This window comes from Hibiscus syriacus, unplaced genomic scaffold, assembly GCF_006381635.1.
Source record: "Hibiscus syriacus cultivar Baekdansim isolate YM2019G1 unplaced genomic scaffold, ASM638163v2 tig00110948_pilon, whole genome shotgun sequence".
NCBI lineage: Eukaryota > Viridiplantae > Streptophyta > Magnoliopsida > Malvales > Malvaceae > Hibiscus > Hibiscus syriacus.
In genome coordinates, this window is record NW_024062928.1 from 27,485 (window position 1) to 99,573 (window position 72,089).

Genomic DNA, 72,089 nt, shown 5'->3' on the forward strand with positions numbered 1-72,089 from the left:
GGTGAGGCCTTTGACATAGGGGAATGTTTTCCCTAAAACCAGATCCTGTTTTTAGGGATTTTTTATTTGTTTAATGGGTTTGGTTAGATGGTTTGGTGCCTTCCACTGTTAATGTGAGATGATGATGATTTATTGAAATAGGAAAGGGATCTTCGGGTTGTCAAAGCGACGACGAAAGCAGCGGTGGCGCAGATCTACTCAGTTGGCAGTGGAAGAGGCGGCAACGGCATGTCTTGGGGAGTTAGGGTTTTAAAAAAAAACCCTAATTGATGTGGGTTTGGGCCTACTAGGTTGTTTGGGCCTCAATTTGGATCAGTTTAGGTTGGATGACCCCTTGTAATTGGGCCTAATATTGGGCTTGTAAAACCTGCAAAATAAGATAAAAATAAAATAAAATAAAATAAAATAAAATAAAAATAATTAATGATAATAATAATAATAGTTAAATTAAAACCCCGGACAAAATGGGTGTCTACAGCTGCCCCTGTTTGCCCATGTTTGTGTTAACAAGAATAGGGAAAAGATAAAAAAAAAGATGTGTTTTTGTTCGGTTCCACCTTAATGTTGTCTCAAGTGATACTACCAGATGACCCGAATGATTTATTCATTATGCTTGAAAGACTTACATGGCCTTAATGACTTAATCATCTTGGAAATAGTTTACTAGGTAATAAATTTTGGAAATCGTTTCTTACTTTTTCAAAAAATTCAATTTTCAGAAAAGATTTAAATGAGAAACTTTGGAAATCGTTTTCTCATCTTTTGAAAATCATGTGAAAACATCATGCCCGAAGGTCTTATGGATGACCCGAAAGACTTATCATCTTGCTCGAAAGGCTTATAGATTAAGCGAAAGATTTAATTATCATGCTCGAAAGACTTATTGATGGCCCGAATGACTTACCAATTTTAGAAATAGTTTACTAGGTAATAAACTTTGGAAATCGTTTTCTTACTTTCCAAATATTTCAATTTTCAAAAAATATTTAAATGAGAAAATTTGGTAATCGTTTTCTCATCATTTTGAAAATCATGTGAAAACATCCCGCCCGAAGTTCTTATGGATGGCCCTAAGGGCTTATCATCTTGCTCGAAAGGCTTATAGATGACCCGAATGATTTAATCCTCATGCTCGAAAGACTTACTGATGGCTCAAATGACTTACCAATTTTGGAAATAGTTTACTAGATAAGAAACTTTGGAAATTGGTTTCTCTTTTTTTTCAAAAATTTCAATTTTCACACAAGATTTAAATGAGAAACTTTAGAAATCACTTTCTTATCTTTTGAAAATCATGTGAAACATCCTACCCGTAGGTCTTATGAATAGTGTTGAGTCAATCGATCGGATGAATTAGCCAAGAGGGGGGTGAATTGGCAATTAAATATTTTGGTGGAAGTTTTGACAGAATATAAATAATTTGCACAGCGATTTAGAGTGATTCGACTTTCTCAACCAAAGTCTACATCCACTACCTTAGCTATCCACACTAAGGATTTTCCACAAATTCACTAATTTGTGTTTCTTTTGAGGACAAAGAGTAACCTTACAACTCCCTCAAGAATTATACCCCAAATTCTTGAGACACTCTCTTCCAAAGAGAAAATTACAAATTTCGTAAACTTAGAAGAAAAAACCTCACAATGTAAGATGTTTGCACAATTCTAGAACAAAGAAAGAATACTAAAAATGAATACAATTGAGCACAAATTGTGTTCTTGAAAGCAAAATGAATATTGGCTTGAATTGCTCAAACTTGATGTTTAAGGCTTTCTCTTTTGTTTCTCTAGCTTCTCTTTTTTAAATTCTTAATCACCAATGGCTTCAAAACTTGTTTAAATACACTTTGAATGAATTCTAAACGTTGGGAATCATAGTGGAGTCACTAGAGCCGTTGTAGTGTGAAATTCACTTGAAAAGTCTGCTGGGAGCGTCTGGGTATCGGTACTCTTTCATTGGGGTATCGATACTACGTGTATAAAATTCAAATATTTCGACCGTTGCAAACCAACGGTATCGATACTGTCTAGGGAGTATTGATACTACTATGTAAATTAGTATCGATACCTAACATGGTATCGGTACCCGTTTTGCATTCTGCTAAATTCGGAGTCAAAACCAAAGGGGTAGTATCGGTACCATTAACTATGGTATCGGTACTACTATATATAATGGTATCGATACCGTGTAGGGTATCGATATTCGATGTTTGGGGGTATTGATACTGTTAACACAGTATCAGTACTAACCTATTGAAATCTTAATTTTGACTCGATTATGATTCGAAATACTTTGTAAAAATTGTTTCAAAAATATTTTAAGTATAAATTTCAATTTTTCATTTAGTAAAAAGTAAAATATGACATTTTAAAACTTGGAGTAATATTTGTAATATTCGAATAATTGAATTGAATGTACTATTTAAATCGAATATATAATCTTAAAATTAATTAACACTTTATTTATTATACCGAAATATCAAAATGATTTCAACAGATAGACTGAAGGACCCTGATATTTCAGAATTCTACCATCGGCTACACCCGTAAAGAAGTGTCCGGTTCCCAACTCGAAAGCAAGTGCCTCAGGCCCACTCGCATTTCTCGGCAGTTGAATCTTGCTAAATGAAACTGCTGAAACAAAACCAAATAGTAAGACGAAGATGAGAGCTGTTATAGTTTCGGTTCTCATGATCATATAGGGTTTCTTTTCATTTTCAAGAAATCTGCTATTTATCTTGTTTTGATGCTATTAGGCTTACGTTATTTACAAGGAATTTGTAGCATAGCTGTGGTAATGCTATGTTCTATATCTATAAGAAATTTACTAGTTACGTTTACACCGTGTTTATCAGGTAACAACGATGAAGAAAACTTATAGGATTGGTTGATCAGATTAAAGATGTTTTAATCAAAATTTTCTTATTATAGCATGGAGATTTAGGAATTTCTTATTTGAAACCATGCTGCAACAAGCGTGGAGACGCCTCCGTTCTGTAGCATTTATCCAAAGGGCGTCGAGTTGACTTCTTTCTAGCAGAAAGCATTGAGATGTCTTCGTTCCACCCTAATTAAATGAACTTTTTTGTTTTCTCTCTAATGATCAACCAAAGAGAGTTAAGATATCTTCGCTACGACTATAAGAATTTATCCGTTATTCCTATAAAGCATCGAGATGTTATCGTTCTCCTCATTGTCTCATCGAAACATTGAAAATACATTGCCATAAGATTTCTAGTTTCTCAAAGCCTTTGGAACTCTATATACTCAGGACAACTACAACACTTTGACGTGATCACTAACAGACTCATGTGCTCTGCAATTTACTATCTGACAGTCAAATCTACTTAGCCTACCAACATGCAAATAGTCATCATCACTCTAAGCCTGACACTAGCACCAAGGACTTGTATATAAGTCACCGTGCAAGGCTCAAAGCGGGAACTTCTCTCGAGCTCTTTCCCTCTCTAGATGACTATTCATTGTCGTCTTTAGTTCGTTTTCTCTCTATTTTTCTATCATCTAGAGGGTGAGCAAAACGTGACTTGATTCGAAAAATCAATCTTTTCGACTCGACTCGATTCGAAAAAGCTCGATTCGATTTGAAAAAGCTCGACTCGAATTAACTTTGAGTTGTAATTTCATAAATACGACTCAACTCAAAAAAAAAATTAAATTCAAATCGAGCTATAAAATAGAACTCGAATAACTCAAAATTTTTAGTAATTAGTGAATTGATTTTCATGTTTGAGTCGATTCTCTCGACTTTGTATGATATATGTATATCACATATGAAAAAAAATATAAAGAAATATATATATGTATTATATATGGTTATAGAAAATTGTTTAAATTGGAATCAAATAGTATCATAATATTATATATATTTATAATTAAATTTAAACAGAAACTCTAATAACTCGACTTAGAAAAATTTTAAATCAATATCAAGTTTTAAAATATGACTCGTCAACTCGAATAACTCAAAAAAAAATTACACGACTCGATCCGATCGAACGCTTACCTCTACTCCCATCAAATAATCAACCACGAGATCTATATCCAAACTAAAAATGATGAACCGCCGAAAAGTATCACAACCCAACTTTTTCCATCATGAAGTCTCGAGTTCCATATTATCTTCATGCATTTTCAAGTTTCATAATTATGGTGAAGCTATTTTTTATATTTACATATTTTTGACAAATTAATAATTTACGTTATATAAACTTCTGGTATGCTCTTATATTATTTGTATTGTGTTTTTTATTTATTTGGATAATTACAAAAACTTTATTACTCAAAAGGAGCAGAAAAACTGTTACAATATAATAGCAGAGGCACCAAATGAAAGATTCCTAAACAACTCTGTCACTTGCTTGTTTTTAGCGTCGTACTTCAATAGCCTTCCCGTCGAATCGTTAACACTCACCGCTGTTTTGAACTGTCTGCATGATTAGAGGAATCGTTATTTTAAGAAAAATGAAGAACCGGAGAAAAGAGAGTTAAAGGTTGCTGAACCTTATATTGTAGACAGCACTTGCATGTGATCAGTGAAAAAGACATTTCCAGTTGGTTGATGGACATCAACAGTGTTACATGATCGGTAAGGTTCGCCATCTGCCATGGTGGAAAGTATTGTTACCAATCCTCCTTCGGGACCCAAGACACCGAATCCGAAAAACGCATCGCAGACATACAACATTTTCGTCTGGTGGTGCAACGCCATCCCGAATGGCATTCCACAATCTTTATCTGAATTGTCGAAACGCATGTCATCGCACTTTGACGGCGACATAAGTGTTTTATTTAGTTAATATTTTGCTTTTAAATTACTCCTTAATCATTGGTTTTTATGGTTTATTTGTTCGTTTTGATTCATTTTCTGTGCCAGACACTTGATTCTGGAAATTACAGTAAAAGGACGGAATTATGCAGTTTTTTCTAATTTTCGAAATCAAAGTTGGATTAGTGGGCATGACTTTGGACATGAAGCATCTGACGTGGCGATGACTTCAGCACCTTCTAGAAGGTCCAGTCAACGCTTCTAGAAGAACAAATGGATCAGCCGCACGTTTCTACAATTTGGATTTGAATTAAACTCATGTTTTAGGATATTATTTTAAATATTATATTTTATCTTATCTTTGTTTTAGGTATTTTAGTTTAAATATTTTTAAGTATTTTAATTAGAATTTTCTTCTTTAATTTAGGAATTATCTTTACTTTGTTTTTAGGATTTTTAAGACTATAAGTACCCTCTCACAATAAGCCTAGAAACATATTTCTCACAACTGAGAATTTACTCTTCTTCTTCTCTCTAGCTTTATAAAATTCTCTCTTTTATTTCCTTTCAAGTTTTCGAAATTTTTTATTTTATTTTAAAGTTTTGTTTTCAAATATGCTAACTATGACTTTGGTCATACTTAGCTAATTTTCTTTTAAGCCGAAGGCTAAAGCGAAGGCTCAATTACAAACGTGAGAATATAATGCACTTAAATCGCTTCAGATATCTCTCTTTGTTTTCTGAGCTTATTTTCAAATCAAAACGGTTTTCAAAACCAAAAGTCGGTGTTGGTCTGGATGTTATTATGGTTAACGTGGGAGGAAGGATCGGCTTATTGAAGCACATTTGACTTCCTGTGAACACAATTAGCAAAATTGTTTGCTAAGAGGAAACTGAGATCGGAATCAGTTATTGTTGAAACAACATAATCCGAGTAGGCAGTTTTTCGAACTTCAACGTTTTAAGATCTATAACATTGTTGTTGCTTAGATCAACTCACAAACCGAAATTAAAGATTGCACTTGGATATCCGGTATACAAAGCATAGTTGCAAGAATTTGTCCTTGTAGACAAGTAGCCGACTTGAATCTTGAAGTAAAGATCTATTTCGATGATCCGAGGAATTTGAGGCAAAGCTGAAGCCTAAGGCTGTTTTTACCATAAGTTTTCTTTATATCAACTTATTTTATTTATTTGTTTGTTTATTTAATTTTTATCTCATTTTATTTCTTTAAACAATTTAAAAACCCAATTTCTATCTTTATCATTTTATTATAATTATTATTTATTATTTTATCCTTATCTTCCATTTTAAACGAATTATATTTATTTATTTTATTATTTTATTCTTGTCTTTTTATCTTTATTTGAAATTATATATTCATCTAAATCAAAAAAGTCCACTAAATCAGAAAAAAACAAAGTCCCTGTAGATCGACTATGCTTCTCTATTCTACTCTCACTTTTTACTTATTAAGAAGCCGAAATTATTTTGATAGCAAACCGACAGTTATCAATCTACACAGAAAACATTTCACATGTTGAAAATGATATAATCTATGTGGGATTCATAGAGAAGAAGATTAACATGTTAGGAGCAGCATATCCGAAGTCGACAAAGCCAATGGCCAGACCATGATATTTCAGAATTCTACCATCGGTTGTACCCGTAAAGAAGTGATTGGTTCCCAACTTGAAAGCTAGTGCCTCAGGGCCACTCTGTTGAGTTAATCGATTGACGAAATAGCCAAGAGGGGGTGAATTGACAATAAAAATTTCGGTGTAAGCTTTGACAGAAAATTAAAAATATTTGCACAACGATTTAGAGTGGTTTGACTTTCTCAATCAAAGTCTACGTCCACTACCTTATCTATCCACACTAAGGATTTTCCACAAATTCACTAATTTGTCTTTCTTTTGAGGACAAAGAGTGACCTTACAACTCCCTCAAGAATTATACCCTAAATTCTTGATAACACTCTCTCCTAAAGAAAATTACAAATTTCACAAACTTTACAGAAAAACCTCACAATGTAGATTGTTTGCATAATTCTAGAACAATAAAAGAACACTCAAAGATTAATACAATAGAGCACAAAATGTGTTCTTGAAAGTAAAATGAATATTGAAGGAAAATTGGCTTGTATTTCTCAAACTTGAGGTTTGATGATTTCTCTCTTGATTCTGTCTCAATTCTTGTTGATCAATGGCTTCAAGACTTGTTTAAATACACCTTGGATTATTTCTGAACGTTGGGGATCATTGATGAAGTCAATAGAGCCATTGTTGTATGTTTTCCATTTTAAAAATCTGTTGGGAGCGTAGGTGTATCAGTACACCATCAAAGGGTATCAGTACACTCAATATAAAATTCAAATATTTCGATCGTTATTTGACCAAATGTATCGGTACCTCTCAAGGGTATCGATACACTAATTGCATTCGATGTTTCTCGGAGCCTGAAGTGTATCGGTACATTGGTTATGTAGGGGTACCCTTATTTCATTCGAAATTTGGGTGTATCGGTACATATAGAAGTGTATCAGTACCTCCCTTTATAAAACTTATTTTTGGCTCGATTATGGTTTGAAATACTTTGTAAAAATTGTTTCAAAAATATTTTAAGAGTAAAACACAATTTTACACTTAAGTAAGGATTAAAATTGATATTTGAAAACATGGAGTAATATTTTTATATTCGAATAATTTAATCGAATATATAATTTTGAATCGAATATAAAATCTTAAAATTCAATAGTACTTTTTTGTTATATCGAAACATCAAAATGTTTTCAACAATCCCCCCTTTTTGATATAACAAAATATTTTAGTAATTTTAAGATTTTCTTTTTGAAAATCAGTTTTTGAAATCAATTTTGAAAAAAATACTCCCCCTTACTTTATTCTCTCCCTTTTTGTTAAATCAAAAAGGCTATATAAAAAAACGTTTTTAAACAAGTTTTTAAGAAAAATAGACAATTGATTTATATAGATATAGTGATTTAGATGCTAAGATCACAATCAAGAGAATTGTTAGCCATTAGTCCATAAACAATATTCATAAATGTGTAATGATAATTGGTTATAATTTGTCTAAAATGTAAATGATGTAAAAATTAATGAAATCAATATAAACATGAAGTTCAAATTAAACATTCAAACCATTCAAACAAACATATCCAAAATCCAAAACACACAAATCCAAAACATTCAAAATGTTTTAATAATAAGTTCAAACTCAACCTATGAAAACTGAGCAAGGTAAGGTTTAGTCATCCATTAGTGGGTCGGGAGGCAGAAAATGTGCTCGTAGAGCAACCATTTCTAGTGTGAACGCATTGAGTCTTTCGTTCATTTCTTCATGGTTAGCTCGCATCTCCCGTTGGTTCTCCAATTGTTGAGTCCCCATAGCGGTTAAGTGGGACTATATGAGTGCAAACCTCATGTCAAATGTCTCCATGAACGATCAGAAATATGGAGGCATCAGACTCTCTTGCTGGACCGGCTCGTCCTAGGCTAAGTTAACAGGATCATCAACATCCCAAAGAAGATCTTCAAGTTCTTGATCATCAGCAGCCGGTGCCGGTGCTGGAGTAGCTCATGAAGAGCTAGCACCCGGTGTTTTCGAGGCTGAACGAACCCATTCATCTTTATCCCTGGACCATCCTGATTTACGCAAGGTTTTGATATTTATTTGGCTTTTAAGAGGGATAGCTATATCAAGCTGGACCCTAAGCTTGGATTTGATAAACAAATTACTAAGAAGACAACCGTAAACTAAGGTTTCTATATGTTTGGAAGGAACGTTGTTTATGGTTTCAACTAGTTAAGCAACAATTATTTGTGGCAAGTTTATTTTCTTATTATTTTGGATACAATGTATCCACCGAAGGTCAAGTGATCTAAGAGATGAGTATCTACCTCCGGATGGTCTAAACCACCAAGAGATGATCAAGTGAAGAAAACGATCGTGGTGATCTGACAACGTACTCACATTAGCCTTGGCTCTATAACGGGTAGCCACAATTTCTCTCTCGTTATCTAAACCCTCATTATCTAAACCAAATATCTTATCGATTGATTCGGAGTCTATATGAATGTATTAGACTATGAGATAAGACTGAATACTAACGGTGGCAGTTTGAGACTCGTTTTGGACACAAATTGCATTGGAATAGAAAATGCGGACGAGTTGGTGATAAACGACAGGTTGAAGCTGGAAAAGTTTATCAAATTTCTAAGTTTGAAGAGTATGAAGATATCTAAATTTTATATCAATCAAAGCTTGAATAGAAGGGATATGTTCTTCCTGAATATTATAAAACTCAAAAAGTTCAACAAACCTAGTGTAGAGATTTTCTCGACGGCCGGGTTCGTTAAAACAAGAATTTAGGACAGTCATTTCGGGAACATTTGGGTTTGGATTTGGAGGTTGGTTTGACCGACTAGACAAAGTCCTAGGTCATTTGGAATGAGACATGGTTTAAATCGGAATGAGATAAGGATACAGTTAATTTGAAAACACATGTATGAAACAATATCAATCCCAAAACTCAATATGAGTCCTCATTATTCAAGGTTCTCTAAAAATAATATAATGGGCAATTTTGAGAACTATATTGAAAACAATGTCTGAAAAATCATAATATGTATAGTTTTCATGAAACCAACATAATTAAATCAAAAACAAAAAATTAAAACAAAACTTTTTTATTTCAAAAATTTTAAAAAAAATTGAATTTTTTTGTGTTTTTGATGAAATTTGTTGTAGATTCTAGTGTTCAATCAAAATATAAGTAATGCCTGATGTCTATTTCGAACTAGAACTAACTAAAACTAGTCATATGTTTAAAAATCAATAAAATAGTGGTTTTAGAAAAATTACCTTGAAAATTCGGATTTGAGTGGAATGTGATGTTGTTTGCACGAATTTTATGATGCTAGCAAGATTAGGAGTTGAAAACTAGTTGAATTCTGACTTGTATTGAAGGTTTTGAGCAATATGGAGAGTAAGGTTTTGAGAGGGCAACCAGCTGAGTGTTTTTATGTTTTTGAGGGTTTTGTAAAATGAGATTTTAGGGATTTAAAGCCAAAAACCCAACGGGGTGTATCGGTACACCCGTGAGGGGTATCGATACATATTCAAGGAATGTATCGGTACACATTCAAGGTGTATCGATACATAACAAGGGGTATCGATACCTAGGTATCGATACACTTTGTACAAAAATGTCAAAAATCTATTTTTAAGCACTTAGAATGCTAACTTAACCAGCTCTAGTGGTATTGGCAACTCATATATCGAAAATTAACTATGTTCAATCAATCAAATCTACCCTTAAATTTTATTTGAACATATTATTAATTTTCACTAAAGATCATAAACTCCCCCTAACTATTAGCATAAAATACATTCAAAAATGTTATTTTTATAAGTATTTTTCATTTTCTAATTAAAAGTGCTAAAAATTATTTTAAACACTAAGTCAAGGTAGGTTTGTTAAACCTAATTCTCTCCTAAGTGTCTAAAATCATTCTTTATCTAAAGGTATTATAAAAATATCCGCTATTTGATGCAAAGTATCTACAAATTCTAGAACTATATCTCCTTTAGTGACATGATCTCTAATGAAATGATGTATTATTTCAATGTGTTTAGTTCTAGAGTGTTGGATGGGATTTTTAGTGAGACAAATAGCACTAGTATTGTCACACTTGATATTTATGGTACTAACTTCAATTACATAATCTAAAAGTTGTTGTTTTATCCATAAAACTTGTGCGCAATAACTACCGGCTGAAATTTATTCTGCTTTAGTGGTAGATAATGCAACACTATTTTGTTTCTTTAAAAACCATGAAATCAACATATTTCCTAGGAATTGACAAGTACTGGAGGTGCTTTTTCTATCTATTTTATATTCTCCATAATCTGCATCAGATAAGGCATGCAAGCTAAAGCTAGAGTGTAACACCCTCAACCTGTATCCGACCCGAATACGAGTCTGGGGTGTCACATTGACTTTTCAAACTTTGAATCTTGACAAAATTCAAAGAAAATTTAAAACTTTCATTAAAATAAGAACTGTTTATTTACATAAATTGACCAAAATAACCAAAATCGATCAGAGCATATTCAGCTCAATCAATTAGTACATGCCAACTATATTCAGATTAACCAAACACATTTAAATCGTTTATTTTCTGATCTGAAACTTTGTAAGGAAAATGCTGACCTGTCTTGCTCCTCTAAACTTCTCTTCTTGCTTTCCAGAACCTACGTGTGAAACACTCACACGCTAAGTCTATGACTTAGTGAGGCATTAAACACATTAAAGTAACTTTAACTACTTAATCATGCATGAACATATCATATCATGCTATCATACAAAACAATATAGCATTTCATGTAATCAAATGTACACATATACACATCATCATATCAATCATATAATACAATTCATATCACAAAATCATATACTTTACATGTAATATATATGTTTATTATTATCTCTTTGTTAGCCCATGTACATCTGTGAGAACTGTAGATATGTGAGTCTATTGAGGTTGTGCACTATGCTGATACCACAACTCGTATGGGGTCCCACTAGGGGCTATGATATTTGTCTCGAAGGACCTATGTATTGTATTTGTCCCAAAGGACCACTCCTTAAGAACCATATACATATTTCAATGGATCACATATGTGTCTCATAATACCCTGTAAATGTTCCAAAGAATACATATATATCCCGAAGGACCACGTAGAACCCTCGACTCTTGGCATGCCAACTATACCTCTAGCTCTTTTTACACATAACATGGGTATTAGCAATCTATCATGTCACATATTCACATGTACACTTTCATATCACGTCATATAAGCTCATAGCTTCTTTCACAGATACATGTAGTCACATAGCTTCTTTTGATATTCTCATAAGATTACATAGCTTATATCTTATACTTTGTTTTCTCATGTTCACATATATCCTGTCATATGGCTCATATATATACATCACATAGCACCTATTTCTCATATCATTACATTCAAAAGCATGTTAACACATATAATCATGCATACATACAATTTATGTCATGCATATACATATAATCATATATTCATGCATTCAACATAGGAAATAGACTTTTCACAAGTCTTGTTTCCATTTAGCACCATAAACGAATTAATATGCACTCACCTGAGCCTCACTAAGTTACAATCCACTTTTGTGATTTTTTTTCCTTTCTTTCGATCGAATCTTAACTTGATGATCGTTCTGGAACTTGTTCGTGTTCGATATCTACATAATCACATATTGATACATATCAGTATCCAATTGATATACTCTAATCTATCATTTCTTAGACTAAAAGAAATGTCTATTTCAATTTCCCCTTAAAGTGCATCGATGCATCTACAGCGCATCGATGCATTCTTTAACATGTGCATCGATGAACTACCCATGCATCGATACACAAATTACCTTCGATGTTTTCATTTTAAGGGGATGCATCGATGCACTCCTTATGCATCGATGCACCAATTGCATTCGATGTTTCTTCTTTAAAGAGTACATCGATGCACATTGAATATGCATCGATACACCTTGCCCAGAATTTGCATTTTAGCACAAAAATCATCAACTCTTCCCTTAATTCTTTTATTTTAAGCCTCTACTATGTCATTAAACTCAACTACCATTACTTAAACCAACTTATATCCATGTAAATCATCTTTAACCTCAAAATCCTATATTCTTTATAAAATTCAAGAATCATACTCAATTTCTAACATGTTCCAAATTCCATTCAATTGCTTCTAACTTCTTAATTAGACCCTTAACAAGTCAAATCCAACTTTAGAACTTCAAAAACCTTTCTATAACAAAAGTCCATTTCTATACCATTCATATAATTTCCTTTTAATTCTCTATTCTTGATGTTTAAAGCTTATATAAGCTTTCCTTAAGCTTATATAATACTCAAAGAATCAAAATCAACTTATAAATCCAAGAATTAAACAGTTGAAATTAAACTCACCTTTGTTCAGCACGTTGGAGAAGAAGAAAGCAAGAAGAACAAGAGTTTTCCAGATACTCCTTCCCCTCCCACGTGTTTATCTCTTCTTAAAGAGATAAAAAACATCTTTTATGAAAAATGACCACTTTGCCCTTAATTCCTTTAATAATTACTAATAACTTTCTGGAAATATTCCCAAATAAATCATTGAACTATTTCATTCTTCTACTTTAGTCACCAAATTCTGAAACTTTACAATCTGATCACTAACCCGGTATTGAGGATGTTACATAGAGTCTCTATGATTCCAAAGTCCTAAACTAGGAGTGTCCTTAAGGTATCTAAAGATTCTCTTAATGGCTTGTAGATGTGATTCCTTAGGACATGATTGAAATCTAGAACATAAACAAACACTAAACATAAAGTTCGGTCTACTTGCAGTTAGATAAAGCAAAGAGTCAATCATAAACCTATAAAGTTTAACATCTACACATTTACCTCCTTCATCTTTGTCAAGCTTTGTTGATGAGCTCATTGGAGTGGCTTGGGGTTCGACACTTTCTAATCCAAACTTCTTGAGCATATCCTTGATGTATTTTTCTTGATTGATGAAGATGTCATCTTTTCTTTACTTGATTTGGAGTCCCAAGAAAAATGAAAGCTCCCCCATCATGCTCATCTCGAATTCACCTTGCATTAGCTTAGAAAATTCTTGGCAAAGAGCATCATTAGTAGAACCAAATATTATATCATCAACATAAATTTTAACTACTAATAAATCTTTACCTTTTCGCTTTAAAAACAATGTAGTGTCAACATTCCCTTTTGAAAAACCTTTTTCTATTAAAAAATCTGACAATCTTTCATACCAAGCTCTAGGAGCTTGTTTTAAACCATATAAAGCTTTTGTCAATTTAAAAACATGATTTGGAAATTTTGAATCTTCAAAATCAGGAGGTCTTCTTTTTTTATAAAACCATTTAAAAATGCACTTTTAACATCCATTTGATATAATTTAAATTCATTGAAACATACAAATGCTAATATCATTCTAATTACTTCCATCCTAGCTACGGGAGCAAATGTTTCATCAAAGTCTATTCCTTCTTCTTGAGTATAGCCTTGAGCAACAAGTCTAGCCTTATTACTCACTATATTATCACTTCTATCAAGCTTATTCCTAAATACCCATTTAGTACATACAGTAGATTTATTACTAGTCCTTTCAACTAATGTTCATACTTTACTTCTCTCAAATTGATTTAACTCTTCTTGCATAGCCATAATCCAGTTTTCATCTTCTAATGCTTCTTGGATATTCTTAGGCTCTATGCATGAGATAAATTCAACATAATTACATACATTCCTAAGAGAAGATCGAGTAGTTACCCCTTTGGATGGATCACCTAAAATCTCACCATCCTTGACATAGTTGTATTCTCTTGGGTAAGTGACTTCCCTTTATTCAATGGTTAGATTCTTAAAGGCATCTTAAGTTTCCTTATCTTTCAATTCTTCCTTTGATGATGATTCTCCAACGTCATGTCCAACGTCATGTCCGTTTACAATACCTATGTCATCATCAACACAAGAATCATTCATTAGAATGGGATTATCATCGAAAACTACATGAATAGACTCTTCTACCACTAAAGTTCTTTTATTAAATACTCAATAAGCTTTAAAGTTTAAGGAATAACCCATAAAAATTCCTTCATCACTTTTAGCATCAAATTTGCCAAGGTTGTCTTTACCGTTGTTTAAAACAAAATATTTGCATCCAAAAGGATGAAAATAACTAATGTTAGGTTTTTTATTTTTGAAAATTTCATATGTAGTTTTCTTTAAAACTGGCCTAATCATTACTCGATTTACAACATAACAAGCAGTATTTGTGGCTTTCGCCCAAAACTATTTTGGCAAATTATTTTCACAAAGCATGGTTCTAGCCATTTCTTCTAAAATTTTGTTTTTCCTCTCAACAACTCAATTTTGTTGAGGGGTTCTATGTGCTGAAAAATTATGGCTAATCCCATTTGAATTACAAAAATTAGTAAATCCAATATTTTCAAATTTAGTACCATGATCACTCCTAACACTAGAAATGGAGTAACCTTTTTTGTTTTGGATTACTTTTGAAAAAGTGATAAAATGTTCTAATGCTTCATATTTAGTACTTAAGAATAGAACCCAAGTATATCTAGAATTGTCATCTGCCAAGACAAATGTATATTGTTTTTCACCCTAGCTAGTAGTCCTAATTAGCCCAAAAAGATCTATATGGATCAATTGTAATACTCTACTAGTTGATACATCATTAATGGATTTAAAGAAAGCTCTTTTATGTTTTCCTTTAGCACATGGATCACATATTTTATCTTTGTCAAATTTTAACCTTGGCAATCCTCTTACTAGATTTCCTTGAATCAATCTTTTTAAAACACTCATGCTTGTATGTCCTAGTCTCCTATGTCATAACCAACTATCATGTTCATCCTTAGCAACTAGGCACAAATTAGTCATATTTATTGAATCTAAATGCATCATATATATGTTTTCTATTCTATGGCCAATAAGCATAATCCGATTAGATGCAATGTCAATGATTTTACAACCATTTGATTCAAACAAGACATTGTATCATTTATCGCATAATTGACTAATACTCAATAGATTATGCTTTAACCCATTCACATATAAAACTTTTTCTATTTGTATGGAAGAAGTATTACCTATAGTACCTATACCTTCAATATAACCTTTTGAGTTGTCACCAAAGGTTACCACTCCTTCATTTTTATCGTTAAGCTCTATAAATTGGCTATCGTCTCCAGTCATGTGTTTCGAGCATCCACTATCAAGGAACCATGAATTTGAACTTGTATTTTATGCCTTGTAGCAATGCTCCTTTTCCTACAAACATAGATTAATTTTTTATTTTTGGTACCCAAATTCTTTTGGGTCCATATTCATTAGTTTCTAAAATCCTAGTCCCCTTTGGTATCCATTTGTGTAGGATATATTTATCTTTAGTAGTAATGAGTTCTTTAGGAACCCATATAATTCTAACGATTTTACCATTAGAGGTTTTTTGGGGACCTCTATGATTGTAGTTTTTAAAACTTTTTCTAATATAGTTGGATTTTGAACTCTGTCCTTTTTCAAAACGTTTTATTCCAACTTTATCAAAAGAAGCTTTAAGATCATAAATTTCTTTTTGATGATCATTGTTGACTCTTGAAAGTAAATTATACAAATCAGAATTTTTCTTTTTAAAATCTTTGATTTTGATTTGCAATTCATTAATTTTACTTTCAAGATCATTGTTGGTCTTGGATATGAGATTATTTTCGTTTTTCAATTTCAAAATATATTTATTGTATTTTGTAAATAATTTCTCATAATCCAATGCCAATATATTGTATTCCTCTAATAACTCATCAAAAGAATAATCTTCTAAATCAAATGAGTTAGAGGTTACCTGAGAATCTTCCCCGATGGCCATTAAGCACAGGTTCACTACTTCTTGTTCCTCTTCATTTGATGATTCATCATCATCACTCCTAGGAGCCACGTGTGCCTTGTGCTTCTTCTTCGATTGACAATTCTTCTTTAATTACGGGCAATCAAATTTGACATGCTCGGGCTTTTTGTATTCATAGCAAATAATTGGGTCTTTCTCCTTTGGTTCATTTTTGAAGCCTTTATTTCTTTTGAATTTTCTTCCTCTGTTTGGCTTCATCAATTTTCTGAACCATTTGGCAAATAATGTAATTTCTTCATCATCGTCATCAGAATCACTCTCATCTTTTGTGGATTTAAGAGCAACTCAAACATTCTTCTTTTTTTCCGTCTCCTTCTTTCTCTCGTCCTTCTTCTCGAGGTCTACCTCATCTTGGATCATCATTTCGTGTGTGAGGAGAGAACCTATAAGTTCATCGAGAGTTAAAGACTTTAAGTCTTTAGCTTCGATAATCGTCATCTTCTTTGACTGCCAAGCTTTTGGAAGATAATAAATTATCTTCCGTACAAGATTCTCGTTTGGAATGATCTCTCCATATGCTTTGAGACCATTGACAATCACGAAAAATCTATCTTTCATAGCTTTGATTACTTCATTCGGTTTCATCCTGAAATTTTCATAGCTATGAGTAAGAAGACTGATTTTAGATTCTTTTACCTCGTTGGTACCTTCATGAGTGACTTGTAGTTTGTCCCATATATCTTTAGTGGTTGTACAAGATGAAATCATCTGGTCCAAGAGCACAAAATAGAATATGGATATCTTTTAAGTTGAGCTGGAACATTCTCGTCTCTTCTTCACTCCACATATTTGGATGTGTGGACTGTTCAGAATATCCGTTCATCATGATTTTCTATGCTCCCATGTCACTAGCTTAAATAAAATATCTCATCTTGTTCTTCCAATAAGCATAATTAGCTCCATTAAAGAAAGGAGGTTTGTTGACAGACTGAGAATCAAGAACGAAGTCGAAGTTTGAAGTGGAGGTCATTGATGACTTGAATATCGATATAACTCTTCCCGAATCGACTCAAGAGGTGGTAAAACCTTCAAATGAGTGTAGCTCTGATACCCATTGTTGAGTTAATCGATCGACGAAATAGCCAAGAGGGGGTGAATTGGCAATATAAATTTCGGTGGAAGCTTTGACAGAAAATTGAAAATATTTGTACAACGATTTAGAGTGGTTTGAGTTTCTCAACCAAAGTCTACGTCCACTACCTTAGCTATCCACACTAAGGATTTTCCACAAATTCACTAATTTGTCTTTCTTTTGAGGACAAAGAGTAACCTTACAACTCTCTCAAGAATTATATCCCAAATTCTTGAGAACACTCTCTCCCAAAGAGAAAATTACGAATTTCGCAAACTTTACAGAAAAACCTCATAAGGTAGATTGTTTGCACAATTGTAGAACAAGAAAAAACACTCAAAGATTAATACAATAGAGCAAAAAGAGTGTTCTTAAAAGCAAAATGAATATTGAAGGAAAATTGGCTTGTATTTCTCAAACTTGAGGTTTAATGTTTTCTCTCTTGATTCTTTCTCAATTCTTGTTGATCAACGGCTTCAAGACTTGTTTAAATACACCCTTGGATTATTTCTGAACGTTGGGGATCATTGGTGAAGTCAATAGAGTCGTTGTTGTATGTTTTCCATTTAAAAAATTTGTCGGGAGCGTATGTGTATTGGTACACCATCAAAGGGTATCGGTACACTCAATGTAAAATTCAAATATTTCGACCGTTATTTGACCAAGTGTATCGGTACCTCTCAGGGGTATCGGTACACTAATTGCATTCGATGTTTCTCGGAGCCTAGAGTGCATCGGTACATCGGCTATGTATCGGTACCCTTATTTCATTCGAAATTTGGGTGTATCGGTACATATAGGAGTTTATCGGTACCTCCCTTTATAAAACTTATTTTTGGCTCGATTATGGTTCGAAATACTTTGTAAACATTGTTTCAAAAAAATTTTAAGAGTAAAACACAATTTTACACTTAAGTAAGGATTAAAATTGATATTTGAAAACTTAGAGTAATATTTTTTATATTCGAATAATTTAATCGAATATATAATTTTTAATCAAATATAAAATCTTAAAATTCAATAGTATTTTATTTGTTATATCGAAACATCAAAATGTTTTCAACACACTCGCATCTCTCGGCAGTTGAACCTTGCTAAATGAAACTGCCACGGTTGTGACTAGATTGTTGGAAGCCCTGTGCAAATTCTTGTAAATTGGTCTTTAGATCTCGAACTTGCATTGTTTTTACAGCTGTATTTTGATCAAAAAGAGGAAAAAATTTACAACTGTATTACACTGAGCAGGCCCACTTGCATTGTTTTTCTCAAAAATAATTTTGTTTGTTATCAGGATTTGAACTTATGATCAACAAATTCATGGGTCCAATGATCTAACCACTGCTCTATACCTATTTTTCTGTTTTATACCTATTTTTCTGCTTCTTAATGGCAACAACTGATATATATACTCTATTTTGGGGCTCCTGTTTTTTTAGGCCTGCGCTGTCGCGCACTGTGCACCGGCTCAGCCACGCCGCTGGAAACTGCTGAAACAAAACCAAATAGTAAGACGAAGACGAGAGGTGTTATAGTTTTGGTTCTCATGATCTCATAGGGTTTCTTTTTCATTTTCAAAGAAGAAGTTCATCTTGTTTTGATGCTATTAAGATTATGTTATTTATAGGGAATTTGTGGCACAGCTTTGGCAATGCTATTTGCTAGCTATATCTATAATAGATGTACTAATTATGTTTACACCGTGTTCATCACGTAACAATGATAAAAAAAACTTATACGATTGGTTGATTAGATTAGAGATGATAAAACAATTCGAAACCATACTTGATTTAAAGTAAATGTAAAAAACAAGGCACTTTGCTTTAACATATGGTAAACCTACATATAGACAGTTTAATTATTTACATAAACAAATAGTTAATTTAAGTTAGTCTTTAGATTTGAATCCATTAAGGAGTGGTATTCTTCTTATAAATTATGAATTTGAATAACTACGTCTGTGGAGTTTAATTTGTCTCTTATTGACTTTTTAAAAATTAAATTTTAAATTTTGACTATAATTATTTTAAATATTTTAAAATTTTAAACTTTATAAAATACATATTTCAAAACTATTCTATTGAAAGTTTTTAAAATATATTTTTATGAATAATAAATTTTAAATAATAATATGTTAAAGTTGAAAAAAATTGAAAAAAAAATAATAATAAGAGACGGGTTTGAATGGGACAAAGGAATTATTTTTCAATGTATTTTCAGGCATTCAACACATCTTTCGAGTGTTATATATAACAAAATTGATTGTTAGATATAAAAAATATTTTAAAAATGAAGAATCCGAGAGGCAGCTCAGATAATACCTTATAGCATAAACAGAACTGTCATCAGTGAAGTAGACATTTCCAGTTTGTTGATGGACGTGGACAGCATTGCAAAAACGGTAAGGTTCGCCGTCCGCGGCGATGGAAAGTATGGTTACCAATCCACCTTCAGGACCCAACACTCTAAATCCGTAAAATGCATAACAAACATACAACCTTCTCGTCCGGTGGTGCAATGCCATCCATAATGCCCTTCCACAAACTGGGTTCGGATTCGAAGTGCTCGTGCCATCGCATACTGATTTCGACCTACCAAAACAAAACAAAAAAATGTCATTCAAAGTGTTCATTGTTCAATTTTAACCGAATTAACGGATTAAACAAAATATATAATTCACCGATTAGGAGCGGTTCCGAAATCGACGGAGCCAGTGATATTTTAGAATTCTACCGTCGGCTACGTTGGGTCTTGTTAAAGCAAATTGCTGAAACAACCGTTAAAAGGAAACAGAAGTGGAAGATGAGAGTGAAGAAAAAGGGAGCCATTATGAGGTTTTTTTTACTGTTTCCAAAGAATATTTATCTTCATTTGATGCTAATAAGCTTAAGCTATTTATAAGGAATTTGTAACATAGGTTTGGCAATGCTATTTGATGTGATTATTGCAACTTTAATTATGGTTTTATCACCTTTTTTATGTGAAAATGATGGACAACAGTAATTCAACTAGCCAATATAATTAGTACGAACCAAGTTATCTTTTAATTTGGTATCAAGACATTAAAAAATTAACAGAATTATTGGCGTTACATTTTTTTTTGAATGATGACATGACATTACCTTATAGTATCACATCAATATCACATTTTTAACGTTTGAGTACCAAAATGAAACATAAATTAATCGTTGGTATGAGTTTAAAAAAATAAAATAGGTATTAAAACAGAACAAAAAGTAATAATTTAGATACGAAACTTATGGTTTATCCTAGAATTTATAATTGACCCATTGGTAATCTTTTTCTTTTTAACAAAGAGCTTGGATGGTTTTAATTAAGATTTCCATTTTCTATATCCAGGCAAGTTTAAATATTTTTAAAGAAAAGTTCGGTGAAGAATGAAAAATGCCGTTGTATCAAATTTATAATTCTCCTTTTTCACCAAAAATGTATTATTTACTTGTAAAAATCTTATATTATTATATATGAAATTAAGTTTTGAAGATTTCAAATCATTTTGTCTTCGAACGAAAGTAAAATAAATTTTTATTTTGAATTTTATTGCTTAATAGAAGAATAAAACAACATGGTCGTTATGATGATTCAGTCTTCATTGAATAATTTTGTTAATAAAAAATCAATCATATCATTTTGATAATATTTTTAATTTATTAAAATTACTTCGATAATTAAAATAATGGAAAAATTATTCAATTATTATAAACATTTTCAATTGTATCCATGTCTCATTAAAATTTCAAAAATTCTACTTACTCGTCATCAATCTTCAATGAAAGAAAAAATTAAAAGGCTCACAAAAAATGTAAATAAATAACTAACAATAAAAGAAAAACGATATTGTGTCATAAGAACAAAAAAAAATTAGTTTTATATATGTTCTTGAAACTCTCTGACTAATTTAGGTTTGGTGTTATATTTATATTATAGAGGTCCACTATAGAGACGATATTCTCAATTCAATTTGCTCTTATCATATATATATATTAAAATTAAGACCCTTAATATTCCTTAAGTAATTTAGTGTCATTTTCCACTCTATCAAGCTATTGTATTATCTAATGCTTATTGACACATATAGACACAACATATAAAAATGTTTTATTATGTTTTAATAGAAGCTACTAGTTTTATTCAAAAGTGAAAATATCTAAAATTACAATAAAGGTTTACAACTATATCGTAAACTAAATATATAATTTGGACATTTTCCTATAATATTGAAACTAGCCACTTTAGATCATATAAGCACCAAACATAAAAATGTTAATAACTCAACCAAAAGACTCGAACAAAAAATATATACGAAAAATCTGATTGTATGGGAAAACGAACAATAAAAGGGGATTAAACTATTAAGTGACCACCGAGAACTACAAATCAGAGTCGAGCGTCGTGAGAAACTATTCACGAACGTAAAATCGCATATCCAAATTCAATATGAGAGACCATAGTAGGGAATATCAGCATGATTAAAAATAAGCGACATCTTGATCAGTCGCAATGTAATCAAATCCAAACCTGAGAAAACATAAAATAAAAAACAGTCAAACAACCAAGAAAGAATACGAAAAATGTGCCATAAAGACAGAAAAAACGTGTCACAAAGTTAGAATTAATCTTATTAAACAACTAAAAATGAAACAAAGAGAAGAGAACCAAGGATCGAAAATTAACATCAAAATCGATGTCGTCGACTACACAATATCAAAGAAAAAAATAGTCGATCTGATATATAGAAACGGTAAAAACTCTAAAAAAGAACAATGTTAACAAGATTTGGGCAGCCCAAATTAAATAGTTCAATGCCAATGTCTTAAAGCCCATTAGGGATACAAACAAATCTTAAACCCTAACATAGAAAAACCCTAATTTCCGCCCTATGTTTTCTTTCACATTATATACTCTCTGCCTCTTCTAACTTTGATCTTTGAACTGCTCTGCTTCTATCTATCTTTCCCCTTCTTTTTTTCATCGTTAGCGAAAAGGAAAGAGAAAAGAGAGGAAAATGGGAAGCGATAGCGAAGTTGAAAAGTCGCATCAGAAGGAGAAGGAGAGGAAGAAGATGCTAGCTATTGCTCCCATCGCAAAGCCCCTTGCTGGCAAGAAGCTCTCCAAGAAAACCCTTAAGCTCGTCCGCAAAGGTTTCCCATTTTTATTATCTAAAATCAATCGTTTTCATGAAACTCCGCTTTGAATCTTTTCCTTTTTTAACTTTAAAGCTTGTGGGTGGTTTTATGTTCTAATGGTTGAATTTGTGCTTAAAATGACGGTTCTTGATATTATATTTTGTTTTGTGTTTGAGTTCTCAATGTGTTGTTTTGTGTTTGAGTTCTCAATGTGTTGGTCTTTCTTTGTTGCAGCTTCCGAGCACAAGTGCTTGAAGAGAGGAGTGAAGGAAGTGGTCAAAAGCATTAGGCGTGGCCATAAAGGGTAAACTTTTCCTTCTACAAACACCAATTAGTCAGTGAATCGAGTGATTATTATGTATTTGTTTGAATGCCAATGTAAGTTTCATGGACTGAGAATTATTTGTCGATGCAGTAGAAGTCTATGATGCTATTAGCCTCATTACTATTTTACTACATTACTTCAATCCATACTGTGATACAGCTGTTTGATAACATTTGAGAGGCTCGTGTTTCTTCAATCTTTTTTGTTGAATGCAGATTATGTGTTATAGCTGGAAACATATCTCCTATTGATGTCATAACTCATCTCCCGATTCTATGTGAAGAGGCTGAGATTCCCTATGTTTATGTTTCTTCAAAAGAAGTAACTTCGGACCTCCGCCCTCCATCTCTTGTATTTTTCTAATTTGGTAGCACTACATGCTTAAAGTGGTTCTCCTGCTTGCCTATCCAAAACCTTTGAACCTAATAATTGTTCCCATGTACAGCCAATTGAGTCCTATAAATCCTGCAATTCCACCCTAGCTGTATATAAGCATATGTCTAAAGGGTCTTTGGCGGATTTCGACTTTAGGTTTTCGGTTTATTTAAGTAAATGATCAACACTGCTTGACTAGTTTCTTCTGCCATTTTCAGGATCTTGCAACAGCGGGAGCAACCAAGAGACCAACATGCTGTGTTCTGGTGTTAACAAATCCCGCCAAAGGCGAACTTGCCCCCGAGGAACAAGAAAAGATAAAGACCGATTATAGCCAGATAGTATCGGATATATCCGAGCTTACATCCTCCCTTTTTTAATGTCATAAGCATTGTTGTTGGCATTCTTATTTTCTGCATCTCAGGTTGTGGTGCTTTGTCACCATCATTTATCTATCTGCTCAAAACCTTTTGTTTACTTCATTCAAACCTTTTTAAAGTGTTTAATCAGCTAAATGCTTTATTTCCCTTTGATCATGTTCTTTCCCTTTGCTCAGATGAAGTAACGTAAGCGTTTAAAACTATTAAACACCTCTACTGCAACGTAGCGTAGGATGGCATTATAGTTTATAGTAAAATATGAGATTAAAAACATGAACTCCTACAAATTATTAGTTGACCAGTGGAACAGTGAAATGAGAAGATAGATTTCTTAAAATATTGTGTATGAAATAAATTGATGGTGAAGATTATTTTAATGATAGATCTTTATAAATAAATTGAGCTGGGAGGATTAATCCGTGAATAAATCAGTTTGATAATTATATTAAAAAATGGTTTAATGGAAAAAAATTCTTAAATTATACATTTTTTTACTTTATGTATCTAATATTTTTAATATTTATTTTAGTAATGTTGGAAATGTTTTTACACTTATCTTGATTGAAAAATATTTTAGGCATCTAAAGTGAGAAAAAAATATAGTTTGGTGGTAAAGGTAATGAGTGTTGATCAATGACGGGAGATTTTGGTCGAATTCAAGAGTTAAATTGATATTTTATCTAAAGTTTAGAGGTTAAATCAATTTTTCATCTAAAGTTAAAAGATAAATGTAACCCCCTAGACCCAACCTATGCGTTTCGACTAAGTCTAGTGGACCACATTATGATTATTAAAGACATTTTCCGAAAACGTTATTTCATCAATATAAAATCACATTATAAATAACATGAAATTATAAACAAATTATACTATCAAAATCCAACTCGTAAATATAGTACCAATAAGTAATAAATTAATTTAAAACATGTCTTCAAATTCAAAATCACAATAAACCGAACAGTAATAGCAAAAGAGTCATCATTATAAAATCCGATATTTTAAAATAAGGTCCATGTCACCAAAATAAAGTCAACTTGCAAGATAAAAACATTACAATCTGATTTACTTCAAGAGATATGTTGATCCTCCAAGTGCTCGAACCGAGGTATCTAACCAACAGTATCTGAAAGGGGAAAACATTTTCGAAATGTGAGCTAGGCTCAGTGTGTCCCAACATTTCCATAAAATCACAATAGGTACAAATCATAGTCCAGTAATCTCACAAATTCGTAAAATAGTTTAACTTTTGAAAATCATAGTTTAAACCCTTTACTGGTACACCATCAGTAGTTCCCAAAATTATTTTCCATATAGCTTACTTTATGCACATAGCAAAAAGAAAGCCGACTTAAGGATAGGCTATGAAGTTTGTATCCTTAAGCCCAAGTCAATAAGTCCATATAGCTTACCCTAAGCACACAGCAAAGGAAAGCCGACCTAATGAAACATCTTGGGGCCCTCAAGAGTCACATTAGGCCCAGTTAGCTTGATCAGAGCTATTCCATCGTAATTCAATTCCAAAATTCAATTGCACCGTGACATAAATTTCATAAATCCAAAAACATGGTATCATATACCATTTCAAAACAAAAATTAGATAGCAGTCATATTCCATAAATTGTCACATTAAATTGGTGCATCCATAAAACAATAACCAATGAATTCGGTGTACCACATATTAAAACCAATAAAACAATTCAATAATAAGTAGGGAACACACCTAGATAATAGGTTCAAATAGCAAATCTACTGATTGTTGGTTTCACCACGCTCTGCTACAGTTTTCGAACCTATTTAACAATAACACTATATTACTTATGAGTAATATAAATAGATCCCTAAAATCATAAAATTTACGGGTCTTACGGGTGAATACTGGCACACGTGGTTTAACTGATCTAGAAGAGCTGGGTCGAGCTGTCGAACGATCCGGAGAGTCTCTTGTACCTTCAAACAATAATAATTGATCAGCCCCAAATCTTATTTAATTGTTCAAAGCTAGAATTCTTAAGTATCTAAACATTTTTCGGGTTTGACTATCAATTTGGGGTATTTTGAGTCTGAATTTGGCCAAACGGATTACGAATCGGAATCAGGACGTCGAAAAATATAAAATATGACTTTTCGAAAATTCAAATTCTTGGTCAAAGTCAAAGTCAAAGTCAACCACTTTGATCATCGATTTGGAGGCCTTCGGGTTCGAATTTGATGAAACGGACAGCGGAAACGGATTTGGCACGTCGAAAACTATCAGGATAGGTATACTCAGAAAAGATTAACGGTCGTTTAATGCTCGGTCAAAGCCATTTTAAGTTTTGGTCAAAGAAAGTCAACGGTCAACGGTCAATGGTCAACGGTCGGGTCGGGTCAGACCGGTCAAACTGGTTCAGACCGGTCAAATCGGTTCGAACCGGTTGAAACCGGTCAAACCGGTCAGAACCGATTGAAAACCGGTTAAACCGGTTTCCAGCAGCCACTCTCCCTGCGGCGGCGCGTGTGGCGCGTGAGGCGTCCTCCGGGGCCCTAAAAATCCCAGAAAAATTTCTAAAAATTATTTTGAGCGATTTCGAGATACTTACAAAGATCGGTTCAAATTTTTGAACGGCGGAGAGCTCGATTTCAAATCGGCCGAATCTTTGATTGCTCCACCTCCTCACGTGCCGCCGTCGACGGCGGACAAGGTTGACACCGGCGGACTCGTAACGACACAACGAACACGATGGTGCTGGAGGTGTCGTAAACAAAGCAACGATCGGCGATGAATTTAAGATTTTCCCGACGATAGAGCTAAAAAACGTCGATACTTTGACTAGAAATTCCCGACGTTTGGCCACGTTTCGCTTCAATTAATTTGAAGGGTTTGTTCCTCGCTCGATGATGAACACAACGGTGGTTTCAAAACAACGATCGGAATTCAAACATCATCTGGATCGGGGTCGAAAACGGCGTAGGGGAAAGGAAATTTGGGAGCATTTTGGTTCTGATTTTCAGAACCAAATGCACGATTATATTCACCCAAATACCTAACTTTCTTGGGTAAATTCAGGGCTTGGTCCCTGAATTTTCTTTAACTCTAAAACAAGCTCCAAGTTTTTAAAATCTTTCAATTTAGTCCCCAATTTTCGTAAATTTTTTTCACAAATAAATCTCAAATTTCACTTAACTATTATTTTGTAAATATTCAAGTTGTTACAATTCTCCCCCTATACAAGAAATTTCGTCCTCGAAATTTACCTTATGAGAATAGTTGAGGAAACTGAGCCTTCATTGACTCCAATGTCTCCCAAGTAGCTTCTGAGGGGCCTCGATTACTCCATTGAACTTTGACCATTGGAATTCGCCTATTCCGAAGAACTTGTTCATCTCTCTTTAAGATCTGAATAGGCTCCTCTTCATATGACAAATCAGGTCTCAGCTCTACTTCTTCAACCTGAATAATGTGACCTGGATCTGGACGGTATTCCTCAACATTGATACATGAAAGACATCATGAATACGACTTAGCTCAGAAGGCAACTCAAGCTGATATGCAACAGGTCCTACCCTCTTCAAGATACGGAATGGTCCAATAAATCTTGGACTCAATTTACCCTTACGCCCGAATCTCAATACTTTCTTCCAGGGTGAAACTTTCAAAAAGACTTGATCTCCAACCTCAAACTGTATATCCTTCCTCCTTTGATCTGCATAAGATGTCTGCCTATCAAATGCCTCTTTCAACGTCACGGATTAATCTGACTGTGTCCTCCGTCTCTCGCACTAACTCAGGTCCCAACGTTTTCCTATCACGCAACTCAGTCCAACAGATCGGAGTGCGACATTTATGCCCATAGAGTGCTTCATAGGGTGCCATACGAATGCTGGTATGATAACTGTTATTGTAAGCAAATTCAGCCAACGGCAAAAAGTTCTCCCAACTACCATAAAAATCGATTACGCAACCCCGCAACATATCCTCCAGAATCTGAATCACTCTCTCAGATTGACCATCAGTTTGTGGATGAAAGGATGTGCTATAATCCAATCTTGTTCCCAAAGCCGTATGTAGTGCCTTCCAAAATCTCGAAGTAAATTTCGGGTCTCGATCAGAAATAATAGACAATGGAACACCATGCAATCGGACAATCTCTGAAATATACAATCTCGCCAGCTTGTCCAAAGTATAATTTACCCGCACAGGAATGAAGTGAGCTGACTTTGTAAGTCTGTCAACAATTACCCAAACTGAATCCTTTTTCGAAGGAGTCATAGGTAATCCGGTAACAAAATCCATAGTAATACGCTCCCATTTCCATTCGGGAATCTTGATAGGCTGTAACAAACCTGATGGATGTTGATGTTCTACCTTAACTTGTTGACAAGTCAAACACCTCGCTATAAAATTCGAGATGTCCTTCTTCATGCCGACCCAATGATACCTCTCTCTCAAATTCCGATACATCTTATCTCCACCGGGGTGCATAGCATATGGACTACTATGAGCCTCAGTAAGGATAATCTGCCTCAACTCAGCATCATCAGGCACAATACCGACCTTTGAAGCATAAAACTTCATCCCGATCAAGGGCGTAATCTGATCTTGTCCCCTGCTCTACTTGCTCAAAGATGGGAAGCAAGGAGCTATCAAGGGGCTTCTTAGCCTTGATCTCATCAACCAAGGTCGGCTTAACTTGCAATTCTGCTAACAAAGTGCCATCGTCATATAAATTCATCCTGGCCATTAAAGATCTCAACTCCGATACCGTCTTTCGACTCAAAGCATCCGCTACAATGTTAGCTTTACCAGGGTGATAATCAATCACACAATCATAATCCTTCAGAAGCTCTAGCCAGCGTCGTTGTCTCAAATTAAGCTCCTTCTGGGTCAGGAGATACTTTAAGCTCTTATGATCCGTGAAAATATAACACTTCTCTCCATAAAGATAGTGTCTCCAAATCTTCAAGGCAAAAATCACTGCTGCTAACTCCAAATCGTGAGTAGGATAATTACACTCATGAGGTCGCAGCTGACGGGATGCATAAGCCACCACTTTACCTTCCTGCATTAAAACACAACCAAGTCCTGAGTATGAAGCATCACTATACACTGTAAAATCTTTCCCGGACTCTGGTTGAATCAACACCTGTGCTTGAGTCAAAACCGCCTTTAATTTCTCAAAGCTCTCCTGTTGTGCCTCACCCCAGTCAAACGGTACATTCTTCCTTAACAACTTTGTCAAAGGAGAAGCAATGATCGAGAAGCCCTCGACAAAACGTCGATAATAACCAGCCAAGCCCAAGAATCTGCGAATCTCAGAGATGTTCTTGGGTCGTTTCCAATTCACAATAGCCTCGATCTTTCCTGGATCAACCTGGATACCTCGCGCAGAGATAATATGCCCCAGAAATGACACTTCACGAAGCCAAAACTCACACTTGCTTAGTTTGGCATATAGACAATGTTCTCTCAAAGTCCGCAGAATGATCTTCAAATGCTCGTCATGCTCCGCCTCAGTACGAGAATAGATCAGAATATCATCAATGAAGACCACCACAAATTGATCCAAATATGGTCGGAACACCCGATTCATCAAATCTATGAAAGCTGCAGGAGCGTTAGTCAAACCAAAAGGCATCACTAAGAATTCATAATGACCATATCTAGTGCGAATAGCCGTCTTTGCAACATCAGAACCGTTAACTTTCAATTGATAATACCCCGAACGAAGATCAATTTTAGAGAATACAATTGCTCATCGCAGTTGATCAAATAAGTCATCAATCCTGGGTAGTCGGTATTTATTCTTGACCGTCATCTTGTTCAATTTCCGATAGTCATACATAATCTTAGCGACCCATCCTTCTTTTTCACGAACAGAACTGGAGCTCCCCATGGTGAAATATTATGTCGGATAAATCCTCGATCGAATAATTCTTGCAATTGGATTTTCAACTCCTTAAGTTCCTTTGGAGCCATACGATAAGGTGCCATAGAAATAGGTGAAGATCCCGGATAAGTCTCAATTTCGAACTCTACCTCTCTATCAGGAGGTAACCCAGGCAACTCCTCTGGAAAAACATCAGGAAACTCGCTAACTGTACGAATCTCCTCGATCGTGGACAATGCACCTTTGGTGTTCAAAATACAAGCAATGAAGGTCTCATATCCCTTCTGGATCATACGATCAATTTCCATCGCTGAAACTATATTGGAGAGATAGCCACGCCGTTCACCAATTAACACAACAGTCCGACCATCTGAAGTCTTCAGAGTAGCCCTCTTGTACTCGCAACCCAGATTTACCTTGTGTTTATTCAACCAATCCATCCCGAGAATTAGATCAACTCCTCTAAAGGAAGCTCCATAAGATCAGCAAGAAAAATTTCTCCCTGAACCTCCAGAGGACATCCCCAAAATACTTTATTCACTAATACTGCTTGTCCTACTGGACTCGTAACCGTAATAGTATTTTCAGTGTTCTCGATCGGAATCTGAAGGTTTCGAGATACTGAGCTCAATACATAGGAGTGGGTGGAGCCATTGTCCAATAGTGCAAAGTATGGAATGGAATAAATAGTAAATGTACCTGCAATAACCTCAGGCTCATCTCTGTCATCACGACGTCTAGTGGCATAAACCAAAGCTGGCTGTCTAGCCTCAGAAACTGTTGGCCCTCTATTTTGCTGAGGTCAGGCTCTACTGTCTGTCCTGGACGCTGATCCTCGAGTCTTTCCTTGACTACGATCTCTAATTGGGGTCTGTACTGTAGTCTGCGATCGCACAGGAGTCTGGGTAGCGGTCTGCTCAACGAAACTAACTGAGGACAATCCCTCCGATAATGACCACTAGATCCACACTGATAGCAAAGACCCATCTTCTTACGACACTCTCCTGTGTGCTGTTTACCACAATACTCACAAAGGGGCCCTTTATAATACGACGAGGAACCGCCTCGACTGACAGCTAAAGGTGAGGATGCTGCAGGCCTGAAACGTGTATTGCTTCTTTGAGGTGCCAAAGTACGAGTCCTCTTCCCGGACTGTGTTGATGACTCAACAGGGCCTGAAAATTTCTTAGATCGTTCTTGATCAACACGCTCTCTACCAGAAGCTAAAACCTCCACCTCTTCCGCATCTTTGGCTCTGCTTACCAGCACATCAAATATTTCATCCTGATGGGTTACAACTTGCTTACGCAGCTCGTATCTGAGTCCAAGGGCAAATTTACGACATCGATCTCTCTCCGTAGGTACCATACTGAATCCATACTTCAACAACTTCAGGAACTCGATCTCATATTCAGAAACAGTCATGTCTCCCTGAACCAGGTCTTGAAACTGTTGTCGTCTCTGAGCTAAGTAGCGCTCTCCCAGAAAACGGCTCGAAAGCGATCTTAAAGAAATTCCAGGTCAAACGATCTGTAGGAACACTACTGGTCACTGACTCCCACCAAGTGTAGGCATTGCCATCTAACATCGCTACAACACCCTGATATCTCTTAGTTGAGTCCAAACCCAACTGATCCATGCGTCTCTCTGTATCCTGGAGCCAATCCTCAGCTTCAGTATGAGCTCCACCAATCTGTCCCCCAAAAGTTCTAACTCCATTAGCAATCAACGTCTGTGAAATAGGAACCTCAGATACAACACCAGTAGCTCTGACTGCTCCATGTATTAACTGCAGAAACTGTCTACTAAAATTCTCATCCAATGTAACTCCGGTAGACTCGGGCTCAATATTCGTCGCTCCTATGTTTGGTGTAGTCATGCCAATACCAGTGGCAGGAGGCAGATTCGTTGGGGTCGTAGGAGCATGATCACCTATCGGAGGTGGGGGATCTACCCGTATCTCATCGGTCGGATCTGCAAATCTAGCCACTCGACCTCGTCCACGGCTAGTTCGACGACCACGTCTAGCACTCATTTTGATGGATCTCAAGTTTACTACAGAAGATAAAACTTAGGGTTAGATAAGCACTTGGAGTCTCGAACACAGTTAAAAATCTTAATAACTTTGTGACATGGCCTTTGTATCTTATTTTGTAAAATATTTCAAAACCGTATTTTTAATGTGGACTCATCCACAGTCCGAGGGTTAAAAATCAAAAGCTCTGATACCAATAAATGTAACCCCCTAGACCGGCCTATGCGTTTCGACTAAGTCTAGTGGATCACATTATGATTATTAAAGACATTTTCCGAAAACGTTATTCCATCAATATAAAATCACATTATAAATAACATGAAATTATAAACAAATTATACTATCAAAATCCAACTCGTAAATATAGTACCAATAAGTAATAAATTAATTTAAAACATGTCTTCAAATTCAAAATCACAATAAACCGAACAGTAATAGCAAAAGAGTCATCATTATAAAATCCGATATTTTAAAATAAGGTCCATGTCACCAAAATAAAGTCAACTTGCAAGATAAAAACATTACAATCTGATTTACTTCAAGAGATATGTTGATCCTCCAAGTGCTCGAACCGAGGTATCTAACCAACAGTATCTGAAAGGGGAAAACATTTTCGAAATGTGAGCTAGGCTCAGTGTGTCCCAACATTTCCATAAAATCACAATAGGTACAAATCATAGTCCAGTAATCTCACAAATTCGTAAAAGAGTTTAACTTTTGAAAATCATAGTTTAAACCCTTTACTGGTACACCATCAGTAGTTCCCAAAATTATTTTCCATATAGCTTACTTTATGCACATAGCAAAAAGAAAGCCGACTTAAGGATAGGCTATGAAGCTTGTATCCTTAAGCCCAAGTCAATAAGTCCATATAGCTTACCCTAAGCACACAGCAAAGGAAAGCCGACCTAATGAAACATCTTGAGGCTCTCAAGAGTCACATTAGGCCCAGTTAGCTTGATCAGAGCTATTCCATCGTAATTCAATTCCAAAATTCAATTGCACCGTGACATAAATTTCATAAATCCAAAAACATGGTATCATATACCATTTCAAAACAAAAATTAGATAGCAGCCATATTCCATAAATTGTCACATTAAATTGGTGCATCCATAAAACAATAACCAATGAATTCGGTGTACCACATATTAAAACCAATAAAACAATTCAATAATAAGTAGGGAACACACCTCGATAATAGGTTCAAATAGCAAATCTACTGATTGCTGGTTTCACCACGCTCTGCTACAGTTTTCGAACCTATTTAACAATAACACTATATTACTTATGAGTAATATAAATAGATCCCTAAAATCATAAAATTTACGGGTCTTACGGGTGAATACTGGCACACGTGGTTTAACTGATCTAGAAGAGCTGGGTCGAGCTGTCGAACGATCCAGAGAGTCTCTTGTACCTTCAAACAATAATAATTGATCAGCCCCAAATCTTATTTAATTGTTCAAAGCTAGAATTCTTAAATATCTAAACATTTTTCGGGTTTGACTATCAATTTGGGGTATTTCGAGTCTGAATTTGGCCAAACGGATTGCGGAATCGGAATCAGGACGTCGAAAAATATAAAGTATGACTTTTCGAAAATTCAAATTCTTGGTCAAAGTCAAAGTCAACCACTTTGACCATCAATTTGGAGGCCTTCGGGATCGAATTTGATGAAACGGACAGCGGAAACAGATTTGGCACGTCGAAAACTATCAGGATAGGTATACTCAAAAAAAGATTAATGGTCGTTTAATGCTCGGTCAAAGCCATTTTAAGTTTTGGTCAAAGAAAGTCAACGATCAACGGTCAACGGTCAATGGTCAACGGTCGGGTCGGGTCAACAGTCGGGTCGGTCGGGTCATACCGGTCAAATCGGTTCGAACCGGTCAAACCGGTCAGAACCGATTGAAAACCGGTTAAACCGGTTTCCTGCAGCCACTCTCCCTGCGGCGGCGCGTGTGGCGCGTGAGGCGTCTTCCGGGACCCTAAAAATCCCAAAAAATTTCTAAAAATTATTTTGAGCGATTTCGAGATACTTACAACGATCAGTTCAAATTTTTGAACGGCGGAGAGCTCGATTTCAAATCGGGCGAATCTTTGACTGCTCCACCTCCTCACGCGCCGCCGTCGACGGCGGACAAGGTTGACATCAGCGGACTCGCAACGACACAAGGAACACGATGGTGCTGGAGGTGTCGTAAACGGAGCAACGATCGGCGATGAATTTAAGATTTTCCCGACGATAGAGCTAAAAAAAACGTCGATACTTTGACTGGAAATTCCCGACGTTTGGTCGCGTTTCGCTTCAATTAATTTGAAGGGTTTGTTCCTCGCTCGATGATGAACACAACGGTGGTTTCAAAACAACGATCGGAATTCGAACGGCGTCTGGATCGGGGTCGAAAACGGCGTAGGGGAAAGGAAATTTGGGAGCATTTTGGTTCTGATTTTCAGAACCAAATGCACGATTATATTCACCCAAATACCTAACTTTCTTGGGTAAATTCAGGGTTTGGTCCCTGAATTTTCTTTAACTCTAAAACAAGCTCCAAGTTTTTAAAATCTTTCAATTTAGTCCCCAATTTTTGTAAATGTTTTTCACAAATAAATCTCAAATTTCACTTAACTATTATTTTGTAAATATTTAGGTTGTTACAGTCAAATTAGCATTTTATTTAAAACTAAGGGGTGGGATTAAAAGTTATCACATTTTATAAAATGTCATGTCATCAAACTAATATGAGTTTACGACTCAATAATCATAATTTAACAATCAATAGCATGTGACTAAGATTTAATAAATTGATAACATAAGTGATTACAATATAATTTATTTCAATTAATAAAATTATTTAAATATAAAAATGAAATGGTCAATCTAATAATTAACCCATAATAACATTATTTATGTAAATGAGCCCATACCTTAACATTAGAAAAATTATTATATAAACTCTCTAAACCACATGAATTTATTCTAATATAATAATATTGATTCATTCATTTATTAAAAAGGTACCAAAGGTATTATATTTACCAAAATGTCACTAAGCTAAATTATCTAATTAGTCATCTAACTATTCTCATAGTTTTGTTTTGGTCACTCGATTATTTTCTTTTTAAAAGCATACATAAGGTTATGTTTTTGTTTCGTTTTGATTAGCCAATATTAAAAAATTGATGATGTTAATATGTCACTATAAGATAATGCTACGTCATTCTTGAAAATAAAATAAAAAGTTACTATGTCAGCAATTCTATTTTTTTAACTTTGTGTGACCAAAATGGAACAAAAACATAACTTTAGTTATGATTTTAAAAAAATAATTGTATGATCAAAATGTAACTGTATAAATAGTCAAATGACTAAATACATAATTTACCCTAATATCTACGAAAAGTGGGTCGCTGCAAGAATATTCAGTATTGTAACTTGACAAACTGCATTATGGATGCTTTACCAACTGTATCAGCCGTCAGTCATTGCCAGTTCACACTTTATACACACACACAACTGTTTATGGAGATGAGTTTCGTTCAGAAGGATAGGTCATATAGATTTGACAACTGTCGGATATGGAGATGAAAGCGCCACCGTCTCATCTTGGTTTCTTCATGCCTGTAGAATGGGAACCCCATTCCCAGTGTTGGATGGGTTGGCCTGTTAGTTTTCTTTCTTCTTCTTTTTTTCTTTCTTATGAATTCAGCTCATTCATTTTTTTTTGATTTCATGTTAAACTCTGTATGTCGTTTGTGATAACAAACGTTTCTTCTTTGATGGGTATGACAGAATTGGTAGATATCCTTTTGTTTGATGTTTTTGCCTTATTTTGACTCTGTTTCCTCTTCTGATTCATTTCAATGAATTGGGTTTTATCTGCTGTTGTATTCCTTTTAATCTTATTCCTCAAAATGTTAGATGGTTTTGGTCTGAACCTTTTACGTGCTTTTCCTTGCTTAATATCAGGGAAATTAGTATTCCATCTAGAGGTTGTAATCCTGCAGAGCAAAAAAAATGCAGGTTTTGACTTTTTTGTTGTTGTAACTGAGCACTTAGCAGCCTTTGATTATTGGCAGTATAGCTCCAAGTTTATGTTAAATTTAAAAATATAATTCCCGTACATTCTCAACTTGCATTCAGTTATGCTGCTAAATTACTGTTCATCAAGCTATAGTATGTAATTTTTATGTCCTTTAATACTTTGGGGCTTATGCTGCTGATTTTCCTTATTTGAGGGTATAATGATCCACTTTATGGCTAGAACATTAGATGGCGTTTGATGTTAGTTCATGCTTAGAGTCTGTTGAGTGTGACGAATTTGAACCTACCTGTTTTTCAGGAACGTCCTGATAATTGGTGAGACAATGCAAAGCACGCACAGCATGTGTTTGCAAAGGTTGCAACTGCAATCTCAAAGTTCGAGCCTGTCACCGTCTGTGCAAGTGCTGCTCAGGTTTGTACAAGTTCTAGAGATCAAAACCTGCCTTTCGTATGTCTTTACGTATTGGCTTTGAGCTGAATTTTAATGATGTAATTAACTTTATACACAGTGGGCGAATGCTCGAAGTCTGTTGCCGCCAAATATCAGGGTTCTTGAGATGTTTCGTGATACTGGTCCTACTGTGAGCACCTCTTATTCTTCAGTTGGATTCCCCTTTTGTAGTCAAGAACTGCATTTTTCTTACTGAAATATTTTAAATAATTTGTTTTTTTCCCCTTCTTGCAGTTTGTTGTAAGTAAAAGAGAAATGAATTCTGATAATCCTGAGCCCATGATTGCCGGGATCGATTGGAATTTCAATGGCTGGGGAGGTAAGAGTAAACTTCAAAGTTTGGAATTAATGCACCTTATTAGGCAATCAATCCATTGAAACTTGAAATGATAGCAACCGATGTACTCTGCCAACCAATCTATTAAAAATTGAAATGATTTTTAACAATGAGCTAGTATCACATTTGTGCTGCAACTAACATAATTTAATATCATCCTTTAAGTATTCATTAAATATGGAAGATGTACCAGATAATTTGGATTCTTTATCTAAAAGCATGCCAAACAATGAGTAGAAATCAAGTTCTTACCTTCTAACTTGCCTATGAACTAATTGACTGGAATTTCTGAAAATGGTGGTTAAACTTAGTATGTTGAGGAGAAAAAACCGTGAAAGATGTTGGTCGAAACTTTTAATTTGATTGCATATTGCATTGATCAGGAGAGTCTGGCCTTGAACTTGATGGTTTTAAATGTTAGTAGTCTTCATGTGTTAATTTATGGGTTTATCTCCTATCTGTCTTCACTGAAAGGAAACTATCGTGGTCTTTGTAGGGGTTGATGATGGTTGTTATACAGATTGGAATTTTGGCCTTCTTGTGGCAAAGAAGGTTAGTGTTAGTGATGTATTTACTTGTTCACGTTTAATGCTTCTTAATATTTCGGAGATTTATCTTGACTTCCTGATTGTTTGTAGATATTGGGAAATGAGAGGCTTCCTAGATTTCCACATTCGATGGTTCTTGAAGGTGGAGGTATACATGTAGACGGAGAAGGTGATAAACCGATAATTTATCTGCTGTTTGATTAGCAATTTTAGTGCATGTTATTTCAGAAAAAGTGAAAGATTAGCTTGCCATGTCAAAACTATTGGCCAAGGCCACTTTAGGAATCTTTTCAACTGTACGTACATAATTTAAAGGGTCTTTTCTTTCTACCTTCATTTGCTCACACTCAAACAGGATTATTTCAGTGTTTATAGTATGAGGCTCTTTGAAAAGATGATCACCTATTCGCCTTTAAAATAACAAAAAGAATCCCTGTTATGAGAACCATGATAAAGAGAAGTGAATGTGAAGGTCAATTGACACAAGTCGTGGCAGGGCACCTGTATCTGTTATTTCAATGGTAGATGTAGCTTTCAAAGAATAACATGAATCCTGCAAGATTATCACTTACATATTTTCTTGAGAACTATACTTAAACTTCAACAGAAATGAGTTAACTGCATCTCTTTTCTTCATTTACTTTTGTTTGCTCTCTATCATTGTTATAAACGTAGTCGCTTTTCAAGTGATCTCTGTAGATCTGATTCTTTATTAGCCATGGATAGTATTTTGAATGCTTAAGCAATGAAAAGCCGGAGGATTAAGATTATGTACTTGCTTTGGCTTTCGTTTTCTTCTTCTGTACTTGCCTATTCAATCTATGAGAAGTTTAAGAACAAAGGTTTTTGCAATTTAATATATAATTTTTTATTTTCTTTCATATCATGTACTGCTTCAAAAGATTACGTATATTTTTTTATACATAGTTAGAGGCATCACTTCTCGAGCAGCCCTTAAATTTTTAAGTACATTTTTTCCTCAAGCAATGTATCATTTTCCGGATTTATTCATCTTTAGTTTTATCCATCAGGAACTTGCCTTACGACGGAGGAGTGCATTTTGAACAAAAACAGAAACCCAAATATGACCAAAGAACAAATAGAGGATGAACTTAAGGCATATCTTGGAGTAAAGAAGGTTATCTGGTTGCCTCGCGGATTATATGGTACACGATTCTGTTTTGATTCCGTGTCTGACATATATCGCAGATTTCTTTTCGATTTATAAGCCCTTACTATTTCTTTTATTTCTTTATTTTTTTAACTTTTGGGTCGGGGGATCATCATTTCATGTTTGCATATTTCATATCACAATGATTCATATATGACGAAAGATAAGCATGTCTAATGTTCTTCATTTCTTGAATGCAAACTCTTCTGGCAAACCTTAACTTGATGTCACTTTTAAACCTTATTGATTATCTACAAGCTCAAGCAAGCCTGAAGAGCTTTTTAAACACTATATACGTCCTCCGAAATTTAAAGTATCGTCTTGTTTTTCTACAGGTGATGATGATACGAATGGTCATATTGATAATATGTGCTGCTTTGCAAAGCCTGGTGTTATTTTGTTGTCTTGGATTGATGATGAAACAGATCCTCAGTATGAACGTTCCATGGAAGCCTTCACTTTTCTCTCAAATGAAACAGATGCATGTGGTCGGAAATTAGAAATAATTAAGCTCCATGTTCCGGGTTTCGCTTTTTATGACGGATGAAGAAGCTGCTGGAGTTGCTCAGGTAAGCATTTTTTCCCCTACCACTTTTCATCTCAGTCCATATTCATTCAACTCAGAGCCTATATGCAGCTTTCGAGAATATTGCAGTAGTTTTTCTCCTTGTCATTCATTATTAGTTGTTTGTTCCAAAAGAAAAACCGGGTCTTATTGTGCATTGTTCCTTGTCTTTTTGGTTTCTGACAACAGGATGGTGAGGCTAAACTGAGACTTCCTGGTACAAGACTTGCTGCTTCATATGCGAACTTCTATATTGCCAATGGAGCGATCATCACGCCACAGTTTGGGGACCAAAAGCGGGACGACGAAGCTGTCCATGTCCTTTCTCAAGCTTTCCAGACTATGAAGTAAGCAAGTATTTCTTTTCAACATGTGCTGGTAGTAGTACCATGATGGATGCAATATTTAGTTCTATTCTAGTTATTCAAGAAAAAACCGAAACAGGTTAGATTGATTTATCAAACTGTGCGATATCAGCTTACAGTCACTGCTAGGAATCTTGTGTTCCGCTAATGGATATGACTAGGAGATAACACAAGTACAAAAGTTTCAGTTGTTAGTGAAGATAGCAATCCAAAAAGACGAGGGTCAAGGCTAATATCGATACCGAAAGAAACCCAGATAACATCCCGACTTCAATTTTTGAAGTTAAAAGCAATAATAAGTGTTTCATGTTCAGCGATGGAATATACCTGATAGTATATGCTGAAGAAGCTTAGAAGTTAGAAGAGCCAGAGTAACATAGCTTTGATGTAAGCAACGATCATCAACTTGCAGACGTGAGCTTTTAGGTACCGGCTCACGTTTTTTCCGCCTATATTGTTTCGACTAATCATTTTTCTTGAAATATCCATGTCCAACTAATACACATGCAAGAGTAAGAGGACACAATCCTCCAAAACCCCTCAAAATTATTAGGAAATTTTGAAAATTTCAACCCAAGTCCGAGTAACGTAGTTTTTTTCACAAAATAGGCTAGCAAAGCTGATATGTTTTCTGGTTTATGATGGAATCAATTTGGGTTTTGACTGAGTTAAGTTCGTTTGTATGAATGATTTGTTGTGTCTCAGATTGTAAGAATTGAATGTGCTCGAGAAATTGTCTTGGGAGGTGGAAATATACATTGCATCACTCAACAACAACCTGCTGTCTGAAAAACATTGAAGTATTTTCAGTTGGTGCAGCAGAAGATTTGGGTTGCATCAATAACCACATTTTCACGAACCAAGACTTGGCATAATTATCATTGTGCGAGTATATATAAAGCTTACAGTTTACTGCACATATCGTTAGTGTATAATAAACAATCCATTATTTTTTAGAAAATTATGCGGCATGATTAGACCTATTAAAATGCAAGGCATCGTCCAACTTCATTGTGCGAAGAACATGGTAAAAATATTATTAATCCATGTATTTTTATGTCTCGCTTGGTTAATGAAAAGCAAAGCTTAATTATTACATGAGTACTTGTCTCCCTATCGGTCTGTCTTCTCCATGATTATTTTATCTAAAGATTTTTTATTTGAATGTCCAAAGTTTCACTCTAAATGTCAATTGACTCGTTTATGATTATAAAGGATTACCTTTTCATTCATTCGACGATGAAACTATCAATATGTGTATTGTGATTATTCGTGGTTTTATTACATTCAAAATTTTGTTATCGTTCCAAAATTATCAATTGAGTTAGTAGATGTTTTTGAAACAAAATTATATCAAAATCTCTCCGTATGATTGCATGCTTAGCTATATCTTTTGAGATAAACTATTTCTAATATGTTTAGAGTAATTTATATATATATATATATATATATATATATCACCAAATATACTAAATACAACAACAACAACAAAACCCAATTCCCATATGTATGGGGTAAGGGGGAGGTAGGGTAGTAGGCTGCCCCCAACGCCAGGTTGAGAATAGCTTCCGTGAAAGACCTCCGGCAGTCAAAAAATTAAAAATATAGATAAAATGCAATGCATGTATAAATAATTACATAAATACATAGCTAAACAGTATTCATATGCAGTCATTAATACCATATGTGCTTCTGTAATGGGGAGTAATCCCTGCAAAATAATCCCTGCGAAAGAATCTCTGTATATAGACAGAAACATAAGACCCGGCTAAATTTATACAGAGGAAACATGACGAGAATGATACACAGAAGACAACGATATCAAGCCCAGTTCTAATCATTCATAAATACCAATAACAGAAAAGTATAAAAAGTAAAAGTCATGGAAATTACTACAAATGCCTTTAAAAGAAGACAAAGATGATACACCCTATAGATTGGACCCACACTACTCGACTACCCTAGTCTTAAGCCTCCATAATTTCCTATCATAGGTCATGTCTTCGGTAAGGCCTAAATCCATCAAATCAGATCTCAAGCAGTCATCCCACTTCCGCCTTGGTCGTCCTTTCCTTCTGGCACCATCGACTGTAATCGACTCTACCCTCCTGACCGCATCCGACGGTAGTCGCCTAAGGACGTGCCCAAACCACCGTTGTCTTCCCTCCCTTAATTTTTCGGAAACAGACACCACCCCTAAGGACATCCTAATAGCAGAGTTTGTCGTCATATCCCACAGAGTCCTACCACATGTCCATCGAAGCATTCTCATTTCAGCGGCCTCTATCCTCCTTACGTGATCCTTCTTGGGTGCCCACATTCTGATCCATACAACAGCGCTGGTCTTATTGCCATTCTATAAAATTTTCCCTTAAGTTTTAGAGGCACCTTCTTGTCACACAAAACTCCACTAGCGGCCCTCCACTTTAGCCATCCCGCCTTTATACGGTGTGTAACGTCATCATCTACACCCCCATCTTTATGTATCATAGACCCTAAGTACTTGAAACAATCCTTTGAGGGAAGAACGTGTCCTTCTATGCATACTTCTACATCTTCATCGTTTTGGTTCCCATTGAAGTTTGAACATAAATACTTTGTCTTTTCAATATTGATCCTTAAACCTTTTCTTCCAAAGCAGTCTTCCAGGTAGCCAGTCTACTATTCAACTCAGATTTTGTTTCAGCAACGAGGACAATGTCGTCAGCGAAAAGCATACACCAAGGTACACCATCTGGTGTCGCACAATAGATGTCGTCCATAATCAAGGCGAAGATGTAAGGGCTAAGAGCCGACCCTGGTGGAGTCCGATTTCCACCGGGAATGCCTCGGTGTCACCAACTGTAGTCCTGACGTAAATAGTAGATCTACAGTACATATCACGAATCGCCCGGATATAAGCAGTTGGTATCCGTCTCGTTTCCAAAGTCTTCCAGATCGTATCGCGAGGAACGTTATCATAAGCCTTCTCAAGGTCAATGAACGCCATGTGAAGATCTCTAGACTTTTCCCTATATTCTCCATAAGCCGTCGAAGTAGATGAATCGCCTCCGTGGTAGACCTGTTGGCATAAAGCCAAATTGGTTTTCCGAAACCCTAGTAACTTGTCTCAACCTAGCCTCTATCACCCTTTCCCATAGCTTCATGGTATGGCTGAGTAGTTTAATACCTCTGTAGTTACCACAACGTTGGGGATCTCCTTTATTTTTATAGATTGGTATCACCGTAGACTCTCTCCACTCCTCTGGCATCTTGGCAGTCTCTAAAATAATATTAAAGATATTGGTCAACCACTTAACTCCCTCATCTCCTAGGGCTAACCACACAGTGATAGGAATTTGATCAGGACCGACAGCTTTCTCCCTTCCCATCTTTCTAAGAGCCATTTTGACTTCCTCAAACCCAATCCTACTTGTAGGGCAGTCATTGGCCGTAGTATGATGGTCGGCTGACCCATCAACGATACTATCTCTACATGGAGAGGCACCGTCATTAAATGCCAAAGAAGTAACTACCCCAAACCCTCTTAATATCATGATCTTTCGTTAAAAGAACACCATTGTTGTCCTTAATAAACCTAATGTTACCTAGATCATTTTTCCTAATCTCCCTAGATTTTGCAAGTCTGAAGATGCCATTTTGTCCTTCCTCACCAAATATACTAAATGTATTTTTTTAATATATAGATTGCGAAAACTAAAGTTTACATTATTTTTTTCTTTTCACTACAAAATCTAACAACTCAATTCAAGCTCGAAATTGTAAACTTTTACTTTTAATATCTGAACAGAAAATTTTAAACATAAACTTTAAATTTTTAATACTTAAACAAAATACATACTAATCAAAATAGAAATATTCGAATAAAATTTACATATTTTATATATCATATACTTTTTTATATATTTATTATCGTGACTTCTCTCATATATTAATAAATATAGAATATAATAATAAGATAAAACTTTTTTTTGATTAGTTTAAAGTGATTACAAGTGATAGTATATGTTCTAATAAGACTATAGACCATTTGACAATAAAAACTTAAATATTCTGCAATCGCTGGTGTTCGAACCTGGAATCTTTATAAATAATAAGATGAACTATAGATGAATAATAAATCGAATATATATATATATATGTACTATATCAAACAATCCTCGTACACCAACCACTGCAGCTGTTTTCATCCACTTTGATTTCATTCACTGGAGATATTTTTACCAGTAATAATTACATAGAAACCTAACTGACAACTGGTCAAATATTCTGTGCGTAAGATAGTGCAACTTTACCAACTGTATCAGTCGTCAGTCACTTTCGGTGTTCATTAAATATAATATATAATATATATAGGCGAAGCAAAGGGTTTAAGCTTTAGTTCATAAGGAAAGGTCAGATAGATTTGACACGGTAGGAGATTATGGAGATGAAAGCGGCGCCGTCTCATCTTGGTTTCCACATGCCTGCAGAGTGGGAACCCCATTCCCAGTGCTGGATGGGTTGGCCTGTTAGTGTTCTCCCTTCTCTTTTTCATTTGGATTCATAACTCATTCATTCATTCATTTCTTTCTTGTTTCTTCTTTGATGGATATAACTCAGAACCCTGAGATATCATTTTGTTTTTTTTCTTGTTGTTGTTCCTGCATGTTTTCGCCTTGTTTTGACTCTGTTTCCTCTTCCAATCTCATTGCAATGGGATGGGGTTTTGTCTGATTATTGGTTATGTTGCTTAATTAATGTTTCATCTAGCTGTGATATGTAATTTTTATATCTCATCGTTGATCAAATGCATTACGCTGGCGGCTCATCCCTTTCATTTAGACGGAGAGTCATAACTGGTTAAGACTTAAGAATTAACCGTTAGCTGGTTTTAATATTTTCTGTCTCCATTAAAAGATAGAAGAAAACATAAGTGAGGGTGATGTGATTCCAATTTCTTCTCAGTCTTGGTTGAGACCCTAGTACACGTACAAAGATATAATGGCTACTCATAAGTCAGCAGTCTAAATGAATAATGTCAGGTGACCCCGGATCTAGTTTTGGTAGGTCACATGAACTTATTAGAGGTCATGTCATTCTCGAGATCTATATCTTCGAAATCCTTCTTCTGAACTATTGAGAGATATTGAGTGTTTAAGACTCCTGTGTTAATATACTATTCCGGTGTTCTTATAGCAAATATGTTCTCCGAAAATATTAATATCCGGATGTGGTACAACACTTATAATACCCGGGACTTATGCTATTGATTTTCCTATTTAAGGATATAATTATCCACTTCATGGCTAGAAGATTAGATGGTGTCCGATGTTAATTTCATGTTTATAGAGTGTGTTGAGTTTGTCAAATTCGGAACTGCCTGTTTTTCAGGAACGTCCCGATAATTGGAGAGACAATGCTAAGCACGCCCAACATGTGTTGTCTAAGGTCGCAACTGCAATCTCCAAGTTCGAGCCCATCACCGTCTGCGCAAGTGCTGCTCAGGTTCGAACAAGTTCTAGCGATCGAAAACCGTGTTCCGTATGTCTTACGTATTGTATTGAGCTGAATTATAATGGATTGATTAACTTCATAAACACAGTGGGAGAATGCACGAAATCAGTTGCCAACAAATATCAGGGTTCTTGAAATGAGCATGAACGACTCTTGGTTCCGCGATATCGGTCCAACTGTGAGCACCTCTTACTCTTCACTTGGATTTACTTTTATAGTCTAGAAATGCATTTTTCGTACTGAAATATGTTAGAGTAATGTATTTTTTCCCTTCTTGCAGTTTGTTGTAAGGAAAAGCGAAGTGAATTCGGATAACACCGAGCACAAGGTTGCCGGGATCGATTGGAATTTCAACAGCTGGGGAGGTAACAGTAAACTTTGGGAATCAATTCATTGAAACCTCTGCAACCAATCAATTAAAAATTGAAATGATGGTTTAACAATGAGCTACTATCACATTTATACTACACCTAACATGATTTAATATCACCCTTTAAGTGTTTATTAAATATGGAAGATGAACTAGATGATTTGAATTCGTTACCTAAAATCGCATGCCAAACAACGGGTAGAAATCAAGTTCTTACCTTCTCTAATTTGCCTTTGAACTGATTAAATGGAATTTTAGAACATGATTTCATATTGAGTTGTTCTGTCGTCGTCTTTGTAGGGGTCGATGATGGTTGTTATACAGATTGGACTCTTGACCTCTTTGTGGCAAGGAAGGTTAGTGTTACTGATATATTTACTTGTTTTGGTGTAATGCTTCTTAATATTCCGGAGATTTATCTTACTCATTTATTGTTTGTATATATTGGGAAATGAGAGGCTTCCTAGATTTCCACATACGATGATTCTTGAAGGTGGAAGTATTCATGTAGACGGAGAAGGTGATAAACCGATAATCTGGTTGCTTTACGAGCAATGGAAAGTCTTTTGAATGCTTAAACCATGAGAAGCTTAATGTTTTAAATATTTCTCCCGCAATGTAATCTTTAGAGTTTATTCAGCTTTAGATTTTTCCCTCAGGAACTTGCCTCACGACCGAGGAGTGCCTTTTGAATGAAAACAGGAACCCGAATATGTCGAAAGAGCAAATAGAGGATGAACTTAAGGCATATCTTGGAGTCAAGAAGGTTATTTGGTTGCCTCGCGGATTATACGGTACATGATTCTGTCTTGATCCTAATTGTTCTCTTTCTCGGTTGGTGATCATCATTTCACAATATGCATACATGTCTAATGCTCTCGTCTCCTTCGAGGGAAATCCGTGGTGATATATGAAGAAATCTTATTTACAGAGTAGTTAAAGAACTGCAATATTGTTGTTTATTAATGCACAAATCTTCGTATCTGAATTCTGAACTGCAATACCTGTTCTGGCAAACCTTAACTCGATATTGCTTTTAGAATATTAAACAATCTCCCTTGGAGGATAGCTGTAGCACTGCAGCATTTATTGACTATCGACGAGCTGGGGCAAACCCGAAAAGCTTTTAAAACACTTTATATGTCTGCCGAAATATAAAGCATCTTCTTGTTTTCAACAGGTGACGATGATACTAATGGTCATATCGATAATATGTGCTGCTTTGCAAAGCCTGGTGTTGTTTTGTTGTCTTGGACTGATGATGAAACCGATCCTCAGTATGAACGTTCCATGGAAGCCTTCTCTGTTCTCTCAAATGAAAGAAACGCATGTGGTCGGAAATTAGAAATTATCAAACTCCATGTTCCAGGGCCACTTTTTATGACGAACGAAGAAGCTGCCGGAGTTGCTCAAGTAAGAATTTCTTTCCCCTACAGGTCTGCGTTGCAGGCCAAATATATTCAACTTAATGCCTAGCCTAAAAGATAAGATTGGTCTCATTGTGCATTGTTTTGATGCTTCTAACAGGATGGTGAGGCTAAACCGAGACTTCCAGGTACAAGACTTGCTGCATCTTACGTCAACTTCTATATTGCCAATGGAGCAATCATCACGCCACAATTCGGGGACCAAAAGTGGGACGATGAAGCTGTCCGTGTCCTTTCTCGAGCTTTTCCGAACTATCAAGTAAGCAAGTATTTTCATTGGTTACTTTGGGGCTATATTACTTTGGTGTGAATGTTACCCTCATACTTTTCCACCAATGTTGCTTCAACTCTTTTATTTTTCCTGAAGTACTCGTGTCCGGTGCATATCCGGCAAGACCGTTCGGGAAACTAAACATACTCGTATCTGACACTTCCACCCGACTTGCGTAACATACTCGTATCAAAGCCTGATGTTGTTCTCTTGACTGAATGCAGGTTGTAAGAATTGAGGGTGCTCGAGAAATCGTCCTGGGAGGCGGAAATATACACTGCATTACTCAGCAACACCCGGCTGCCTGAGACTTCGACTGGAAAAACTGTCGGTCCTTGTTTGATTCGGTGGCTGAGTTTCTGCAGCAGAAGATTTGGGCTGTATCAATAAAACACCATTTTTACAAACCTATACACCAACACAAAAGTTGCAGTAATTTATCAATGGATTTTACTCACCATTGTCTTCAACCATTTCTTAAACATTTGTGTGTTAAATGAACAAATGCAACAATGTCTGATATAAAATAAAATATCATGTGTAAATTTAGTCCTAGTTTTAAAAATGTTTAAAGTAAATTATACTAATAATTGCCAATCTATTGTTTCTTTTCTGTCACTAACGTTATTCTTTTATATTTTATTCATCAGTCGTTAAAAATTTGACAGTAATATTGATATGATATATTTTTAATTTTTTTCAAATTTCTACATCATTTTCTCTTCTCATCAACAACTTATGTGTCATTTCTTAATATTTTATTTAATCAATTTGATGATGACTCATGATAGATGGTGTCACGTGTCATCATCGATTGGTCAAATAAAAATATAAAAAATGACACATGAGATATTGATGAGGAGAGAAAAAGTGACATAAAATTTGAAAAAATAAAAATGAGTTCTATTTAAGCTTTGTTGTTAAATTTTTAAAGGCATGTGATCAAAATGGGAAGAATAACATTAATGACACTTCTACTAAAAAAATTAATTTGGTGACCAAAATAAAAAAGGAATAAGTTGGTGACTATTGGTATAATTTACCCAAATATTTATACTTTATGTCAACCTAATTAAAAAAAATAGAAATTTTAACTTTTTGTATTTAAACAAATTTTCCAGGTTTAGGGGAACAATTTGTGCATTCAACCTTAAGGGATGTCACGTTCTCCAACCTTAAGTGATAATTTGACCTAAAAAACTTCATTGATCAATTTGAAAGAAATGTCAAAGTTAGGGGCCAAGTTATGTATTAAGCCTATACATTTTTCACTATCTTAGGCATTAAGATTGTGTACTCGTAAGTCGTATCTACTTGGTCAGCCAAATGGACGGACCAGATTAAATCATAGGAACTCTAAAATTATAAATTAAGCTCGAGGGAGTGGCGCCAGATTTTGATGTGTGCAGTCGCGTCAAAGTGACGGTAGCCAATCCCAACGTAAACAGCGGAGTGGAAGAATGAAATAGTGGAGTGTCAAACTCTGATCTAAATTCTAATACACAAATCACAGTCTCATGAATGATTCAAAAGCTGAAAAAAAATGATAGCTTGAAGATCTAAAAAGGAATTCTTTTTCTTTTTTGAGTTGAAGGGATAAAAGAAAAGCAATGGGGTGTTCGTTTTCAGGGTTGAATGCATTGTACGACGCCGTAAACGGTGGAGGGGACGTTTGGATCAACGACAACCGGTTCAGGATCGTGAGACAGTTGGGCGAAGGTGGGTTCGCCTATGTTTATTTGGTGAAGGAAGTCGTATCCGATTCCTCTTCAGCTTCAGCTACTGGCTTAGCCAAAAAAGTCAAGGACTCTTCTCATCTTTCTGGTTCGCCCCCTTCAAAAATTTCTCTCTTTTTTTTAGGATTTTACGATTTGGGTATTTCTCTGTTTGAATGATTTTTCAATGATCTGATCTTTCTGAATTGTGCATTTTTTGTTTTCGTTTGGTCCTTTGGTTCATGGTTTTAAGTGATTCCCTTTTGTTGCAATTTGATTGTGTTTGTGTGTGATATCTTGTTTTTGTTGATTTATTTTGAATGACTGTATGGATTATCTAGATTCTGGTATCTTGTCTATGGAAAATTGAAGCCGGCTATGGTATTTCCTATGAAAATATATGGTAGGTTGTTTGGGGTTATTTTGATTTGATATGGATCTGAAATTGTGCCCTTTTCTTCTTCTTCTTCTTTTTTTGGTTACAATGGTAGTATGAATAATCTCATCAAATCGAATCATATATTGTAGAAGTGTACCTTTAAGTGATTATCAAACTCTAGTTGGAGTTACAGAACTGAAACTGTGGACCAGTTTAATCTTTGATCTCAATTCTGTTGTGAAAACTTTAAGCATTGGAGGTAGAACATCAGAATTTATATGAAGTTGTTGTGTCTTTGATTTATGATGGTCTGACTTCTCGTCTGCCAGGTTCCAGTTTATGCATTTTTGTTTCATCTGAATTATATCTGAACTTGTGTTTGCATTTTCAGATGATGGAACTTATGCGATGAAGAAAGTTCTCATTCAGAATACTGAGCAGTTGGAATTGGTTCGTGAGGAGATCCGTGTTTCATCCTTGTTTAGTCACCCTAATCTGCTTCCGCTTCTTGATCATGCTATCATCTCTGTCAAGGTAATTCTTTGGATATCTTTTTCAAATTAACCTTAATACTTTTGCATGCATGCATGCCGAGTGTTTTTGAGTTTATCAACCCATTTGGCCATAAGATTGATGTAAAGCTTACAAATGGAACTATTTTAAGATGCTCCCGTATTTCTTTTAGTGCTTATTGTTGTTCTCTTATTTCAAATTACTTTTCATGCAATTGCATTCGTCTAAAACAATTTGATTTCTTTGATTAGCCTACACAAGAAGGATCATGGAATCATGAAGCATATTTACTATTTCCTGTTCATTTGGATGGAACTTTACTGGACAATTCCAATGCTATGAAAGCTAAAAAGGAGTTTTTTTCTACCTCAGATGTTCTTCAAATATTCCGGCAGGTGAGTAAAACGATCTTAGCGTTTTGATGTATGTCATGTCATTTCTTCATGTAATACACTTTTAAGGGCTTGAATATTTCTCAGTCAAGGATTGGTAATTATGTGGCACGTGTAATCAATGTATCTCATGGTCTTCTTTATACTTTACCATCTAGCTCAATGCTCTAATATTTGTTCTTTTAATGTTTTAGACTTCCTCTTTTCTTATTTTTTCCCCCGGATTTATTGATGTTATAACTGATTAGTTAGAATTGTATGCATTTTAACTGGACCAAATTATTTCCACAGCTGTGTGCAGGACTCAAACATATGCATAGTCTTGATCCTCCATATGCACATAATGATGTCAAGCCAGGAAATGTTCTTTTAACCCGTAGAAAAGGGCAATCACCCCTTGCTATATTGATGGACTTCGGGAGTGCTCGTCCTGCGAGGAAACAAATTCGCTCTCGTTCAGAGGCTCTCCAGCTTCAGGTCCTTATTTCTTCTTTATTTTCAATGCTTAATAGTCTTTTGAATGCAATATTTCGAGATGCATATTTCTGTCTATCGGCTTAGTGCGTCTTCCACTATGCTTATGTTTGATTGGGGTTTCATGTGTAGGAATGGGCATCTGAGCACTGTTCAGCACCTTTCCGAGCTCCCGAGTTGTGGGACTGCCCAAGCGATGCAGATATTGATGAGAGAAGTGATATTTGGTCATTGGGATGTACTTTATATGCAATAATGTAAAAAATAATATCTTTGAACTGTTGCTTATTGGAAATGCATTTATCTCCCACAGCGAACCATTCGGTTTTTGCAGTTATTATGTTATTAATCATCATTTGTTGTAGGTACGGGGTGTCTCCATTCGAATATGCACTTGGAGAAGCTGGAGGAAGCCTGCAGTTGGCCATTATAAATGCTCAGGTTAAGTGGCCAGCTGGACCTAAACCATCATATCCGGAAGCTCTTCATCAGTTCGTGACATGGATGCTTCAACCTCAGGCTGCAGTTCGACCTCGGATAGATGATATCATAATTCATGTCGACAAGCTGATCTCAAAGTTTTCAGAGTGAAATCATATGGGGGTGTGAAGGGGTAAGGGCATTCAACCATTGATGTATACAAGCTAAAGCCCATTTCTTACGTCTTTTAAATACTCGCAGAAGTGAAAACGTCTATCAAAGCAATAGCAGTAATGTAATGTTATATAAATGTGGAGTTAGCTGTCTTAGAAGTGTCGTAACTATTTAACTTAATGTTCTGTAATTTATTGAAGTCCGGATTTCTACATTCATGATTCGATTTTATAGAGAAACCTCCATAATTTGTGTTATCCATTTAGTTTGTGTTCCAAGATTTTCTTATTCGAGGGTCGTTCTAGAGTGAATGTTCGAACGGTACTTCTGGATTCAAGGGTACAAGAAGCGGGACCCCTTTCGCTGCTCAACCGCAGCGGAAAAATGCTGATCGAGCAGTAGTAAACTAGGGTATGCAATGACCAATGAGCATAAGTTATGATAAAAGGTCATGCTATCGGAAGAGATGTAGCATTACGAGCTATTCATAGAATTGGGATATTATTAAGTTTCATAAGGGATGTAACGTCTATACCAGAGATTTAAATAGCTCAGTTGGTAGAGCACAAGGTTCTTAACCTTGAGGTCGTGGGATCGAGTCCCACGGAGGGCATTTCATAATTCGGAGGTCTTCTACGGAAGCTGCTCTCAACCTGGTGTTGGGGGCAATCTACTATCTTACCTCCCCCTTACCCCATTACATATGAGAACAAGGGACAACCATTATAAAGCGATAGTGGTGTAGCTGATACCGTTATTATATAATCGTGATATTTACACCATAAAAGTGTCCGTTATGTCTACAATCGTGATAAACGTAACACAACTGAAAATACAACCATAATCATAATTTAAATATGTCTTATACCACATGATGGTTGTAAAACCCCTAAAAAAAGGTGTGTGTAGACATTAATACTAAAGATATTTCAAGAAAATTAAATGATTGAATAATCTGATTAAACTCAAATTTTATAAATTTAGCTCGAAGAAAATAATATTTATATATAATATCATGCAAAAGGAATTGCAGTGGATAGCAATGAGAATACTATTGGAAGAATGTATAAATAAAAAGAAGTGAAACGAAATGCAGAAATCGAAATAGTAAATGGTGAAATAAATTCTGCAGGTTCGAGATGAAAGTAGGGTTTTAAAAAAAGTGAAACAAGAAGGTCATCTCAATAGTAAATGCTGAAGTAAATTGCGGAAGTTATCTGTCTGATCACTGTAATTTCACCCATCACCACCGATCATCACAGAACCAAATCTGACATGCTTTACGCTTTCCAGCCAACCCATTCATTTATAAAGGAAACTTCAACATGTTTAATCAGAAAGTTCAATTTATTTTTGAAAGGCTTGGTAAAAAATAATTGGATTTCTTTCGAAACAAAGCATGCTTATGGAGAAGACAGTAAGACAGAAGAGCAGAAGAACAAAGCATATCTCGACATGTTCTTTTAATGTTGTCCGAACAGTTTTAGTTTCATTGTTGGATTTCCTATTGAAATGTAAGTATGAGACAACGTCTCAATCTGGGTTTTAATGAGAGGATCAGGTCTTATATTCTCCATGGTTTCGTAGACTGAGCCAAATCTGTCATTTGCCATTAAAGCCATCCTTTTTTATTAATGGAGAAATGCAGGAGGGGAAGGGATATTGTATCATCATTTTGGAAAGAAACTAAATTAATAACCCAACAACAACCCTTGTCTTTTCAAATTCAAGAAACTCTGGAATTCATGCCATTTGTAAAAAGTTGGATTTCACTTTCGTTTGACAGCTGATCCACTGTCAGAGAATTAAATTACGGTTCTATATAGATTTTCCAGGAGAGATGAGTGTATTCTGCTCTAGACTTTAAAAGCTTCTTCTCTTTGTTTTCTTTTTTCGCAAATATGGAGTCTTCCGAGGTCTGTGGGGGCAACGAGGAGTGTCACAGCAGTGAATCGGGGTGGACAATGTACATTGGTTCACCCTTACACGGCGGCGGTGAAGACGGAAACGACGGAGGAGCCAGTGAGGAAGATGACGGTGGTGTGTATGGTGATGAAAAGGATGGCGATTTTCATGAAGGTGTCGTGGACAGCGATGATTCAATGGCTTCCGATGCTTCTTCAGGTCCAAGCCATCATTTTAGTGGAGTTCAAGGGAGTGAAGATAAGAAGCAGACTGGGAAACAGAAGCTAGGAACGAAGAAGAAAGAAGACAAAGACAAAGACAAAGACAAAAACAAAAACAAGGAAGGCACTGCTCCTCGAAGTGGTTCCAAGTTAAGAAAAACGAAGTGAAATCACTTCTGCTTATGGGCTCCATTCCCATGTGGCTTTTTTTGTTAGGGGAAAACGAGGGTTAGGTTAACAAGTGTTCTTTTATCTTTTATCTGTTATGAATCTAAACTCTGGTGTTTAGGCGTTCAATCAAGAAATATAAGCGGCCATTAATGGTGAATGAACTGTAAGTATTTTGGTTCTTTTATCTTTAATGGAAACTTGAGAGTTATTTGAATATTATTCATACATATCTACGAATTAGTTGTATGTATAATTAAAAAAAGCGTTTAAATATTTTTGAATTATTTTAAAAGATATAATTAAACCTTTTACGATTTAAATATTTTAACTTGAAGCGATAAAGTTTAGAATAAAATACACAAATCCTTTTATTATAAGATATTTTTTTATTGAATCATTTAACTATTACAAATTATAAAATGTTCTATGATTATAAGACGTTTTGTTGACTCATACGATTACTAAAAGTAATAAAATGATCATACGACTATTCTTATGTTCTAAATTCATCTTTTTTGTTAAACAATTAATAATATATAATAAAAATCTTATCCTAAAATTATTTGAGTCTGTACTTTGAAAGTGAAAGTAACGATAGCTAGACATTTCCTTGCGCATAGATCAAGTCCAAAATTAAAGACTTGGAAGGTTTTCACAGGTCAACCCGGCGTGGCTTTTACTTTTAGCCCTAAATTTGACCTGATCAACTGTGGAATGCTTTTGGCAGCTCTAAATTGCCATTGGCCATCTCATAATTGATTAATTATCATTGAATTTAATATAGTTCAAATAAACTGATGACATGAGCAATAGGCTTTGCGCTGGAGGAATATGAAGATACGAGGAGTGAGTTAGACAAGCTGTAAACCTCCATTAAATAGAATATTATGTAGAGCACCACCACTAATAGAGATTTATTAGGCACTTTGGGTGTGCATAAAAGAAAAGGAGGCACCATTAAATAGAAGATTATGTAGGTTTTGTGTTAATCGGTGTGCAACTTTGTGTTGTGTGATGTAGTTATTTCCATTCCAACATTTGGTTCCAAGACTAATTCAAGACTCTTTTCCTTGATTTGTATGTAGTTATCTTGGCTCACCCCACTACATTGATTGATCCCATTTTGAACGCTACTGCTAAACTACTTGTTTTCCAAAAGAAAATTCTTGTTCTTCGTCATGCTCTTTCTTGGTGATTTCTTGAAAAGAAAGAAGAAGAAAAAACCCAATACGAAAGCATGAACTATATTGTTTAGTCAAGCTAGACGCCATTGTTGCAGCCAATATACTTTTCTCTAGAAAGTAAAATCCCTTTGCTCGTCTTAGAGAGAAATGACCATAAATAGAATGTTGGCGCTTTTGGTTCTACTTATTGTTCCATCTTCGTTTTTTGTCGACGCATCCTTGTTAACGGGAAACACTCCATCATTTGTGAATGGACCGAACTCCTGGAGAAACACTCCGTCATCTGACTTTAGTTTCTGGGAGTCTGCCGGTGTGAAACCCATCCTTGTTAACGGGATGTTTGTTTGTGGTTTCAACTGCAGCTTCTCGGGTGACAATTGCCTATTTTCTGTCTCCATATTCAACTCGAGTTCTGTCGACGGTGATTCCAGCTTTTCTGGTCAAGTTGTTTGGTCTGCTAATAGGAACAATCCTGTTGAGGTCCAAGCAGTACTGGAGCTCACTTCTCAAGGCAAACTTATCTTGAAAGATGCTAATGACACTGTCGTTTGGTCCCCAAGCACCGCAAACAAGCCCATTTCAGGGTTAAACTTGAGTGCAGAAGGGAACCTCATTCTGTTTGACAAAACCAACCACATGGTTTGGCAATCATTCGACCACCCAACCGACACTATAGTTGTTGGTCAGATGTTATCGTCAGGGCAGAAACTAAGGGCCAGTGTATCACCAGATGATCCAAGTGAAGGTTTGTATGCATTTGCTGTCATTGATGGTGAATTCACGGCTTATATGGATTCGGATCCTTCCCAAATCTATTACATACGTTATTTGATTGAACAAAGTAACACAGTCCTATTCCAAACCGGAAGATTTGGGAGTTTCTCGGTGGCAGACTCAGCTAGTTTTATACAACTGGGAAGCGATGGCCACTTGAAGGCATATGAGTGGAAAGATTCCATTGGCATGTGGCAGGGGACTGATCTGCTCAAACTTGATCGATGTGAGTATCCCTTGGCATGTGGAAACTATAGCGTTTGCTTGGAAGATGGATGCAGATGCCTCGACTATGCAAGCGAAAACGAAACAAAATATTTTATGCCAGTAGATTATAGAATCCCAGGTCTTGGTTGTTCTGCAATTTCACCAATCTTTTGTGACCATCCTCTTCAACACAGTTTTCTCCACCTCCAAGCCAACGGTTATCAACAAAAATATGGCTTTTTTTCATTCGAGCAAACATTACAAGATTGTCAGGAAGCCTGTTTGAACAACTGTTCTTGCAAAGCTGCTGTATATAGTAGTGGTTACTGCTCTTTTCTTTCTCAAGTATTCACCATCAAGAGAAGTGAGGAAGTTTATGACAATATCTCAGTTTTCATAAAGGTGCGGAATTCTTCAATTTCAGAGAGTCCTAATGCAAATAATATTTCTTCACCGAATTTCACAAATAATATTTCTTCACCGAATTTCACTCCAAGGAAAAGCCAGAATACAAGAGTTATTGTGGGATCAATTCTTGGAGCTGTCTTTTTTGTGTTTCTCATTTGCATTCTCGTTTTTCTAAGATCTAGAAAAGGGTTTCAAGAAGTTGAGGAGGATTATCTCGACAACGTGTTGGGAACGCCGGTTAGATTTTCTTATGAAGATTTGAAGAACGTCACCAAGAATTTTAGCAACAAGCTTGGTGAAGGCGGATTTGGATCTGTTTTTCATGGAGTCTTACCTTCTGCTTCTGAAGTTGCAGTGAAGAATCTTGCTGGCTTCGGTCCAGTTAACAAGTCCTTCATAGCTGAAGTTCAGACAATTGGAAGCATTCACCATTGCAATTTGGTTACTTTGGTTGGATTTTGTGCTGAAAAACTCCATAGGCTTTTTAGTTTACGAGTACATGGCCAATGGATCGCTGGATGGTTGGATCTTCAACAAAAACCAGGAAACTGCTCTTGGTTGGCAAATCAGAAAGAAAATCATTTTAGATATAGCGAAAGGACTAGCATATCTTCATGAAGGTTGCAACCAGAAGATAATTCACTTGGACATCAAACCTCAAAATATCCTATTAGATGAGAATTTCAATGCCAAAGTTTCAGATTTTGGGTTATCTAAGATACTTGGAAAAGAGCAGAGTCGAGTCATTACGACTATGAGGGGAACCCCTGGTTATATGGCTCCTGAATGGTTAAGCTCAGTCATAACCGAGAAAGTAGATGTCTATAGCTTTGGTATTGTGGTCTTAGAAATTCTGTGCGGCCGACCCAACCTGGATGGATCTCAACAGGAGGAAGAAGATCGGCATTTGCTGGGACTCTTTTAGGACAAAGCAAGAAGAAGAGAAACTCATGGATTTAGTTGATAAGTGCAGTGATGATATGCAGTCAAATGCTGCTGAAGTTGTGGAAATGATGAAGGTTGCTGCGTGGTGCTTGCAAACTGAATATGCAAGGAGACCTTCCATGTCCACAGTGGTGAAGCTTTTTGAGGGATCAGTTGATGTAGAAGGTAACATGAATGAAGAATTTCTAAATGGATTAACACCTGAAGCAATGGAGGCATATTCTTCAACAATTTTACCCTCTATGTTATCTGGGCCAAGGTGATGATCATGAACTTCATGCAGATGGGGTGTAAGCTAAGGTATGTTCCCGAACTCTGATTTCAGTTGATTGTTACAATTGACTGCCATTGGATTTGAATGTTTACCATTTTAACAGTTGGAAATGGTTCTTAAGTAGTGAAATTGTTGTAAAATCTATAAGCAATGTGTTGAAGCTTGTTTCATGTCAGATTCCTTGTGTTCAGCCCAACCTTTGGGACCCAAATATAAATGCTTGTTGAACTAAAAAACAGAGATGGAATACTTAGAGGTAATGGGAAATTGTCTCTTTCATGAGTTTGACATTATAAATCTCTTACCTCTAATTTCTCATTTTGAAGCCATAAACCATCACAAATGAGTAGGGGTGAGCAAAACTGGATTTGACTCAAAAAATCGATTTTTTTTTCAATTTCAAGTTATTCGATTCGAGTTATTCGAGTCAACTCCAATTATCAATTCGGTTTTTGAGTTCGAGTCGAGTTGAATTTTTGAAATTTTGAGTTACTCAAAAAATCGAAAATCTGACTACGTATTTTGACAGTTTTACGGTTTAGTCCATGATTCCTTCAATTTCTCCTTCATTTTAAGTCAATTTTTTACCAAATTTGAACTACATACTCCTAAATCATTTTAGAATACATATGTACTTTCAATTTCTCTTTTTGATAACAAGTTTTCTATTTTTCAATTTAGTCCCTCAATTTTTCATAATTTTCTTATTTCTTCAATTTATCATGTATTTTAAGTTCGTTTTCACCAAATTTGAACCACGTGCTCATACGAATACCTATGTAACTTCAATTCTTATTTTTTACTAAAAATGATCTCTCTTTTTCATTTTTTCCCTTAACTTTGCATTTTACTCAATTTGATCTTTTGATTGCAATTGTTTGCAAATTATTTCTTCCCATCAATTCTTTGACTCTTTTATACTCTCATCAATATTTTTACCCTCAAAATAATTTCTTTAAAATATAATATATGAATATATTTTATAATTTTAGATTGTATTTTTATATTAAATAACATTATAATATGAAAAGAATATGAAATATATATCTTACATGGTTAGATAAAGTCAAAAAAATAGAACCAATCCTTATCATAATACTATAAATAATTATAATAAAATTAGTACAGAAACTCGAATAACTCGATTCAAATTTCTTAAACTCGGCTCGACTCGAAAAAATTTCAAGTTAAGTTCGAGTTACAAAATACGACTCATTAACTCGAATAACTCAAAATTTTTTGACTCGACTCTGATGGAATGCTCATCCCTACAAATAAGCATTGCTTAGTTGGGATAAGTAGAATTTGTCATATCTTCTGGTAGAGCTGGTACTAAATGAATTTAAAAAATGTTCCATTTGTTAAATTATAATCTGAATTGGATAATCAACACCAATTAGAAGTAAAGCAATTATCTCAATCACACTTAATTTTATTTAAACTTAAATCTCAAAATTATACATAAATTTTTATTAAATATGTAAGGTTACATATGGACTTTAATTTGATGCAATTATACACAAGAAAATTATATTTGATTCAATTTTCACAAATTACTGTAACAATTATCAACATAGCATCATTTACTGTAAATACAAATGATAATATTAATTCAATATAAATATGAATTGACATGTTTATGTTAGAAATTTGGAGAAAAAAATAATCAAAGCAAATCATCGCAAAATAAGATATATGCAAGAAACGAGTTTAACGTGATGTAGTCTTGCTTATTTTGACTATTTCAATATTTGTCTCCGTATATCCCCAACCAACAACTCTTGTTTGAGTATTTGTTCCAAAACATCCACCGTGTTCGCCAAGTTGTTTCTTCATCCAATATCTCAGTAAACTATGATGAACCCTATAACAAGCCACCATAAAACTTCAGTAGGCTGCCTCGGAGCAATCTTGTAGAAGTTCAGCACCTCTGAGATGAAGCCATGCGGTGGCAGATGAAAGCTGAGCTCCAGGATAAATAGTGGCAAGTAAAACCACCACCGGCCTCCATCATAGTTGAGGCCCCTGATTTTGCTTACATGCCTAACCTTGTCGAAAAAGAACTCGAATCTGTTATTCCATCACAGGTGAGGTGTCAGTGGTATGGTTAGTAGGAGATCGTTGGGTGGTCTTAATGGGTGCAATGGGTTCAAAAGGTTTGGCCATCAGAAAATCCTTAAGATTGTAGGAAAACATGGAGGGTTGAATCGAGATAAGGCCGGGAATCAGACCTTACTTGAAATGTGCATTAGACATTGTCCTTCAAGGATGTATCATTAAATACGTATCTTTCATGATTCAACAAGCACTTTTATGTAGCAGAGAACAAGAAGAGAAAGAAACTTGACCAACACTCAACACATCTTCATATTTGGCAGGGTTTTTTAATCTCAAGATGAGACTTTTCCAGGAGATAATCAAGCAGATAATCAAAGTGGAGCAGCATTGTCAATATTATTGCTTGTGAGAGAGGAACCACATGAACTGCTTGGAAAGTGGAATGATTTTTCTTTCCTTTGTGGAAGTATATATTGTTTTGTTGATTTAAGTCCTTATTCAATTATGTACATGAAATTTAGATTTTTATTCCACAATTAACTCATGAAAGACTAAAACGAATGGCCAGAGTAAAAGCCTGGAGTGGGGCCAGGAAATAGAAATGCATCATGCATGGTTAATCATGCAGAACGCGTATTGTACGTAGTTTTGAAAGAGACAATTTCCCACTACACTAAGTCTTCCATCTCTGCTTTTTTAGTTCAACAAGCATTTGTTTTTGGTTCCCAAAGGTTGGGATGAACACAAGGAACTTAACATAAGACAAGCGTCAAGACATTGCAGATAGATTTGACGACAATTACAAACGGTTATACCTTAGCTTACACCCCCATCTGCATGAAGTCCATGATCATCACCTTGGCCCGGATAACATAGAGGGTAAAATTATTGAAGAATATGCTTCCATTGCTTCAGGTGTTAATCCATTTAGAAATTCTTCGTTCATGTTACCTTCTACATCAACTGATCCCTCAAAAAGCTTCACCACTGTGGACATGGAAGGTCTCCTTGCATATTCAATTTGCAAGCACCAAGCAGTAGCCTTCATCATCTCCACAACTTCTGCCGCATTCGACTGCATATCATCGCTGCACTGATCGACTAAATCCATGAGTTTCCTTTCTTCTTGCTTTCTCCTAAAGAGTCCCAGCAAATGCCGATCTTCTTCTTCCTGTTAAGATCCATCCAGGTTGGGCCGCCCGCACAGAATTTCTAAGACCACAATACCAAAGCTATAGACATCTACTTTCTCGGTTATGAATGAGCTTAACCATGCAGGAGCCGTATAACCAGGGGTTCCCCTCATAGTCGTGATGACTCGGCTCTGCTCTTTTCCAAGTATCTTAGATAACCCAAAATCTGAGACTTTGGCATTGAAATTCTCATCTAAGAGGATATTTTGAGGTTTGATGTCAAGGTGAATTATCTTCTGGTTGATTAGATCAAACTTAAGGCTAAAAGCAAAAGCCACGACGTATCCTTGGGGGACGCGTACCGAACATAGTCTTGAAAGAAACAACAAAAAGATGAAATGGGAATTTTCTTACAAGAGTCACCCTTTTGTATAATCAATTTGGAAAAGAGTCCCACGAAACCAAATGAATCCGTGGTAAAAGAATTACTTTTGTTTCTTGAGGTTTCGGGTTCATACATAATAAATGTCAGAAATAAATATTTAATATTAAATGATTAAAAGTTATTTTTAAATAAATATTACTTTATATTTATTTCATATTAATAAAAAAAAATTAGGAAAAGAATCCATCTTCCACAACCTTTATAAGTTTTGAGAAATTACTTTTACAAAAAAAAAAGTAAAAGGAAAAGGAAGTACTTTATCATGGTCTTAAAACTTTCTATTATCAAGGAGATTGATTATTCGATTACTATTGCCTAAAAGAATGAGATGGTGTGAATACTACCGACTTGTTGGTCTTTACCTAGGCAATTGACTAAAATCATACAAAGGGGCTACAAATTATTTCATAAAGTAAGTAGCTGGGGCTCTGCTTTAATACGAAGATATTCGATGACCTGAATGCTAGCACACTTCGCCATTTTAGAAATACGATTTATTTAAAATTTTAAAAAATAATTTATACATAAATATAAAATAAATAAAATGCACAAAAACGATCATCTTTTGTCTTAAAATCAAATACATAAATAAAATATTCACAATATGACTCAAATTAAAATCATGACCAACATGCTCACTTAAATCATCCACACTATACTCCAGTACTCTTGTTGAGATTCCTCCAATAATGTCGTTGTCGCGATCCATGAAACTTGTTACATTTGAATGGAAGAATCTGAATCGTTGAGTTTATAAATCTAAGTGGTACACATTTACTCTGCTATATTTTATGAGTTTCATAAAAAAATAAACATGTTTTTGTTATGAACTTACATCCATTAATTATTCACTCATATACTCTTTAATCTTTTATAGGCATTGCAACGGTTATTCGGATGACCCAATATCAAATCTTGACTTGAAGTGAATGATTTTATCTTTTTGGAGTTGTCACCAACCTTTTAGATTAGGAAATGTCAGACACCTAAAATTACATTTTTACAGGATCTACATATTGTCAAAGATTCACGTGGAATGGTTTGAGAGTTGATTACGTGTAGGGATGGATGAGCACCCTTGCATCACCCTTTCGAAACCAACACAGTTACGAGTTGTCTTAATAGTAAAAATTAAAATTCGGAGCAAAATTTAAAATGAATATCTAAATTACTTACCTTTAAGAATTTGTTACTGTAAAACATAATAAATTAGGGTTATAAAAAAATAAAAATAAAAACAACTAGGGTATAGTGCGTGAAAATGAGATAAAAGAGTTACGAATAATTACTCACGTATTAATAAACTTAATACTTTTAACTCATCAAAAAATTCTTAAAGATTATAATTATCCCAAAGTGAACTTAGAACATATAATTCTCTTTCATAATATTTGATATCAATTATTAATCCATTACGGATCTAACCGTAAATTTCTTAAAATTGGAATTATGAACAAAGTCATTCCTCAAAAAAGTCAAACATGATACCCTTAATCTATCTAGTCTCATTAATCCATTATTAACCCTAAAAACTTATTAGGTGCAAATTAGTCCAGATTTTTCAATTTTTCCTTAGCGAAAGTATAGATTGTATGAAGATATAATTCTTCAAGCCTTCGCAATAGATGTGTGAGCTTCCATGTATTTATTTTTTTAAAAAATTAAAATTTCATGTATACAATTATATATATATATAATATTAGATATTTCATTTACAAAAATTGATGTATAGTTTTACTATTTAAGTTTGAATGAAATTGAATGTGATTATCCAATTCATACTATAATTTAATAAATAGAACATTTTTTTTTAATTTCATTAAGTATTCATGGATAGCTGTACTACAAGATATTATAAATTCTAGGGTAAACTACACGTTTAACATCCTACCTATAATTTTTGTCCCATTTTGGTCACTCAACTATATTTTTAAAGAGAAAATAACTTCAGTGACCGAAAATGCCTTATAATATACGATTTTAACCAATTTTTTTTGGATTTACGAAAATGACCAATAAATTCGCAACGTGATCTCGAATTCGCAACGCGAACTCCAATTTCCAAATTCGCAACGCGAATATGTAAATCGCATTGCGATTTTCCAACACTGAATTTCAAATTCGCAACTCGATTTCTGAATTCGCAACGCGAATTTTGTTTTCGCAACTCGATTTTCGAATTCGCAACACAAATTTTAATTTTGCAACAAGTTTTAGTTTCGCAACACAAATGTTTTGGGTATATAACTACGCAGCAGCAGCAACAACTCATAGCCTAAATCCCTAAATCGTAACTCATTCCATCTTCATCTATCACTCTTTCCGACGACATCCGTTCCTATATCCAACGACATCCTTCCCCATCTCTAATTTTTTTACATAATTTTATTTCTATATAATTTTTCAATGATTTCTTTCACAAATTATCAAATATCAACTTAATAAAGGTATGTTTTTCTCTAAGTTAGTGATGATATGTAGTTTATAGCTCGTTTGTTTAGTAAATTAATTTACAATTTGTAGAATAAAATCATCTAATGTTAATAATGTTTGGATAGATTTGTGTTTTGGAGGGTCATGGGAGAATGTTCATGGTGCTTTACAATATATGCCTTTACCCATGAATCTTCAACTAAAACTATCATTAAAAAAGTTAACTTATGAAACTCTAATGTTACGTGTTGCAAAGAAATTGAATTTAGAGCCTCTAAGTGGATTTAGGCTATCTTATCAGAGAAAATGTAAAGTTTATTTGTTAACTGACAATGAAGATGTTGAACAATTCATTGCTTACATTAGTGTTTCGCAAAAAGATGATGTTACATTGTATGATGTTGAACCTATAAGTAGTGAAGTTGGGTCAGTAGCGGGTAGTAATCAACTAAGTTCTTCAACCCCAGTTTATGGTGCTCACAATGTACAACGTTGTTATGAACCTCAAAATTTAATGGTTCCACCACAATTTCATCACCAAGAAAATTTTGTTTCACCACATTTCCAATACCAAACACAATCTCAAAACCCACAACCTTTTCCTAATCCAAATCTCAATTAACTTTCAGCACCAAATTCCGGTTTTCGTATTGACCAGTTAGACAATTATGAGCCAACAGAAAAAATTGTGAGTACTAGTCAGTATTCGAAATTTGATCTTGGTCAATACTCGGATTTTGATGATGTTTCAGAAGAAGAAACATACCCTGCGTGTAATGATTTTGATATTGGTCAATACCCGAATTTTGATGATGAAACAGCCGTTGCCGAGGAAGATGTTGTTTATAATAATGAGGAGGAAGTTACGACTGTGAATGAACATGTTGAACATCCATTCTGTAATTCATATAACCCTAAAGAAGAAAAAGAAGAATAATAAGTCCCCGAAGAAAAGAAAAAGAAGAAAATGCCACGAGAGTATAACTGGAATATGCAAGAATTACTTCAGATACCGGAAGAAGAGTTGGTAAAGATAGCAGTTGATTGTTACACAAAAGTTATTCGTATCAAGAAAGATGATTGTTTTGATACAAATGAAGACTTGAAGATAGCTTTGTCTATGAAATGTGTGGAATATGGCTATCAACTAAAAGTTAACAAATCAAGCAAAGATCGTTTTGAAACAAAGCGTATGATTGACAAAAAACTGTACGTGGCGTATGATTGTAAAGAGGATAAAAGATTGTGAAATGTTTCAAGTTAGGACTTTTATTGATAAACATACATGTTTGTTGAAACATTTTGATATTTCGATATAACAAATTAAGTTAAATGGATTTTAAGATTTTCCAAATGATTTTCTAAGTATATTCGATATAACTATTCGAATATCAAAACATTACTCCAAATATTTCAAAAATCATTTTTAATCCTTACTTAAGTGTAAAATTAAGTTTTAATCATAAAACAATTTCAAAATAATCTTACAAAGTATTTCGAACCAATTCAAAGCCAAAAATTACAGATTGCTCAGAGGGAACCGATTCCCCCCTAAATGGTTTTGGCCCCGAGATTTCCAGAATGCTCGGAGGGAACCGATTCCCCCCCATAGGAGGAACCGATTCCCCCTAAACAGTTTTGCTCCGAGAATTCCAGTATGCTCGGAGGGAACCGATCCCCCCCAAGGGGGTACCGATTCCCCCCCTTGTACAACGGTCGAAATATTTGAATTTTACACTTAGGAACCGATTCCCTTCAAGGGGGAACCGATTCCCCCCACGCTCCAAGCTGTTTTATTAAATGTTTTCACACTAAAACGGCTATAATATCTTCTCTAATCATCCCCAACGTTTAGAAGTGATCCAATATGTATTTAAGCAAGCTTAGAAGCCATTGATCAATAACAAGAAACATCAAGCAACAAGAAATCATAGAGAAACAAGAGAGAAAGCATCAAACACAAAGTTTGTGCAATTCAAGCCAATTTTCATTCAATATTCATTTTGCTTTCAAAGAACACTTATTGTGCTCATTTGTAATTTTCTTTAAGTGTTCTTTTCTTGTTCTAGAATTGTGCAAACATCTTACCTTGTGAGGTTTTCTTGTAAGTTTGCAAATTTGTAATCTTCTCTTTGGGAAAAAGAGTGTTCTCAAGAGTTGGGGTATACTCTTGAGGGAATTGTAAGGTTATCTCTTTGGCCTCAAAAGAAAGAACAAATTAGTGAATTTGTTGGAAAATCCTTAGTGTGGATAGCTAAGGTAGTGGACGTAGACTTTATTTGAGAAAGTCGAACCACTGTAAATCGTTGTGCAATTACTTTCAATTTTCTGCAAAAGCTTCCACAAAAATTTTAATTGCCAATTCACCCCCTCTTGGCCGATTCCGTCAATCGATTAACTCAACAATTGGTATCAGAGCCTAACTAATTTGAAGGTTTTATCGCCTCTTGAGTCGATTCGGGAAGAGTTATATCGATTATTAAAGTCATCAATGGCCTCCGCTTCAAACTTCGACTCCGGTCTCGATTCGATGCCCGTCAACAAGCCTCATTTCTTCAATGGAGCTAACTATGCCTATTGGAAGAATATAATGATGTACTTCATTCAAGCAAGTGACATGGGAGCATGGAATGCTGTAGAAGAAGGATACATCAAACCTCTCACTCATCCAAGGTTGTGGAGTGAAGGAGAGACAAGAATGTTCCAGCTCAACTCCAAAGCCATCCATATTATTTTTTGTGCTCTTTGACCAGATGAATACGGAAGAGTTTCATCGTGTACAACCGCCAAAGAAATATGGGACAAACTTCAAGTCACACATGAAGGTACAGATGAGGTAAAGAAATCAAAAATTAGTATTCTAACGCATAGCTATGAAAATTTCAGGATGAAACCAAATGAAGACATCAAAGCTATGACGGATAGATTTTCAACAATTGTCAATGGTCTCAAATCATATGGAGAGATCATCTCAAATGCAAAGCTTGTGAGGAAGTTAGTCTACTCCCTCCCAAAATCATGGCAATCAAAAAAGACGGCAATCATCGAGTCTAAGGACCTATCGTCCTTAACTCTTGAAGAACTTATCGGTTCACTCCTCACTCATGAGATGATGCTTGAAGATGAGGTGGACCTTGATAAAGTTGAAGAGACACCAAAGGAGAAGGAGAAGGAGAAAAACATTGGAGTTGCTCTCAAATCCACAAAAGATGAGAGTGATTCTAATGATGATGATGATGACGAGGAAATGGCATTGTTTGCCAAACGATTCAGAAAAATGATGAGACCTTACCTAGGAAGAAAATTCAAACGAAATGAAGGCCTCAAAGATGAACCAAAAGAGAAGGACCCGATCATTTGCTATGAATGCAAAAAGCCAGGGCATGTCAAATATGATTGCCCATAATTGAAGAAGAAGGGTCAATCAAAGAATAAGCACAAGGCTCATGTGGCTACATGGAGCGATGAAGAAGGTTTCGATGAAGAAGAACAAGAAGTAGCAAACTTGTGCTTAATGGTATTTGGGGAAGATTCTAAGGTAACCTCTAACTCATCTGATTTTGATGATTTATCTTATGATGAGCTATTAGAGGAATATAATGGGTTGGCTTCGGATTATGAGAAATTATTTTTAAATATAAAAATGATGTTTCAAAGTTGAAAAATGAAAATAAACTCATATCCAAAACCAACAATGATCTTGAAAGTAAAATCAAAGATTTGCAAATCAAACTAGAAGAGTTTGAAAAGAAAAATTTAGATTTGCAAAATTTACTTTCAAAGGTCAATGATGATCATCAAAAGAAAATTGATGATCTTAAAACTTCTTTTGATAAAGTTGGAACAAAACGTTTTGAAAAAGGAGAAAATTCAAAATCCAACTTTGTTAGAAAAGATTTTAGAAACTACAATCATAGAAATCCTCAACGAACCTTAAATGGTAAAATCTTTAGAAGTATATGGGTTCCTAAAGGACTCATTACTACTAAAGATAAAGATATCCTACACAAATGGATACCTAAGGGAACTAGGATTTTGGAAACTAATGAATATGGACCCAAAAGAATTTGGGTACCAAAAATCAAAAATTAATCTATGTTTGTAGGGAAAGGAGCATTGCTACAAGGCACGGGAAACAAATTCAAATTCATGGTACCTTGATAGTGGATGATCAAGACACATGACCGGAGAAAAAAGCCGGTTCATAGAGCTTAACATCAAAAATGGAGGAGAAGTGACTTTTGGTGATAATTCAAAAGGTCACATTGAAGGCATTGGTACAATAGGTAATACCTCTTCCATACAAATTAAAAATGTTTTATATGTGAATGGATTAAAGCATAATCTATTGAGTATTAGTCAATTATGCGATAAGGGATTCAATGTCTTGTTTGAAATTAATGGTTGTAAAGTTATTGACATTGCATCTAATCGGATTATGCTTGTTGGTCATAGAATAGGAAACATTTACATGGTGCATTTAGATTCTATTGATATGACTAATTTGTGTCTAGTTGCTAAGGATGAACATGATAGTTGGTTATGGCATAGGAGACTAGGACATGCTAGTATGAGTGTTTTGCAACGACTAATTCAAGGTGATTTAGTTCGAGGGTTGCCTAAGCTTAAATTTGATAATGATAAAATCTGTGATGCTTGTGCTAAAGGAAAACAAAAGCGCGTTTCTTTTAAATCCATTAATGACGTATCAACTAGTAGAGTATTACAATTGATCCATGTAGATCTTTTTGGGCCAACTAGGACTACTAGCTTGGGTGGAAAATAATATGCATTTGTCTTGGTAGATGACTATTCTAGATATACTTGGGTTCTATTTTTAAGTACTAAAGATGAAGCATTAGAACAGTTCATCACATTTTCAAAAATAATCCAAAATGAAAAAGGTTACTCTATAACTAGTGTTAGGAGTGATCATGGCACTGAATTTGAAAATCTTGGATTTATTGATTTTTGTAATTCTAATGGTATTAGCCACAATTTTTCAGCACCTAGAACCCCTCAACAAAATGGAGTTGTTGAGAGGAAAAATCGAACTTTAGAAGAAATGGCTAGAACCATGCTTTGTGAAAATAATTTGCCAAAATATTTTTGGGCGGAAGCCACAAATACTGCTTGTTATGTTGTAAATCGAGTAATGATTAGGCCAATTTTAAAGAAAACTCCATATGAAATTCTCAAAAATAAAAAGCCTAACATTAGCTATTTTCATCCTTTTGGATGTAAATGTTTTGTTTTAAACAACGGTAAAGAAAACCTTGGCAAATTTGATGCTAAAAGTGATGAAGGAATTTTTCTGGGTTATTCCTTAAATTCTAAAGCTTATCGAGTATTTAATAAAAGAACTTTAGTTGTAGAAGAGTCTATACATGTTGTTTTCGATGATAATCCCATTCCGAGGAAGGATTCTTGTGTGAATGATGATGTAGGTGTTATAAATTCAAATGACGCTAGACATAAAGTTGGAGAACCATCATCAAAGGAAGAAACGAAAAATGAGGAAACTCATGATCCTCTTGAGAATCCAACCATTGAAGAAAGGGAAGTATCTTATCCAAGAGAGTACAACTATGTCAAGGGTGGTGAGATTATAGGTGATCCATCCAAAGGGGTAACAACTCGATCTTCTCTTAGAAATATTTGTGATTATGTTGCATTTATTTCATGCATAGAGCCTAAGAATATTAAAGAAGCATTAAATGATGAACATTGGATTATGGCTATGCAAGAAGAATTAAATCAATTTGAGAGAAGTAAAGTATGGACATTAGTTGAAAGGCCTTGTAATAAATCTACTGTAGGTACTAGATGGGTGTTTAGGAATAAACTTGATGAAAGTGGTAATATAGTGAGAAACAAGGCTAGACTTGTTGCTCAAGGGTATACTCAAGAAGAGGGCATAGACTACGATGAAACATACGCTCCCGTAGCTAGGATGGAAGCAATTAGAATGTTATTAGCATTTGCATGTTTTCATGAATTTAAATTATATCAAATGGATGTTAAAAGTGCATTTTTAAATGGTTTTATAAAGGAAGAAGTGTATGTGGAACAACCTCCAGGTTTTGAAGATTCAAAATTTCCGGATCATGTTCTTAAATTGACAAAAGCTCTTTATGGTTTAAAACAAGCTCCTAGAGCTTGGTATGAAAGATTGTCAAATTTTTTAATTGAAAAAGGTTTTTCAAAAGGGAAGGTTGACACTACATTGTTTTTAAAGCATAAAGGTAAAGATTTATTAGTAGTTCAAATTTATGTTGATGATATAATATTTGGTTCTACTAATGATATTCTTTGCCAAGAATTTTCTAAGCTAATGCAAAGTGAGTTTGAGATGAGCATGATGGGGGAGCTCTCATTTTTCTTGGGACTCCAAATCAAGCAAAGAAAAGATGGCATCTTCATTAATCAAGCTAAGTACGTCAAAGATATGCTCAAGAAGTTTGGACTGGAAAATGAGAAACCTCATGACACTCCAATGAGCTCTTCAACAAAGCTTGACTTAGATGAAGGAGGTAAATGTGTAGATGTTAAATTACATAGGTCAATGATTGGCTCTTTGCTTTATCTAACTGCAAGTAGACCGGACATTATGTTTAGTGTTTGCTTATGTGCTAGATTTCAATCATGTCCTAAGGAATCACATTTACTAGCTGTTAAGAGAATCTTTAGATACCTTAAGGACACTCCTAGTTTAGGACTTTGGTATCCTAGAGACTCTAGCTTTAGCTTGCATGCTTTTTCTGATGCGGATTATGGAGGATGCAAATTAGATAGGAAAAGCACCTCCGGTACTTGCCAATTCCTTGGAAATATGCTGATTTCTTGGTTTTCAAAGAAACAAAATTGTGTTGCATTATCTACCACTGAAGTCGAATACATTTCAGCTGGTAGTTGTTGTGCACAAGTTTTATGGATGAAACAACAACTTTTTGATTATGGAATTGAAGTAGGTACCATTCCTATCAAGTGTGACAATACTAGTGCTATTTGTCTCATTAAAAATCCCATCCAACACTCTAGAACTAAGCACATTGAAATAAGACATCACTTCATTAGAGACCATGTCACTAAGGAAGATGTAGTTCTAGAATTTGTTGATACTTTGCACCAATTAGCGGATATCTTTACAAAACCCTTAGACAAGGAAAGATTTTGGACACTTAGGAGAGAATTAGGTTTGACCAACCTATCTTCACTTAGTGTTTAAAATAATTTTAGCACTTTTAATGAATCTTGAAAAATGCTTATAATAATAATTTTTGATTGCATTCTTGCTATTAGTTAGGGGGAGTTTGTGATTCTTAGTGAAAATTAATTTTATGTTCAAAAATCGATTAAATATTAATTTAATTGTTTGAACATAATTAATTTTTGATATATGAGTTGCCAATACCACTAGAAAAGATTAATTTAGCATTTTGTGCTTAAAAATCGGATTTTAGCATTTTGGTGCAGAGGGAATCGATCCCCCCCCTGAGGGAACCGATTCCCCCTTTGAAGGGGAACCGATTCCCCCCACAGGGGAATCGATACCCCCATGGGGTTCTGTTAAAATCGGGCAGAACACCCAAAACCCCAAAATTTTCAAAACCCTCTCTTCCGCCGTTCCCTCTCAACTCCTCTCAAATCTCCTTTCTTGCCTCAAATCAACGATATTAATCGGAATTTGAATCAAATATCATCTTCTAAACCTGTTGGAATCATTAAAATCGTGCAAACAACATCTAAATCCCCTCAATCTTCATCTTTCAAGGTAATTTTTCTAAACTCTCTATTTCATTGTTTTTGAACATAGGATTAGTTTTAATTAGTTCTAGGTTGAAATAGTGATCGGGCATTGATTGTTTAGTGAATAGAAACTAGATGTTACAACTAATTTCATCAAAAACACAAGAATTTTCAAAAACTTTTAAATTTTCGAAATTAATAAAAAAAATTGTTTTTCAAATTATTGTGTTTTGATTAAATTATGTTGTTATTATGAAAACTATACATATATTGTTTCTCAAAACCATATTTTTCAAAAGTTTCTCAAAAACTTTGCCCATTAGGATTGATTTAGAGAACCTTGAAATATTGAGGACTCAATTGAGTTTTGGGATTAATTGAATTGCATACATTTGTTTTAAAATTGCAGGTTATTCTATCTATTCCGATTTCCTTCACCATGTCAAATCCTAAACGTCCTAGGTCTTCATCTAGTCGTCAACCAAATCCTCCTCCTATTCCTCAAAATCCTATTCCAAATCTTGATCCTAACTTGACTATCCAAAATTCTTGTTTCAATCAACCGGGTCCTAAAGATTATCGTTATTGGTTTTACCAATATTTTGACTCGTATAAGATTAGGGAAGAACGTATCCCATCTCTTCAAACTATGGTTGATATTAACTTTAAATATCTCCCTATCTTGCACGAATGGAAATTTGATAAACTTTTCGAACTTGAACCCATTGTCTATCATCAACTTGTTCGTATCTTCTACTGTAATGCCGTTTGTATCAAAAATCGTGACAAAACCAAAACCATAGGAGTGCGTTCCTACCTCCTAGGTCAATATTTCCATCTTGATCCGGATTACATAGCCAATGCCTTAGGCTTGGACAATGAAGGTTTATCAAACGAAAAACAAGTTTTAGGCTCACGATATAAACGGAATAATAGTGCAAGTGTTTTAGATCTCCATGAGCGTTTTCTTCATCTTATGATCACTTGGTGGTTTCGACCATCCGGGGGTCGTTATTCTACTCTTAGAGCTTTAGACCTTTGATGGTTGCATTGTTTTGAAAACAATATAAAAATAAACCTTTCCGAGATTATCTTTGCTGAGATCGTTGAAACCGTTAACTTAGTGCCAAATAAGAAACTCTGTTCTTCACTAGTTTACGGTTGTATCCTTAGTAATCTCTTTTCTAAAGCCGAACTCCGAGTTGGTCTAGATGCCTCATTTCCTCTTAAGAAACAAATCAATCTTCTTTCTTTAACAAGAGCGGGATGGGTCAAAAATAAGGAAACCGGTGCATGGGTTCGATCTTCTACTCCGGGAGCTAGTTCTTCACAAGCTCCACCCGAAGCTGACGAAGATCCCGAGTTTGAACAATTAATGAGGGATATCGATGAAGCTGAAGAAGAACCTGAACAACCCGAGGAGCACGCACAAAAATCGACTCAAATGCCTCCATATTTTCAATCCTTTATGGAGACATTTGATTTCCGTTATGCGACAATGGATTCGCGCTTTTCCTCT

General features: G+C 35.0%; 4 protein-coding genes and 2 pseudogenes across 6 annotated transcripts; 5 read left to right on the forward strand and 1 right to left on the reverse strand.

Annotated features, from left to right (window-relative positions):
* Positions 1-4,320: 4,320 nt before the first annotated feature.
* LOC120148101 (protein STRICTOSIDINE SYNTHASE-LIKE 10-like) lies at positions 4,321-4,797 on the reverse strand. The gene is made up of 2 exons (XM_039161290.1): positions 4,535-4,797; positions 4,321-4,447 (listed from the first exon to the last, which is right to left on the reverse strand). The coding sequence occupies exons 1-2, from the start codon at positions 4,795-4,797 to the stop codon at positions 4,321-4,323; spliced, it is 390 nt and encodes a 129-aa protein (XP_039017221.1).
* Positions 4,798-22,357: 17,560 nt separating this feature from the next.
* On the forward strand, positions 22,358-23,743 carry LOC120148085 (H/ACA ribonucleoprotein complex subunit 2-like protein). The gene is made up of 4 exons (XM_039161275.1): positions 22,358-22,582; positions 22,802-22,871; positions 23,108-23,213; positions 23,486-23,743. Exons 1-4 carry the CDS (start codon positions 22,447-22,449, stop codon positions 23,645-23,647), a joined length of 474 nt encoding a protein of 157 aa, XP_039017206.1. The 5' UTR covers positions 22,358-22,446; the 3' UTR covers positions 23,648-23,743.
* Positions 23,744-35,115: 11,372 nt separating this feature from the next.
* Positions 35,116-39,018, forward strand: LOC120148102 (annotated as a pseudogene).
* LOC120148086 (agmatine deiminase-like) lies at positions 35,905-47,004 on the forward strand. Of its 3 annotated transcripts, none has more exons than XM_039161276.1 (10): positions 35,927-36,007; positions 36,105-36,152; positions 44,665-44,706; positions 44,809-44,893; positions 45,199-45,254; positions 45,340-45,418; positions 45,558-45,692; positions 46,079-46,311; positions 46,426-46,584; positions 46,821-46,999. In XM_039161276.1, exons 3-10 carry the CDS (start codon positions 44,665-44,667, stop codon positions 46,902-46,904), a joined length of 873 nt encoding a protein of 290 aa, XP_039017207.1. In that variant the 5' UTR covers positions 35,927-36,007; positions 36,105-36,152; the 3' UTR covers positions 46,905-46,999. The 3 variants fall into 3 exon arrangements, with proteins under 3 accessions (XP_039017208.1, XP_039017207.1, XP_039017209.1); XM_039161278.1 differs by lacking the exons at positions 35,927-36,007; positions 36,105-36,152 and adding exons at positions 43,450-43,542; positions 44,406-44,519 and having other exon boundaries at positions 44,617-44,706; positions 46,821-47,004; XM_039161277.1 differs by lacking the exon at positions 36,105-36,152 and having other exon boundaries at positions 35,905-36,007; positions 44,617-44,706.
* A 1,122-nt stretch (positions 47,005-48,126) lies between these two features.
* Positions 48,127-50,719, forward strand: LOC120148088 (serine/threonine-protein kinase 16-like). The gene is made up of 6 exons (XM_039161280.1): positions 48,127-48,420; positions 49,082-49,224; positions 49,455-49,598; positions 49,887-50,072; positions 50,202-50,326; positions 50,435-50,719. The coding sequence occupies exons 1-6, from the start codon at positions 48,207-48,209 to the stop codon at positions 50,658-50,660; spliced, it is 1,038 nt and encodes a 345-aa protein (XP_039017211.1). The 5' UTR covers positions 48,127-48,206; the 3' UTR covers positions 50,661-50,719.
* Positions 50,720-54,185: 3,466 nt separating this feature from the next.
* On the forward strand, positions 54,186-56,839 carry LOC120148090 (annotated as a pseudogene).
* Positions 56,840-72,089: the final 15,250 nt, after the last annotated feature.

Bases quoted from the DNA above. Each gene is read 5' to 3' on its own strand.
- LOC120148086 (XM_039161278.1), top strand. From the start codon at position 43,456: ATGGAGATGAAAGCGGCGCCGTCTCATCTTGGTTTCCACATGCCTGCA. The intron at 44,894-45,198 runs GTAACAGTAAAC...TCGTCTTTGTAG, and splicing joins GAATTTCAACAGCTGGGGAG to GGGTCGATGATGGTTGTTAT. The intron at 45,693-46,078 runs GTACATGATTCT...TGTTTTCAACAG, and splicing joins GTTGCCTCGCGGATTATACG to GTGACGATGATACTAATGGT.
- LOC120148101 (XM_039161290.1), bottom strand. From the start codon at position 4,797: ATGTCGCCGTCAAAGTGCGATGACATGCGTTTCGACAATTCAGATAAA. The intron at 4,448-4,534 runs GTCTACAATATA...CTAATCATGCAG, and splicing joins ACTGATCACATGCAAGTGCT to ACAGTTCAAAACAGCGGTGA.
- LOC120148088 (XM_039161280.1), top strand. From the start codon at position 48,207: ATGGGGTGTTCGTTTTCAGGGTTGAATGCATTGTACGACGCCGTAAAC. The intron at 49,225-49,454 runs GTAATTCTTTGG...TTCTTTGATTAG, and splicing joins ATGCTATCATCTCTGTCAAG to CCTACACAAGAAGGATCATG. The intron at 49,599-49,886 runs GTGAGTAAAACG...TTATTTCCACAG, and splicing joins TTCTTCAAATATTCCGGCAG to CTGTGTGCAGGACTCAAACA.
- LOC120148085 (XM_039161275.1), top strand. From the start codon at position 22,447: ATGGGAAGCGATAGCGAAGTTGAAAAGTCGCATCAGAAGGAGAAGGAG. The intron at 22,583-22,801 runs GTTTCCCATTTT...TCTTTGTTGCAG, and splicing joins CCTTAAGCTCGTCCGCAAAG to CTTCCGAGCACAAGTGCTTG. The intron at 22,872-23,107 runs GTAAACTTTTCC...TGTTGAATGCAG, and splicing joins ATTAGGCGTGGCCATAAAGG to ATTATGTGTTATAGCTGGAA.